The sequence below is a fragment of the Centroberyx affinis genome, unplaced genomic scaffold, assembly GCF_046629955.1.
Source record: "Centroberyx affinis isolate AG114_WGS23_722 - 3 ecotype Tasmania unplaced genomic scaffold, CSIRO-AGI_Caff_v1 ptg000340l_1, whole genome shotgun sequence".
Taxonomy (NCBI): domain Eukaryota; kingdom Metazoa; phylum Chordata; class Actinopteri; order Beryciformes; family Berycidae; genus Centroberyx; species Centroberyx affinis.
Window position 1 is genome coordinate 1 of NW_027279014.1, and position 51,637 is coordinate 51,637.

The 51,637-nt window shown below is 42.2% G+C and overlaps 1 protein-coding gene and 1 pseudogene across 3 annotated transcripts; one reads left to right on the forward strand and one right to left on the reverse strand.

Annotated features, from left to right (window-relative positions):
• The first annotated feature begins 1,000 nt into the window (after positions 1-1,000).
• LOC139641087 (kelch-like protein 10) lies at positions 1,001-5,071 on the forward strand (annotated as a pseudogene).
• An 11,354-nt stretch (positions 5,072-16,425) lies between these two features.
• Positions 16,426-37,253, reverse strand: LOC139641086 (NLR family CARD domain-containing protein 3-like). 3 transcript variants are annotated; one of them, XM_071515329.1, is made up of 14 exons: positions 37,210-37,253; positions 36,253-36,318; positions 33,711-33,776; positions 32,601-32,703; positions 32,392-32,505; positions 31,623-31,736; positions 30,281-30,359; positions 29,872-30,100; positions 27,049-28,849; positions 25,976-26,149; positions 22,831-23,004; positions 19,907-20,080; positions 19,090-19,136; positions 16,426-18,840 (listed from the first exon to the last, which is right to left on the reverse strand). In XM_071515329.1, the coding sequence occupies exons 4-14, from the start codon at positions 32,687-32,689 to the stop codon at positions 18,314-18,316; spliced, it is 3,522 nt and encodes a 1,173-aa protein (XP_071371430.1). In that variant the 5' UTR covers positions 32,690-32,703; positions 33,711-33,776; positions 36,253-36,318; positions 37,210-37,253; the 3' UTR covers positions 16,426-18,313. The 3 variants fall into 3 exon arrangements, with proteins under 3 accessions (XP_071371430.1, XP_071371429.1, XP_071371431.1); XM_071515328.1 differs by lacking the exon at positions 37,210-37,253 and having other exon boundaries at positions 36,253-36,378; XM_071515330.1 differs by lacking the exons at positions 22,831-23,004; positions 37,210-37,253 and having other exon boundaries at positions 36,253-36,378.
• Between the last annotated feature and the right edge of the window lie 14,384 nt (positions 37,254-51,637).

The window sequence follows — 51,637 nt, forward strand, 5'->3', positions numbered from 1 at the left end:
CTTATGAGTTTATTCTGGATGGGTATCGGCCCCTCAGCACTAACAGAGTCAGTTCCCCAGGTAAGTAGTCAACCAACGGAAACCACATTTTAGTAAAGGACCTCTCATTACCCTTCATTACTCTGAATATCTCCCTGTACCACAATGTGGCAGTAGGTGGCTTATCCTTGGTCCAGTTAATCAAAATACATTTTCTGGCCAATAATAGTAATTTGTCACATAGTTTGAACTGTAAATGGGTTAGAGTCACCTCCTTTGACAGAAATTTCTCACTTTCAAAGGGATAATAATGCACAGCTTGGCTCAACACAAGTGTGTGTGTGTGTGTGTGTGTGTGTGTGTGTGTGTGTGTGTGTGTGTGTGTGTGTGTGTGTGTGTGTGTGTGTGTGTGTGTGGGGTGTCTTGGTACTTGATTTTCATTCTGTATACAACCACACAGAACTTCTACTACTGTTAACTGCTCTGATATTCAATCAGCAAAACAGCTCAGCTCTGCCTCTCTTCAGTACAGAATAAACAGTTTGATATGGGAATAAATCAGACTCATTTTGCACATGTATATAGTGTATATATATAAATATAAGACACTTTGGCATATATTACTATAACTGAAGTCAAAAACCCACTTTGCACTTTGGAGCAAAAATGCAAGATCAGTTGACTGAGCTGCATGTGAACATGATGAAGATCATGACAATTTTATTCTGTTTTCATGGCCTTAATTACATTATAGTAAGCTGTTGTTGGAGTAAAAACGGTATCACACAATAAAATAAATCATGAAGATAATGACATTGTGTTTTTAGTTTTATTTCTGTCTTACTATAATATCCACTGCTTTCATTTCTGTGTATCATGAGGCTTTGTGATGCAATAAAGAGCCACAGAATCTGACCAAGAGATGCTTGAAGGTTCATGATTCTCACATACAGAAACTGATGAAACCGGTCTGTGAGAAGGACAAAAGAGTAAATGATATCGTATTGATCGATGAAACAAAATGAATGAACGAGACGAAGCGTCAAACAGCTCAGGCTCGGTGTTTAATGAGCTGCGTCTGCAGGGGAAGCTGTGTGACCGTGCTCAGAGCCGACGGCGTCCAATTCAACGCCCACAAGGTCATCCTCTGCAGCTGCAGCTCGTACTTCCGGTGAGTCGCTTATCTCAGCCAGGAGATGTCGGTGAAGTTCTCAGAAAAAAATCAGAAGGAAAACAAAAGCATGCTTCAAAAAATGATGATAGTGAATCAACTGAATCTGAAAAAACAAAAGCAGAAAACGGCCTCACTGCATCATTTCTTACCGCGTTCCTTCTCTTTAAGTCGAGTCACATTGTTTCTACGCTTTTAACTGAACAGGTTTGTCACACAGTGCTTTACAATAACAAAGGACCTAAAAAACACATCACAAATAGTACTTGCATTTTTTAAGGACACTTTTTTAATGGAATAGTTCACCCAAAAATTTAAATTCAGTCATTATCTCCCCCCCCCATGCCAGCTGAAACTCGGATGCAGTTTGTTAGTCCGTACAGCCCCAAGCTCCACAGCAGAACGGCGTAGAAGCTTCTCCAAAACAACTGAAGTCACTGGACCTGACTTGACTTAAAAAATAACGGCAAATAACATTACAACATATTATAACATCATTAGATACGGAATTACAGCATGGTTTGGCAACCTAACAGTGCAACTGAAAAGCATGCACAAAACGGCTATGAAGGTAATAGGGAAGAGAGAATATGAGCCCATACAGAGCCTGTCCGAGCAGGCAGTCATGAAACAAGCAACAAAAATCATTGTGGACTCTCAACATCCTCTTCTCTGAATATGAACCTCTGCCATCAGGAAGAAGACTCTGCGTGCCAAAGTGCAAATCAAACCTCTTGAAGCTCTCGTTTGTTCCAGCCTCCATCAAGCTGCTGAACTCTAATGCTAAATCTTAGTGCAATAAATACACAAGCACTTTAGCACTTTTGCTCTTTAATTCCTACAGTTTCTTTTTAAGCCGTCGTGTTGTCAAATCTATAGTCAAATGTCTTTTTGTGTCTTTAAGATGTTTTTATGTGAAGCAGCTGTCGAGCATCGGGTCAAACGCTTCTCATGTTTTGTGATGTTTTTGTGAAGCAACGGACCGTAGCACTGTGCCCAGGACAAATTTCTGCGGGGACAATAAAGTTTACTCTACTCTACTCTAATCAATAAAATGGCTCCATGCAGCTTGTCCAGCATAATGCAAGTCTCTTGAAGCCAAACAATCCCAAAGTGACTTGAAAAGACATTTACACCATTATTTAGCTGAAGTCGCCACTCTAGCTGTTGAAAAGTTCACGTTTTGCGCACTTTTCATTTTCTCAATTTTCATTTTTGGGTGAACTATTCCTTTAAGTTTAACTGCACACAGTCAGCATAGTTCAGATATCAGCCTCGTTCTCCTTCTTCATTCCTTCTTGTCTGGTGTGAAAATCAAACTTCCACAGAGCGAGAGAATCCATCACAGGAAACATGAAGCCAAACTTTCTTGTTTTGTCCTTTATTTCTGAGTGTTTTCATCTCCGCTCTGCTGCCTGTCAGTCAGCTGACACCACAGGAAGAGATGAGTCTCCTCCAGGAAATAATCCTCAAAACACTTTACTGCCTCATCCACGGCGGGGGTCTTTGAATAAAATGCTGAAAAAACAAAAAATATAACAACAAAAAACAAGTAAAAGTAAATGTAAAAAAATCGAATTACATACAGCAGACATTGCAAAATGATTGGGGGAAATGTAAACTGGATATAGACAGAAGTAAGTAAATGACACTGGTATTTTCATTTGAAGATATGAGGCCTGATTGTGTGCGTGCGTGTGTGCGGGTGTGTGTGTGTGTGTGTGTGTGTGTGTGTGTGTGTGTGTGGGTGCATGCATGAACATCTTACATCACTCTTTAATTGATGTTCAGGACTGTATTTCACTGAATTTTCTGCAGTTAAACTCAAATTTTCAACTCACATCGTTACATCTTTTAAGAGACAAGGCCAGATTGTGTCTGTCTATGTACGTATGCATGTGTGTGTGTGTGTGTGTGTGTGTGTGTGTGTGTGTGTGTGTGTGTGTGTGTCTGTGGCTCCTACATGTGCATATGTAGGACATCTTGAAAGAAAACTACATCCCCAAAGTAATCCTCTCCTCTGCTCTCCCTCCTGACCCCACAGCGCTCTCTTCACCCACGGCCGGTCGTCCGCAGAGCAGCGGCTCTACGACGTCGCCTCCTCCTCGAGTTCGCCTACACCCGCTCTGTCCCGGTGACCGAGGAGAACGTGGAGGAGCTGTTGGCGGCGGCGGACCGGCTCTGCCTCACGGGCGCCGTACGCACCTGCTGCGAGTTCCTGGAGCAGCGGCTCCGCCCGCAGAACTGCATCGGCATCTGGAAGTTCGTGGACGTCTACTGTCCCGACCTGAGGAGCAAGGCCTTCCGGTTCATCCTGCGCCACTTTGAGGAGATCGCCGCTGCCTCCGAAGAGTTCCTGACGCTCTCTCTGCAGCAGCTGGCGGACATCCTCGAGCGGGACGATCTCAACGTGAATAAGGAGAGCGCGGTGTTCGAGGCCGCGCTCCGCTGGATCGGCCACTCGCCTGAGGAACGTGAAGGTCACATCTCTGTGCTGCTGCCCAAGGTAACTGAGGGATGGACAGTAAGGCAGCTGTCACTGGTTTCTGTTTATTTTAACATCTTTGGCATTTAGATGATGGTCTTAGCCTGAGTGCAATAGTATAATCAGGGTGGTAGTCAAGACCACCTTAGTCGAGTCCAAGTCAATTCCAGGACCAGGTCCAAAGGGAGTCGAGTCCAAGTCAAGACTGAGACCGGAGCAAATCGAGTCCTACTGAAGACCAAAACAGACAATAAAGAGTGTGCAGGTCTTTCCAAATGTAAAAATAATGAGTTTCTTAAGGATGAACAGAGATATCTGCAGGAGCTGTGCACTAACATCTTCAACATCCAACTAATCAATGCATGATTTTGACTAATCAATGAATAGAAGTTCGAGGACTGCCACATATTAGAATTAGATATATTCTCTTGAATTGTTTGTAGTTCTTTGGACAAAACAAACAAAGGTGATCCAGGTGGAGATAAACATCTTTGAATTGTTTTAGAAAAGTTTGGGAGGCAGGAAAAATTCAATGGCCGAGACCACGAAAAGTCAAAATTGCCACGAGTCCAAGACAAATCCAAGATGTCAGTTCTGGAGAGCGGTGTGTTTGGAATATTATAGAATTATGGAATATATTCCCAAACATCTGCCTCATCTCACAAATCTGTTTAGACCATTTAATTTCTAACTTGTGTTTTCTCGTCTCTGTGCAGGTCCGCCTGGGCTTGATGACCGCCGACTACTTCCTGAACAACGCGAAGAAAAACGCTCTGGTGAAGGAGAGCGCCGAGTGCAACCCGATCATCACCAACGCCCAGAGGGCCATCGACGATTTCACCATAAGCAGACGGTCCGACTCTGCTGATTTCCACAACCCTCTGACCCGCCCGCGGCTGCCCCACGCCGTCCTGTTGGCCATCGGAGGCTGGAGCGCCGCCGTCGGCCCGACCGACAGCATCGAGGCGTACGATCCTCGCGCCGACCGCTGGGTCGACGTGACCGTCGGCGAGGAGAGTCCTCGGTCTTACCACGGCGCCGCGTTCCTCAACGGCGTCGTCTACTGCCTCGGAGGCTTCGACCGCGTGAAGCATTTCAGCAGCGTGCGGAAGTTCGACCTCGGCACCCGCACCTGGCACCAGGTGGCGCCCATGTACGAATGCCGCCGCAATATCTGCGTGGCCGTGCTGAGCGGCTATATCTACGCCATGGGAGGCTACGATGGGCGCAAGCGGCTCCGCACTGCCGAGCGCTACGATCCCAAGACCAATCAGTGGACGGTGGTCCCGCCCATGCACGAGCAGAGGAGCGACGCCAGCGCCACAACGCTCAACGGCAAGGTGGGCGGAGCTAGAACTAACTCAACACACAGCTGTAGCTCTGGGAGGGGAGAACACAGAGGTTACAGACACATGACTGGAATACTGCCAGCTTGACTCCCAAACTGGGAAATTGAATACAAAATGCCCTCTTCTCCTTTAATAACTATTGAGCCACTCACATAAACGTCGTATTGAAACAAGTTAGCTAACCGCAGTGCCATGGAGCAAGGCACCGAACCCCCAGCTGCTGTTTACAAATTACTGTTCTGGTTTGTTTTATGCTGCTTAGAGCACCAGGCGGGTGGGGTTTACCACATCAGAGACAGCTCAGTTTGAGCTCAGTCAGTTTTCAGTCACAGTGAATTCAACTAAACTGACTTTTAAAACCTCTCCAGTGTTTGTCTAAACTCTCTGACCGAGACCGAAACCTATCAGATTAAAAAATTACAAATTCCAGTGTAGCTGCAGGCGGTGATTGTAAGGGTCAAAGCACACCGTGAAAAAGAGAAAACATTCAGAACACAGTAGGTAGGCTAATGGTTCCAAACAATTTTATTCTACCATTACATAACAGGTTAATCTTTCTTCCATCTTCGTAACATTTCCAAAATCCGGCATATTAACAATGTCTGACGCAGAAACCCTAGTACACGCATTTGTATCGTCTAGACTCGACTTGAAGCACGGCCAAGAAAGCAGAGGCGAAAGTAGGAACAAACTTTTAAATCAGGCCTTGTAGATCTAATATGAGTGAAGATTCAGCAACTGGATTGCTTGTTTCTCACCTCAAATTTGTTCAGAAACAGATTTTGGTGGACCGCTAAGGTGAAATAAGTGAAAGTTTACTTACTTCATACAACGGAACCCTACTGCTCATGCTCAACCCCCATTGGCTCACAGAACTTCCTGTCCTCTGGAGGGAGGTCTGCAGCTGGACCCTTCTCCAGCAGCAGGAGCTGATCACAGCTGACTGACTGTTTAGTGGAAAGTCTTGAAAAGTCACACGTATGGAGTTTTGAAAGTGAAAAAGAGTTCGGATTCTTTATCTTTCACTTACAATTATCTCTTTTTCATTCATTCAAATCTTTTTGGCCCTGTTTTGTTGTGGGTGTGGTGTAGAAGAAAGGGGGCGTGGTCTGAATGTGCAACGACAGGTGATTGACAGGTCGATCACATCAAGATGGCTGAAGGTGTTGCTGAGCCGCGACAGGAAACAGGAAATACTGACGGGGAGCTGACGGATTATCTTATTATGATGATAGGTTGTAAAATGAGATTTGAATGAATGAAAAAGAGATTTGAATTTTTTATTAAAAAATGAATGAATAAAAATAGGACATTGTAAGTGAAAAGAGATGAATTCAAAGCTACACCTTTTTTTTCACTTTCAAAACTTTTTTTTCGCTTCCAAACTTTTTTTTTAGTTTCAAAATTTTTCTTTTACTTTCAAAATAAAGATACAAAACTAATTCCATGGCTGTATGGCTCGCTTCAAAGGATGTCTGGAAAGAGCTTGTCTCACACACACACACACACACACACACACACACACACACACACACACACACACACACATACACACACACACACTCACTCTGTGCTGTGTTGCAGGAGTGGATGAAGAAGCAGCTGGCGGCGGCGCTGAAGAAAACTACGAGCTCAAACTGAACCGACTGAGGAAGACACTGTAGATACACTGTGTGTGTGTGTGTGTGTGTGTGTGTGTGTGTGTGTGTGTGTGTGTGATATACCTGTCTCCATTTTCATTATAATGGCAACTAAATCTGATTCAAATCTCTGATGTCCAATATTAAGTCATGAATAAAGCATAAAATCTCTCCTTCCATAACTGCCTCATTTTTCTTTGTTTTTAACTATTTTCCACATTTTATAATAACAGTAAAGACTCAAAACAAATACATAGGATCAACTTCACTATTTATATTTGTCTAAGAAACTCATTTCAAGCATTTAAACAGCAGACTGTAGATCAGAATGCTTTAAGAGAATGAAACACAGAACATTCAGTCAGGTGTCAGACTGTGGATTAGTAGTGTAAGATCATGAGATTCAGAGATCAAGACATGAAGTATAACAGATTCACGCAACACCACCAGACTTTGTGGCCAATCAGCAGACAGAAGGCAGAAGAAGAGTCAAACCCTCCAGTATTGGACCAATCAAACAACACAGAGGCTCTGGAGAGCTCAGAGTCCAAAGTGATTCTTCAGGTTTCTTCCTCAGTCTGAGCAGCAGACAGAAAACCAAAGGATTCATTTAATAATGAGATGAAACAGAAAAGCAGCAAATCTGTGAAGCTGGAACTAGTGAATGTTTGGTGTTTTTACTGATAGATGACTAAACCGATTAATCGATTATCAAAAGTAGAATCGATTAATCTTCTCAGCACTAAAGCCAGGCTAAAACATTTTACATTTCTGCTGTAAATCAACATAAATCTGATTCATAAAAAACTGAAACATCATCAGATCTCACTGTGAAGATGAAAAAATAATCTTAATTAATTTAATCGTTTGTACCTCAGTCGTTTGTCAGTCAGTTTGTTGTAAATAGAAATATACTAAGACAAACTTTTTTTTTTTAAGTTTCATTTTTCAACTTCACAGTGAGATCTGATGATGTTTTAGTTTTCTTTAATCAGATTTATGTTGATTTACAGCAGAATTTTTTTTTTTTATTTTTTTTGCCTGGCTTTCCTGTGTGTGAGACCAGGAGGAACAGACAGACGGTGCCAGTGGGCCAGTCGGCAGCTTCCGAGCTGTATGTTATTTCTTAGCAAAACTCGAGCTGTGGTGTACTGAGGTCGGTAACTTTGGTTCCTTTCTAGAGGGAGCGTGTTTGTTAGCGTTGTGTTTAACTAACTGTTTACGTCTTGTTTTATTTATCGGCTTCTTTATTTTGTAGAAGGTAGTTTTCAGTTGATGTTTTGGGGTCTTTTGTAAACCTTTATTTAATTTGTTAATAAATCCTTGGTTTGTTTATATATTTCCGTTCTCCCAGCTTCTTTGTCCCCGGGTTAATTTCATATGTTACTCCCTTCATCCCCTGGATAATTTTGGGGACATAATAGGGCCCCTTAGCAGAATTTTTCTTAGGGCCCCAGGGAGGTCAGGAGTGGCTCTCTCATACACTTCATATCAGAGGAAAAAAGCTGCAGAGGATAAATCTGAACTTTCCAGGCTAATTTCTGAACTTGAAACCCAATATTCTTCCTTGCCAAGCCCAGACCTTTACACAAAACTTCTCACTGCTAAGGCCGAATTTGACATCTTAGCATCCAAACAAGCAGCAGAAATGCTTCAAAAATCTCAACATAATTTCTATGAATTTGGAGACAAACCCGGTAAATTGCTCGCTCACCAGCTTCACCAAATGTTCGCATGCCATCTAATCACTCAAATTAACACCCCAACTGGTACAACAATTGACCACAAATCAATGATTGATTTGTGGTCAATTGTCAATAATCAATTTAAGGATTTTTATAGCTCCCTTTATATGTCTGAACAATCTTCTGATCCCTCATTATACAGTTCATTCTTCCAGTCACTGGAGATTCCAACCATTGATTCGGAGCAAGTATCTGATTTAGAACAGCCTTTCACTGATGATGAAATTATTCTTGCCCTGAGGTCAATGCAAAGTGGAAAGTGCCCTGGCCCTGATGGCTTTCCAGTCAAGTTTTATAAGGCCTTTTCCGAGAAGCTAACCCCACTCCTGCTCAACATGTATAATGAATCATTTGAATCTGGCCTATTACCTGTCACATTGCGCCAAGCTTCTATCTCTCTGATACTTAAAAAAGATAAAGATCCCCTTCAATGTGGCAATTACCGTCCTATTTCTTTACTTGGAAGTGATATCAAGTTGCTGGCAAAAGTGCTGGCTCGCGACTGGAGGCTACACTGCCATCAATTATATCCATAGACCAAACAGGATTCATTAGGAATAGATCCTCTTATTATAACATCAGACGTTTATTCATGTGTTATATAATCCCTCCTCTTCTAAAGTACCAGAGTTGATCTTATCATTGGACGCGGGAAAAGCGTTTGACAGAGTGGAGTGGAGTTACCTTTTTGAAACACTGAGGATGTTTGGGTTTGGTGAGAAATTTTTAACTTGGACTAGGTTACTGTACACCCTACCAATGGCATGTGTACGCACTAATAACAATTATTCAGATTATTTCCCCCTCTGTAGGGGCACAAGACAGGGTTGCCCCTATCCCCCTTATTGTTTGCGATAGCGGTTGAACCGTTAGCTATAGCACTTAGAGCTAGTGAATTTACAGGCATTATGAGAGGTGGAGTGGAGCAAAAAGTATCCCTTTATGCTGATGATTTATTACTCTATGTCTCTGACCCTGATAAATCCATCCCTCAGGTGCTTACCATCCGTGAATGTTTTGGTCAGATCTCTGGGTACAAATTCAATTTAAACAAAAGTGAACTTATGCCAGTTAACTCTGCGGCCAAGACATATGCCTTGAGTAGATTGCCTTTTAAAATCTCTCATCATAAGTTCACAAACCTAGGGATTTGTGTAACTAATAGATTAATAGAATATAATTTATTTAGGAATAATTTTACCCCTCTGCTAGACCGTCTGACCCATGACTTTCAATGATGGTCACTTCTCCCCCTGTCTCTGGCTGGGCGGATAAATTGTATCAAAATGAATGTGCTTCCCAGATTTTTGTACCTTTTTCAATGCATCCCCATTTTTATTCCAAAATCATTCTTCCATAAATTGGATGGCATGATTTTGCAACTTATTTGGGAACGTGGGAATCCAAGAATTCGAAAACAAGTATTGCAGAGACCTAAACTGACAGGGGGAATGGCTCCACCTAATTTCCAACAGTATTTCTGGGCCGTCAATCTATGCTCTATCCTACATTGGCACAATATTGATTCTATTGATCCTATTCCTGCGTGGCTCTGTATTGAATCTGCTTCCTGTGCTCCACCCTCCTTGTCACCACCACCCAAATTTACTAAGAACATAATTGTAAAGAATAGTCTCAAAATCTGGCACCAATTTGCATGGCATTACAGGCTTAATTCACCTCCCCTATCATCCCCTCTCCATGCATCTCCACTGATTTGCTTCAGAAACAAGATCCAATTATAAAAGGTGCATGGGGTACATTGGTCTAGGTGTACTGTAGGCTGGTAAAGATTTTTCCTGACATTGATCCTACATGTGATAGATGTCGGCAGGCCCCTGCTGATCTTTGTCATATGTTTTGGTTGTGTCCCTCTCTCTCTTCATTTTGGAAGTCTGTTTTTGACACACTGTCCAAAGTCACCTCTGTCCCCATTGAACCCTCCCCAATTGTTGCTATGTTTGGAGTCTTGCCAGCCAAGTCACCTCTGCCCAAATATTTTTTGGATTTTGTGGCATTTTTAACTCTACTGGCAGGGCGGTTCATTCTTATGAATTGGAAGGCTCCCTACGTTCCCACTCATTCTTGTTGGGTTGGGGACGTGCTGCATTTTATGCAGCTGGAGACAATCAAGCTTACCCTACAAGGCTCCCTACCCGAGTTCAATAAATTTGGCAGCCCTTTTCAGAATATATAGATAGCATTCAAATTACACCTCCTGACTGAAAAACCTCTATCTCTCCCCTCTTGATTTAGTATTGACCTTGACCTACCCACCTATCTGAACTTTGTATATTTACACCACAACCTCTCTTTTACCATAACTTACTTAATACCCCTTTTTATATATATATATATATATATATATATATATATTCCTCCCCTTTTATGTTTTTACTTATATATTTATGTATCTTTTAGTTTGTTCGTTGGTATGTTGTTGCTTCTTAATCTCTCTTTTTGTTGTAAGTGTGAAGCTCCATGTGTTGTATTGAGATGTACCTGTGTTTTGTTTGTGATATGCTACCATACCATATTTGATTTGTTAACCTGAAAAACCCATAAATAAATAATAATAAAAAGGATCAGGATTAAGGATCAGGATTAATGATCAGGTTTAGAGATCAGGGTTAAGGATCAGGATTAATGATCAGGATTAAGATCAGGATAAAGGATCAGGATTAAGGATTTATTATTATATTTGACACCAGTCCCACCCACCTCTCCAACATCCAATCAGATTAGAGATATGATGTCATTGATCAATATTAGCTCTCTGGTTTCTAGATGTATTATGAATAGTCTTCAGTATTCATGTTAGTGTGGCAATAATATAATTTATTAAACCGTCAGATGTGGCTCTGCTTCAGATTCTCACTCTTTACTGGGTTGGCTTTGAGAACTCACTGAAGTGGCCCAAGCCTTGAAACCAGGATCATCATCATCATCATCATCATCATAATCATCATCACGTGGTTTCATTCAAACTGCATCATATCCATCACATCAGAGCTTTGTCTGTCTGCCTCATGAAAAAAGTTAAGTGTTCCTAATATTTTGTCCAGTCTGTGTACATGTCCATATATCACCAGAGGGGTCAGAGGTCAGGGTTCAGCGTCTGGCTCACGGACACTTGGACAGAGGGTGCATCCCAAGTCTCTTAAATTGCATCCACGTTTCCCTCACTTGCATCTTTTCCTTGTGTCTTAGTCCCTCCCACCGAGGATGCATGGAGAGACGCAAGGAAACCATGCGAGGAGAGAGGAAACGAGGAAATATGTTTTTAGAGAAATGAGACGTCCTTTCCTCTGAAGCGTCATGTGAAGCGGCGTCCGTTTCTGCATGACAAAACGGGTTGTGGATGAAATAAACGTAAATTAGGTTCCCCATGTTCTTGCATTAATGTTATATATCAAAAAGCATAAAATAACGGGCACTTACACTTGTACTGTTTGACTTGTACTCTGCCATCTCGTTCAAATTTGCCAGGTGTAGGGGCAGAGTAATTAACGTCATGGCGTTCAGCTGAAAGTCTTCCTGGAAGGCTGCTCTCATGTCTCCTCGCTCATAGCTCCTCAGAGCAGAAATAAGAGCTTTGGCACGACCTTCAAAATGGCGGACCAGAACGACTTCCGGTTGAAGCGAGGATCGAGGAGCGAGGAAATTTCAAATAAGAGACTTGGGATGCACCCAGAGAGGGGAACGAACCTATGATTCAACAGACTAACAATGTGTCAATGTTGAAATATAGAACTGATTCAATAATGTTCAATGTTCACTGCTTTTAAGCAAGCGCAGGTTACCCCGCTGCTAAAGAAACCTACATTCAGCCCATCTCAGGTTGATAATTACAGGCCGGTTTCACTACTCACCTTCCTTTCCAAGACACTTGAGCGTGCGGTCTTTAATCAAGTCTCTGAATTCCTTTCTGAGAACAACCTGTATGATCCTAACCAGTCTGGCTTCAAACGCGGACACTCTACCGAGACTGCGCTCTTGTCTGTAGTGGAAACACTGCGATCAGCTACAGCTGCCGGTCAGTCCTCTGTTCTAATGTTGCTTGACCTATCGGCCGCCTTTGACACGGTTAACCACCAAATCCTCCTCTCCACACTCACTGAGCTTGGCTTCTCAGGATCTGCTCTCTGCTGGTTTGAGTCCTACCTTTCAGGGAGATCCTTTAGAGTGTCTTGGAGAGGGGAAGTGTCTAAATCCCACTGCTTGTCCACAGGGGTACCTCAAGGGTCAGTGCTTGGACCCCTTCTCTTTTCAATATACACCACCTCACTGGGTGCAGTGATCCGCTCACATGGCTTCTCATACCATTCATATGCTGACGATACCCAGCTCCTCCTGTCGTTCCCGCCAGACGACCCCACAGTCTCGGCACGGATATCGGCACGCCTCGCCGATATCTCGGCTTGGATGAAGGAACGCCACCTTCAGCTTAACTTGTCAAAGACTGAGCTCCTTGTCATCCCAGCCAGTCCCTCTGTACAACAACAGATCAGTATCCAGCTCGAATCAACTCAGCTCATGCCCACAAAGTCTGCCAGAAACTTGGGTGTCATGATTGATGACCAACCAACCTTCAAGGAGCATGTGGCTTCTGTTGCTCGGCCATGCCGATTTGCTCTGAACAATATCAGAAAGATCAGACCCTACCTTTCTGAGCATGCAGCACAACTCCTGGTACAGGCTCTTGTAATATCACGCCTTGACTACTGCAACTCCTTACTGGCAGGGCTCCCGGCATGTACGTTCAAACCTCTGCAGATGATCCAGAACGCGGCGGCACGTCTGGTCTTCAACCAGCCCAAAAGAGCACATGTCACTCCGCTGTTCATATCCCTCCACTGGCTCCCAGTTGCTGCCCGCATCAAGTTCAAGTCCTTGATGCTCGCCTACAAAGCGGAAACCAAAACGGCTCCACCCTACCTGAGCTCCCTCATTCAGGTCTATGCTCCCTCCCGCTCATTACGCTCTGCCAAGGAGCGGCGCCTGATGCTGCCACCACAACAAGGCCCTAAGTCACTAGCCAGACTCTTCTCTTCTGTGGTTCCGAGTTACCAAACTCCATTCGATCCGCAGAGTCCCTCTCAATCTTTAAGAAAAGGCTAAAGACCCAGCTCTTTAGCGAATACCTTCTCACCTAATGGACCGTGTAACCAAACCAACCAAAAAAAAAAAATATATATATATATATATATATATATATATTTATTTGCCTCTATGCACTCTATGCATTGCCTCATAGCACTGCCTTGTAGCACTGCCTCATAGCACCTATGTCCTCTTTGGATAAAAGCGTCTGCCAAATGTGAAATTGTAATTGTACTAGTAAACTGAAAACACAGGCAATGGTAGCCGCCATATTGGTCTGAAGTAAACGTTGCTATGTTTACAGACATTATCCGTACAGACACAGTGGTAATTTACTCCGCTCTGCTCCAGTGTGACCAGACATATTCACTCTCTCATTCATAAATTCGGTTGTCACTACCACATTCTCGCAGTGTGTGTCAAAGGTGTCAGCTGCTGCCTGAAAATGTTGACATGCTAATTTTCTTTAAAAAAATTAAAACATGTCCTCCTAGGTTAGAAAATCAGTGTCTTTTTTAATTTAAGTTTAAGTTTTGTGGCCTGCCTGGCCAACTAAGGTGTTTGGAGAATGTTCGATCAACCATGTTCAGACATTTGCACAAATTGTAAAGAGGACATCCTTGTTTAGACATTTTATTTTAATTTACAATTTGTTTCATTTAGACAAGCATCCGCTGTTAAAAGCTGATTTATTTTATTCAACAGATTCCATTATTTGTTTTTTGCACTGACATATATATAACAAAGAAAGAAACCATTATAAAATAAACTGTAGGAATAGGTTAAACTTCAAGTTGAAAATATTGTTTTTTTGACATTTTATGTCTAAGCAATAAGCAAAGAATCTTCTACAGTCATCATTTGTTTCCATTTAAACTTTGTTAAAAATATCGTCATTGTATCAAACCGTGAAGCCTGTACCGTGTATCGTACCGAACCGTGAGCTGAGTGTATCGTTACACCCCTATTAGAGATATAGCCAACTTCTACAACAAACTGAGCAGCAACATGACCAGCAGCTCGTCTCCACTCTGAGGCTGCTGGGACTTTTTAACAGTCAACAGCCAGTGCTTAATTTGTAAATGATGAGATCCCGGAACACCAAGTGGTCGATGTTCCCACGAGTCGGTCTGGAGGGAAAAGGTTCCAGAACATATCAAGACAATTGCGCATTGGAGGCACGGTGGTGCTCAGTGCAGCCATATACCTTACTGTAGACCAACAGCCTGAACATTACTAAATGACCGACTATATGACCTTATAGCTCCGACTACTGGGGACCTATAACAATATTTTATTATTGCATAGGCTACATAATGCTGATTTTTACAAGTAGTAGACTAAAGATATGACCCACATAGGCTACTATGAGACATCCTAATCATACATAAAGGAACCTGCAATGGCTTCAACCATTTACCAGAGAAATTCTGGTTTGAGTAGTTACGCGTCAATATTCAATACAAATACTTTCATAGGATATCAATTTTGAATGTAGGAAACAATGTCAGTGAATAATACAATAAAACGTGTCGTGGTGCAGCTAGAAGTCGGCCTGACTGCGACACTCAGCTGGACCGCGCCGGGTTTGAAATGTCCACATTGATGTGGCTTACAGCCCTTCACGTCAACCAATTCTCATGTTATTACCAATTATTTCTGGACACTCAACATAACGTGCAATTGCCCGCATATTTACCTGTGGAATTTACAGGCCCGCACTCCAAATTTTCTGTTTCGCAGTCATCTATGCAAATATGAATTTTGATTGTCCCAGCAGAGACCTAATAGATTACAGAATAGGCTAACACGTTTAGAAACAAAAAAAATCATGCTTACCATGTCTAATTTTCCAAAATAGTCCACACAGCGGACATATGGGCAGCAAATTCAACTTTTAGCCAATGACGCTGTCTGAAGTTTACCATAACACACTCTGCAGAGCAGCTCACTCATGTGTGAAGTGATTACTATGCGCTTGTTGTTACTTTTTAATAGGGTAATCACTTGTCTTCATATGGAAATGAGACAGTTAGGTTTTTGGAAGGGAGGGGAAAAGAAAGAAGAGTCAACTATTGTGATTATTACATGGCAGACAAAAAACCCCCAAAACCTTTCATGCCACCAGGTGCCGGGTCCACGCAAATAGGTACCGGAATGCAGGTAGTCCAAAACTGCGAGGTGCTGGATCCTGTTCCGGCAGGTCCCCCCTGACCTCCAGGGAGGTATGACCTGTCTAACATCTGTATGGGACCTGTCTAATATCTGTATCGGGCCTGTCTAATATCTGTATCGGACCATCTAATATCTGTATCGGACCTGTCTGTGACTGTCTGTAGCAGCCAGTATGGATTCCAGTCCTGACAGCAGCCTGTCTGTTGCTCTGGATGTCTTTGCAGTCTGTCCACACTGTGTATTTCTGTGGATCTGCCTGTAGGAGGCGGTGTGTCGCTCTGTTAGCTGGTGTGTTTCCAGTCATGTTAAAGACACGGCAGACCGGTTTCAGCAACAACATTTCTCCTCCATCAGGGATGGAAGCGACACTCAGACTGTCAGGTAGAGACAGAGAAACAGCTGCTGATCCTTCTTCTCAGTTTGGCCTTCCTCACCTTCAGCATCTGATTTCTGCAAGTGTTCACACTGCTGACAACAACATGGAGACACTAAAGAGGGAGACGGCTGGGGTTTGAACCAGCAACCTGACACATGACAAACAGCTGCTGATCTCACTGAGCTACAAGCAGCTGTGAAGCTTCATCCATCACATTATTTATCTGTGTTCAAACTACTGATGATTACTGTGTGTGTGTGTGTGTGTCCCTGTCCCTCAGAGTCAGAGTCTATCTGCCCCCTAGTGGCCGTTAGGAGACTTTCACTCTCTCACAGTTGAAACTGCTTGTTGGAAAAGATGAAGACCAAACAATGTTTATTTAGGAGAAACTTTAATTCTCACAAACAATTACAAAAAACTAGATAGAAGTTTAGCTTGGAATGATGAGATGATAATAAAATACCAAATGTTGCTACAGAAAGATATTTCAACCTGTCAATCATCAACAACAGACTCTAAGATGAACAACCATAACTTGATTCTGTCTGGTTTCATTTCTCATTCATTTCATTTTCACAATAAAATGTCCAAGTTTTTGTACGTGTGTTGTTAAAACCCTGTTCAGTTACCCAACACACACAATACATATTATATATAATACATAATCAGACGTGGGATGTAACAAAGTAAAAATACTTCATTACTACACTTAAGTAAGATTTCTGTATCTGTACTTTAAGTTTTTCTTACACTGAAGGCTTTTTACTTTTTACTCACTACATTTTCAAAACAGACTCATTACTCTTGGGAAATCATCAACTGATTTTCTAAAATAAAAAAATATTTTCAGCATCAGACGGCTTCCATCCCGGAAGCAGCTGATCAAGAGGCAAATGTGATTGGCTGCTTGTTCAGCAAAGTGACACCAAAAATAATAAGAGAGAGAATTAACGTTAGTGAATTCAGCTGCTAGGGTTCGGGTTTGTGATCTGAGCTGCAGACTCTTTCTCATCTGGGATTCAGAGGAACGCTCAACAGAAAACCAGTTCAGAACATTAGAAATGACTTTTGGAGAACGACTTTTACTTTTATACTTTAAGTAAATTTAAGTCCACATACTTTTATACTTTGACTTAATAATAATAATAAAAATAATAATAATAATAATAATAAACTTTATTTGTATAGCACCTTTCATACAAGAAATGCAGCTCAAAGTGCTTTACAACAAAGAAATTACATGCACCAAGTGCTTCAAATAAAACTTGATAATAATAGTGAAAATAAGATAAAGAGGAGTAAAGAATACATAGAATGCATCTTCACATGAAAATAGCCATAGAATGAGCATAACATACGGTAAGATGGAAAATAAAACCCACTGAATAATAATAGTAAAAATATGAGGAGTGCATAACATAAGATGGAAAATAAAACCCACTGAATAATAATAATAAAAATAAAGTTAAAAGATAGAGTTCATAGAATGCATACAATCAAGTAAAATACAACATTTTAAACAACGTGCAAAGAAAAGAGTCATAGCTAGTTAAAGGCTAAAGTGAAGAGATAAGTTTTTAGCTTTCTTTTAAAAATATTTAGCGAGCTGGCTTCCCTGATATCTATAGGTAATGTGTTCCAGAGCTTTGGGGTGTAATTGACAAAGGCTGCATCCCCGACTTTCTTTTGGCTGCTGCTGGGAACCTCCAGTAAACCAGCAGCAGATGAGAGTAAAGGATTTGAAATGGTACTTGAACTTCTACCAGAGTAGGTATACAGTATATACATGTTTTTTTTAAATATAGACTTATTTTTGGCATTTTTATGTTGTATTTGACAGAGTTAGTGAAAGAGAGACAGGAAGGCATGAGAGAGAGGGGAGGACATGCAGCAAAGGACCGTGGGCCGGATTCAAACCCGGGTCGCTGCGGGAAGGACTGAGCCTGATGGTATGCGCTCTCTGTGAGGCACCAGGGCGCCTGCCAGAGTATATTTTTAAATGAGTATTTGCACTTTTACTTGAGTAGGGAATTTGTGTACTTCTACCACCTCTGCACATAATACATATAGCATACAGAATACACTCTATTAACAGACTGATGGATCATGTTTGATTCAGTGAAATGAGTAGGAAACCGTGAAATGTGTAGGTGTGTGTGTGTGTGTGTGTGTGTGTGTGTGTGTGTGTGTGTGTGTGAGAGTGTGTGTGTGTGTGTGATGCTGTACTGAGTGAACTATCATCTCAGCAGCTGTGTTTGGTCAGCAGTGTGAGTGTTTCTCTCTCCCTCCTCTATCTGACAAGAGACACTGAGGAACCACACGACTCAATCCTAAACCCAAACCCAGGATAGAGTGGTTCAGTGAATGTGGAGTGGAAGGTGTGGAGGTGGATCAGTGTGTCAGAGGAAACTCTGTAGAAGGACAGAGAGCCAGCAGGCGAGTCCAGATACACTGCTACTCTGTTAGAGACAGAGGAGGAGGGGATTAGTATGGCTGTTCGTCTATTCTTGTGCCAGGCAGAGTAACTATCATCACAGCAGAACAGACTCCAGGACTTTTCATTCTCTCCAAGCCTGTTGTTTTCACCTCCTCCACTCCTACTGTAAGTCACTCCTATAAAAGCCTCTCCTTCCCTCTTTACCTCCCAGTAACAGCGACCAGTCAGACCATTTCTACACAGCAGCTGAGGACGGATGTCAAATCTCTCTGCGTGATCAGGATATGGCTGCTTCTGTCTCACTGTCACCGTTCTGTTGTCTTCAGACAGGAAGAGGTTTCTGTCTGCTGTGTTTGGGTCCAGAGTGAGTTCACAGGCATCTGATGAGAGAACAAGACTCAATACAGCAGCAGCTTCTCATCTAATACACCTGTTGTGTTTATTATTGGTTGATTTACTAACAGATTGATTTTTCATTTCTTCATTTTCTTGATGACATCATTTACATTATCATCCATATTGTTTCATAGTAGGACTTGAATGAACAGATGTCACACATGAGCTTTCTATTTATATAGAAACCGAATGTGCTGCTTTGTTTTCATGAATCAAACTAAATACACACTTACACTTCCTCAGACCTGGTTTCAACATCTGGACTCCACCATGGTCCATACTGGGGGGGGGGGGGGGGTAAATAAAGTCAGACAGCATAATCTCTTTGATAATGAACAAATAACCTTTATAACCTTCCATATGAGTGATTTTCCAGACGCCGTCACTCATATCCTCCATTCAACATTAAACAATATTCCTCAGCTTCTCAGCAGCTCCGTTCACACTGAATTTATGAATCAGAGTGAATGTTCATGTTGGTACAGACTGGAGTAGAGCGGAGTAAACTGAGTCTGTACGGTAACAGGAGTCACTCCACTCCTGTAAATAATATCTGTAACCACAGTAACGTTTACTACAGACCAATATGGCGGCTCCCATCGCCTGTGTTTTCAGTTTACTGGACACCAGTAACACCAGTAACCAGAGGCGTCAGTTTATCCATCAGATTTCAATAAACCTCCACTGACAGCGGCGTGGTTTGCTCTTCTTCCACCTCATGAACTTGATACTTTAAAGAGACGCAACATTTGGCCTCAAGACACAGAACTGGTGGAGCAGCTGCAGTGTTGAGGAAACAGACTGATTGAAAATGTGAGAACGTCTCAACTCTTCCCTCCGTCTCGTTCAAATTAACGATGATAAAGTTACGTAACGTAACAAGCGGCTGTCTGGTCCGGTTCTGGTTCACAGTACTCAGACCGACCGAATCCGTTCTCAGATTCAGTATCAGGAGCGACAGCTGTATTTAGCCGCAGTGCGGACGCAGCTGGTCTGACAGAGAAAATGTGTGTGACTCTCAGCCTTCTAGCAGACGTTGCCTCTCCATACCTGAGAGAGTCCAGTCTCCAGTGTGGATCCTCCAGTCCAGCAGAGAGCAGCTTCACTCCTGAGGCTCCTGGGTGATTGTAGCTCAGGTCCAGCTCTCTCAGATGGGAGGGGTTGGAGCTCAGAGCTGAGGCCAGAGAAGCACAGCCTTCCTCTGTGAGCAGACAGCCTGACAGCCTGCACACACACACACACACACACACACACACACACACACAGAATCTCACACACACACACACAAACAGGCACAGAGAAACACACATACATTCAATAATATTGATCACAGCGGAGTTTCCCTCTTAAAACATAATTCTGGTTATTTTCAACCTGGACCTTGTTTTCCTAGTTTTAGTCATGAGGATTGATGGATTCAACATTTCATCACTTCGTTCACTGTAGAGTTTTACGTAGCTTCAGTTAAATTAATATTCCACTTAGTTTCAAAATGGACTTATTTATTTTACAGAATATACAGAATATAATCTATTGACCAAGATCAGATGCAGCTGGACCAGTTTGTAGTGAAGAGATTCAACAACAGATCCTGCTGCTGTGATTTTTAATTGACGTTTGGTACGAGTATTTAGTTGATGATGGGATCGCACACGATGGAAAGTTACTTTGTTTACAACATTGAATCAACAAAATAAGAGGCTTCAAAGTATTTCATACATGCAGACACCACTTTCAAAATACCTCTACCATTTTGACATGAAGGATCTGATCCCCATAATAAGAATCATTATGTGAAGGTCTTGCTTTGTAAGTCCCTGGTGTTAAACTAAACTCCAACTTGTGGTTCCCGATGTCGCCACCAGGGGTAATTGGTGTTATTTACATTGTTAAACTTGTACAAAAAACATGTCGCCCTTTATGATTATACAAAATATCAGAAAACAATATATATATGTCAAAAAACGGTGGGATCTCTGAAGACATCAGGTGGTCAGCCGTTCATAAATCAGACATACCAACAGTCTCTAAGTTTAAACATTCGGCTACTATATTCACACTGGAGCCCAACCTCAAGAGTCTCTCATTCATAAAAACACCGTCAGATTGCATTCCTCATTTAACCCATTAGGATGCAATGTATTTAAGGTATGTATCCAGAAACATTCCCTTTTCAATAAGGCATTTTTGTTGTTCCCCCCTCTGCGATTCAACCTTACTTTCTTAATGCCTGTACATTTGAAGTCCTCCAATCTGTGTCCTTTATTTAAAAAGTGTCTGGCAACTGGGGATGTGATGTCTCCTCTCCTGATGCTACTGCTATGTTCCTGAAGTCTGACGTTAAGCTTCCATGAGCTTTGACCCACATAGTATTTATTGCATTTACAAAAGAAAAGATATATAACATTGGTAGTGTTGCATGTGATGAGTGATTTTATTGTGTATTCCTTACCGGTATGTTGATTGATAAACCTGTTGGTTTTCACCATATACAGGAAGTACATGATCTGCACATTCTTTTCAACTTATATGATCTAATAACTGGATACCGCACCGAACAGTCTGAGCGCAGCGGCCGTACTACGATTACATGTACTGCTATTTAGAACCAAACAGCATCTTTACTGACAGAAGAGAACACAGCGGAGGGATACCATGTAAGAGAGACAGCTCCTGTTGGGGAGACCGGATCTACTTTATTTTTAAAAACTAATTTTAGTGTGAACCAAGAACAGAAATGCAGTGTAACTACGGATCAGTTGCTGCTTTATTGTCTTCCAGCAGGATCTGTTGTTGAATCTGTTCACCAACGAGTTCAATGTCAGTTTTCAGGAGGTTTTCTCCTCATTCAAACTCTACAAACTGGTCCAGCTGCATCTGGTTCTGGTCAGTAGTTTATATTCTGGTCTTCATGGCGGTCAGGTGCTGAATAACCCCCATGTTAAAACTAAGTGGAGTATTGCTGTAAACAGGTGCGCTGCTGTCCAACACACACACACAGCAAACACACTCTCCGGCAGCTGGAGCCAAAAGTGATTAAAACACAGAAACACTCTGCAGTGAAACGTCTTTAATCAGCTGCAACTGAACACTTATGATGTTTCACTTATAATCGTCCATTTGATATTTTTTAGGTTGCTCACACACTTCCTTGTTTACTTCACTGGCTGCTGGTTTTCTGCTACGTTCAGGTCAAACTGGAAGAACGGCTTCACTGCTTTGTTTCATTATTATTTAAATATTATATGACGTTATAGTGTTGAAAAATAAGACTGAGAAACCATTTCACTCCAGCTTTTTATTATTATTATTATTATCATTACTTTTATTATTATTATAACCACTATTTTAGTTTTATTCTGGCAGTAAAGAAATGTTTTAAATGGAAGTTGACTGATCTATTCAGCTTTTATTCAGGAGCAAAATTAACCCTTTAAACTTGACAAATAGAGATTTTACATATCGTGATAAAACTCGACATCGCCTGATATGAACATTTTTCTTGTAATAACATTTTTAGCTTCATCACCCAGCACTAATAGTTTGTTATTTATTATTTTGAGCTTTTGCACCTTTTGAACAGTTTTTCTGAAAAACAGATCGTAGCTCTCAGTGGAAACTCTTTGATTAAAAACAGTTACATGTTGGATTTACTCATTAATAAACTGCTCTGAAATCAGTTATTATAATACAAAAATTATCTTCAATATTAACAGCTGACCCCAGGATCAGGTTTGTGTTTTCATTTCAGTTCTGGACTCAGTTTGACAGAATCTGACAAGTCCTTTACTTCAGGTTTCACCAACAGAGGCAGTGAGGAGAGAAATAATGAAATATTCTCTCAGAGGAGAGAAAATAGAGCTGAATGTTGGTTTCTCAGCTGCTTTCAAAAACCACATCAGCAGGAAAATGTCAGAGAAAAATGTGCATGTAAAGCAGAACATGGTCTGTTGAACAGTAACAGTGATCCTGACCTGAGAGTTTCCAGTCTGCAGTGTGGACTCTCCAGTCCAGCAGAGAGCAGCTTCACTCCTGAATCCTGCAGGTCGTTGTTACTCAGGTCCAGCTCTCTCAGACTAGAGGACTGGGAGCTGAGAACTGAGGCCAGAGCTTCACAGCTTCTCTCTGACAGCTGACAGCCACTCAGCCTGAAGGACAAGAAGACATGTGGAAATGTTATTCTGTTATATTTAATGTAGAGATGCACCGATTGCAATTTTCTTGGCCGATTCCGATTTCCGATTTTTTAAAAGTCTGACCTGCCGATTCCGATTTTGGCCGATTCCGATTTTCTTTCTAAGAACTATAATTGACAGCACACACAAACATTTTTGTAACTTTTCTTTAATGGAAAATTAAAATTAAATTGTATGTTCATAATAAAACATTGACTATTAATAACATACATTTTCTCCAAAACTGCACCAGGTTACAGGACCTTCTCTCACTCTCACTCAAACAAATCTCAAAATAAAAAAGTGCTCCAGGTTACTGGACAGAGCTTTTTTGAACAAATAAAATCCAAATGAAAATGAATTGCAGTATATCCCACTTTATACTTTCCCGAAAGAAAACAGGTGCAACAGATCTATATAACAACACACGGACTATTACTATTATGGACTATTATACAACAGGTAGTTCCGACCAAGCAATCTGATTGGTCAACTAGACATTTAGAACGTGATCAAATCAGCATGACAGCACACCTAGCCGTGCTCATCACTAAATATTACTCCGCCATATTATCATACAATATATTTAAATATAACGCTACGTTAACTCTGTTCAGCCTTGATGTTACCAGACGCTCTGGCATCCTCCATCAGCTGTGCCGGTGAGTCGGTGACACGGCGCTACTAGCTTAAAAATACATGTGAAGTTCGCGGACATAGTAGCTAAATCTGTCCATGGAAAAATTATTTTTTTCAGCAGATATCTTAGTTACAACAAGATTGAGCTAGCAAGGCAGTTTTGTGTTTATATGTGTGGTATTTATTCAGTTTGGGAAATCCCGCGATCTCTAGAAAGCATTAGCTCAAGTTGGCTGGCTGACTCAACCGACTCAACAGGGACTAGAAATCGTCTCTGTTGCAGGTCGTTACTAAGGCTCCGCCTACTTGCTGGAGTAGTAAACTAGGTTCCATTACATAGGAGTCTACTGACGTGACTGATTGTTTTCCAGTTATTAGTCAGATCCCATGTATTTCCAGGGAAACGGAGATAACACTAGCAAAACGTTTTTTATTTTGAGAGCGAATTGCCCCACAATATGAATACATTTTGTTTGTATCTTTTATTTTGTTGGTAACTGTTGTATAATCGCAATATTACACTCGAGGGTGTGCGTTACCGTCATTATTGGCACGACAGTGATGCGATCAGGACCGAGGCGCTTGCGCCGAGGCCCGTAAGCATCACGGTAACGCACACCCTCTCGTGTAATATTGCTTAATTACAGCGGAGTTTTTACCGTTGTCTTAAATTTGACCGGCACAGAATCGGATATATGAGACTGATCGGCCGGTCACCGGTCATGGCCGATCAGCTGAAAACCGGCCGATTCCGGTCACCGGCCGATCGATCGGTGCATTTCTAATTTAATGTCATTATTGTATTATTTCTACTGACAGACTGTGTAAGAGCTTATCCATTTGTTTGCTTTGGTGTTTGTTTTTGGTCTAATACACGTTTTGTACAGCCAGGTGGCAGTTACCTGTAATGGAACTGCATTTATACAGGAAGGGTAATGCAGCCAGGTGTGCATGCCGGGTGAGGCATACAGTTTTTTGACCGTGGTCATGGCGTATTGTAGCAGTAGCTCAACTTTGGTTAGGCTACTAACTGTGAGTAATGATGTTTTACCTGGATGCAAGAAACTTTGTAAATATTCCTGAGCAATAAAAGGAGCAGCAAAAGCAAAGGTAAATGTCTGGACATTGTAATTGGTTTCTGCGCTACACAGCCGATACCTACAGCACGCGTCAGTTAATTTCGCCGACATGCAGCAATAGTGACTTATTGGAAAGCCACTATAGACTGCATTGATGAGGCCCTGGTCTAAAGCAGGTCCTGCTGGGAAACTGGTTTGATTCCCACTGGGCCGCCCATGCTAACAATGTATTCACACATGGCGCTGTAAGGTGACGAGCCATAAAAAAGAAAATAAAGTGGATATAAATTAGGAAACACTTCAAAAACAAGTGGATTTAAATAATAATATAAAATATAAACATGAGAAACAAGATGACGAGGTGAGGAGAGACAAAAAGATTACACAAAATTACACAAAAGCAAGTCAATAAAAGTGTGTTTTACAAAGAGATTTAAACATGATTGTGAATCTGCAGCCTCAGTCCCTCAGGAAGGCTTTCCACAGTCTAGAAGGCCTGAGGACTAAAGTGAAACCACCTTCAGTGTTGAGTCTGAACTGGGGGAAAGTCAGGAGGACCTGAAGATCTACTCTGAATTACAGCGGAGATCTTGAATTACACTGTGGAGCTCTTAGTCTTGACAAATTTGTATAGATGCACAGTGGAGAGCATACTGACCAGCTGTGTTACAGTCTGGCATGGCAGCTCCACTGTGGCTTACCGCAAGACTCTCCAGCGGGTGGTGAAAACAGCCCGGCGTATCACTGGGACTGCATTATTTTCTATTCTTATTCTTATTTACTTATTTTGTTTTTGTATTTTATGTCTAAAACGGTCTTGAAAGTGTGTCTCTTACTGTGTCTGCACTATGTTTTTATGTTTTTATGCTGCACCAGAGAGACTGGCGAACAAGACTTTTTGTTATACTGGACTAGTATAATGACAATAAAATTGAATTGAATTGAATTGGTTAAAATCTAGCTGCTCTATTCTGAAGCAGCTGGAGATGTGACAGTGAATTATGGCTGAGAGGAACAGAGAGAGGTGCAGTAATCTAATGACAAGATATCAGAGCATGGATGATCTTCTCTCAGTCACTGAGCTTCACTGCTGTGCATATGAAGCCGGATCAATAAAACTCAAATCCTCATGTAAAACCTGCTGGGCGACCTTTGCAGATTCAAGAATCCTGTTTTGAGAGAACGGACGTTAGTTTGGAGAAATGTGTCAAATGAACTGATTTTACCTGAGAGTCTCCAGTCTGCAGTGTGGACTCTCCAGTCCAGCAGAGAGCAGCTTCAGTCCTAAATCCTGCAGGTCGTTGTTACTCAGGACCAGCTCTCTCAGATGGGAGGGGTTGGACTTCAGAGCTGAGACCAGGACTTCACAGTGAGTCTCTGACAAGCTGCAGAACCTCAATCTGAATAAAGAATAAAGGAGTTGGACTTCAGAGCTGAGACCAGGACTTCAGAGCTGAGGTCTCTGAGAGTTCACAGCCAGAAAGTCTGTTTACAGATTTAATGTAAAATGAGTGATTAACAAAGCAGAGCTAAGACTAGCATACCAATCAAATTATCAAATTATTATTATTATTATTATTATTAGTAGTAGTAGTAGTAGTAGTAGTAGTAGTAGTAGTAGTATGCTGTATAATAATAATGACAATAATTTGTATTATAGAATTTGAAATTTTCCAAAAGTGGTTGATGTATAATATAAACAGAAACCAAACAGAAAAGAATACATACATGTAATTATATGAAAGCATTTCTGTAAAAAAGTGTAAAAAAAAAAAAAAGAATGAAAAATGAGAGATTTCAGCCTGAGCTCCACAGGCAGTTCAGGTCAAATTGTGGTAAAACAACTCAGTAAAACAGCCTGACACCATTAGAGTCCGGCTTCACCACAGATTTGGTTGGGGTTTAGTTACTTTTAAGGTTTTGAGCCTACAGCATTAAATTCTAACTTTCGGACTATTTACCACTTAGTTGACTCGTTCAAGTCGCTCTCTGTAATTCTGATATTTCTGACATGAGCTGAAGGCAGGAGAAGACGAGGAGGATCTTTCATAGATATTACACCAATAAAGAGTTGAAGTAAAGAATGAAACTCAAGAAACAACTGATCTGTTAGATCAGTAACTGTAATGTGAAACTGGAACAGTAATGACTTTACTCTGTTACAGGAAAAAGTAATGTGATTACAGTGACAGATTACTCTGTAACGTGTTACGCCCAACACTGTGTACCACTGCTATGTAGAACAACAGTTAATAGTGTGTATGTTTGAGGAACTGTTGGTATTCACATCAGGACTAACCGAGCCTTCCTGCAGTTCCTCACAGCTGGGATCAGTCTCTGTCGTCCCCCCACTGATGTGTTGTAGGCCTCCAGGTCCAACACATCCAGAACCTCCTCTGACATCTGCAGCATGTAGGCCAGAGCTGAGCAGTGGATCTCAGAGAGTTTCTTCTCTGATCTGGTGTCTGACTTCAGGAACTGTTGGATCTCCTGGTGTACTGACTGGTCGTTCATCTCCATCAAACAGTGGAAGATGTTGATGCTTCTGTCTGGAGAGGTATCATCAGTGTTCATCTCCTTCAGGTTGCTGATGGCTGTCTGGATGTTTTCTGGTCTGCTCTCTGTCTGACCCAGCAGGCCTCCTAAGAGTCTCTGGCTGGACTCCAATGAGAGGCCATGAAGGAAGCGGACAAAGAGGTCCAGGTGGCCATTTTTACTGTCCAGGGATTTGCCCATGGCTGTATTCAGGAAGACATCCAGGGATTGTTCACTGTCTTCATATCTACCCCAGTCTTCTCCCAGGAATGTCTCCAGTACCTTCTTATCCCTGTTTATGTGACAGTGGAACATGTAGACAGCAGCCAGAAACTCCTGAATGCTCAGATGGACAAAGCAGAACACCTTGTCCTGGTACAGCCCACGCTCCTCTTTAAAGATCTGTGTGAACACTCCTGAGTACACTGAGGCTGCTCTAATATCAATGTCACACTCTGTCAGGTCGGCTTCATAGAAGATCAGGTTGCCTTTCTCCAGCTGCTCAAAAGCCAGTTTTCCCAGAGAGAGAATCATCTCCCTGGTCTCTGTATTCCAGAGTGGATCTGTCTCAGCTCTCCCATGATACTTGACATTCTTCTGTATGGACTGAACCAGCAGGAAGTGGATGTACATCTCAGTCAGGGTCTTGGGCATCTCTCCTCTCTCATCTGTTCTCAACACATGCTCCAGAACTGTAGCAGTGATCCAGCAGAAGACTGGGATGTGGCACATGATGTGGAGGCTTCGTGAAGTCTTGATGTGGGAGATAATTCTGCTGGCCTGCTCCTCATCTCTGAATCTCTTCCTGAAGTACTCCTCCTTCTGTGGGTCAGTGAAGCCTCTCACCTCTGTCACCATGTCAACGCACTCAGGAGGGATCTGATTGGCTGCTGCAGGTCGTGTGGTTATCCAGAGGCGAGCAGAGGGAAGCAGTTTCCCCTTGATGAGGTTTGTCAGCAGCACGTCCACTGAGGTTGACTCTGTAACATCAGTCCAGATCTCGTTGTTCTTGAAGTCCAGAGGAAGTCGACACTCATCCAGACCGTCAAGGATGAACACAACCTGGAACTTGTCAAACCTGCAGATTCCTCCTTCTTTGGTCTTGATGAAGAAGCGATGAAGAAGTTCCACCAAGCTGCACTTTTTCCCTTTCAGCAGATTCAGCTCTCGGAAAGTGAATGGAAATGTGAACTGTATATCCTGGTTGGCTTTGTCTTCAGCCCAGTCCAGAGTGAACTTCTGTGTTAAGACTGTTTTCCCAATGCCAGCCACTCCCTTTGTCATCAATGTTCTGGTTGGTTTATCTCTTCCAGGTAAGGGTTTAAAGATGTCTTCACATTTGATTGTTGTTTCTGGTCTCGCTGGTTTCCTGGATGCTGTTTCAATCTGTCTGACCTCATGTTCAGCATTGACCTCTCCACTCCCTCCCTCTGTGATGTAGACCTCTGTGTAGATCTGATTCAGAAGTGTTGGGTTTCCTGCTTTAGCAATCCCCTCAAACACACACTGACACTTCTCCTTCAGATTAGATTTGAGTTCACGTTGGCACCAAGGAGCAAGAGTTTCTGAAAGAACAAACAACAACTGAAATCAGTGAGTGGGTTTCAGGGTGGATGTATATTTTTTCCCACTCCCACTCCATGATATCTCTTCAGCTCATCAGTAGTGGACAAACATGTTCAGACTGTGTGTGGAGCCCAGAAGAATTGTATAGATCTGATGCAGATGTGTACAGCATATTTACAACAGAGTTTGGAAATCTAATTATACAACAGGTAGTTCCGACCAAGCAATCTGATTGGTCAACTAGACATTTAGAACGTGATCAGCATGACAGCACACCTAGCCGTGCTCATCACTAAATATTACTCCGCCATATATTATCATACAGTATATTTAAATATAACTCTGTTCAGCCTTGATGTTACCAGACGCTCTGCATCCTCCATCAGCTGTGCTGGTAAGTTGGTGACACGGTGCTACTAGCTTAAAAATACATGTGAAGTTCGCGGATGTAGCAGCTAAATCTGTCCATGGAAAAAAACATTTTTCAGCAGATATCTTAGTTACAACAAGATTGAGCTAGCAAGGCAGTTTTGTGTTAATGTGTGGTATTTATTCAGTTTGGGAAATCCCACGATCTCTAGAAAGCATTAGCTCAAGTTGGCTGGCTAGAAATCGTCTCTGTTGCAGGTCGTTACTAAGGCTCCGCCTACTTGCTGGAGGAGTAAACTAGGTTCCATTACATAGGAGTCTACTGACGTGACTGATTGTTTTCCAGTTATTAGTCAGACCCCATGTATTTCCAGGGAAACAGAGATAACACTAGCAAAAAGTTTTTTATTTTGAGAGCGAATTGCCCCACAATATGAATACATTTGGATTATATCTTTTATTTTGTTGGTAACTGTTGTATAATCGCAATATTACACTCGAGGGTGAGCTTTACCATCATTATTGGCACGACAGTGATGCGGTCCGTAAGCATCACTGAAGTGCACACCCTCTTGTGTAATATTGCTTAAACATCTCCCATTTGCCACCATTTCCCCTCTCCATCATGTTAAACCTGTTAAAAGCCTCTTACTGCTCTGCAGAGAGTCAGCCAGCTCCTCCTGCTTCATTCTCCTCAGGAAGTGCAGTGTGATCTGCAGAAAAGCCTCTCTGCTGCTCCTCCTCTGCTCTTCCTCCTCACCATCCACATCCTCCTCATCCTCCCTCTGCCTCTCTAAGCATTCTGAGTAATCTAGACTCAGAACCCTCTGGAACCTTTTCAGCTCATTCCTCACAAAAGGGACAATGTTCTCCTCAAGAAGCTGGAAAAGAACATTGCATAGATTAAAGTTTCATATTAAAATCATGGAACACAACATCAAATCCATCTTGCAGGGTTTGAAAGCCCACTGGTCTAAAGAGTGCAGCATGGAGACTATTATGACTAGTTGTGGTTGTTTTGGATTTTTCTTTGTAGCTGTAGTTGTTGTACATTTACACACCATAAATATGGAGTCCAGGTCTGTTTGATGCTCCTGGGCAGACTGACCACTGGGAACCTCTGACCTCTCCTGGTGGACTCTGGAGAAAACATTAAGTATTAGGTCTCCAGAAATACACACACACACACACACACACACACACACACACTGGCGCCTACACCATTAGGCAAGTTAGGGCCCCTCTACTTTTAACCCCTTTTAAAAGTCAAAATTTTGTAAAAATCTAATATTTAATCTTCAATCTCTCAATCTAAGTAAAATATTTGCTCTGTCTGCAGTTAGATAGCATAGTTGCATTTGGATTGCTGCACCCCCTTTCCAATCTAAGTGGTATAGTCCAACCTGTCTGCACTGCGTACCACAGACGATGGGACGATGCAGTCGTGAATGGAGTGACAGCAGCAGAATTGTTTGAACCATGAAACAACAGCTAACATTGCACATGCACATTGTGATCTTCATTTATCTAGCTAGCTAACAACTGTTGTTTTTTTGAGAGTAAGCTTAGGTTGGCTAACGTTCCGTGTCGTGTTCTGTGTGCCGAAGGTCTCGGTCTTTCTCTCTGAAACTGTGTTTAACATTTGGAAAGCTGTCTAGTAAAGTGAGATGTTTTTAACAGATTATTGAAGATGATAGGCTGCTGTTAGCAGTGTCAGCACAGCAGAGCAACAGGTAGGATGCCAAAGCAAAAGGAGAGTGTTAGAGAAAAAAAGAACTGTGATATTCAATATGAATTAACCCTAACCCAAACCCCCCCCCCACCTTGTTCGGATTTTGCACATTTACACAAAGTTAGGCACCCATGCACACACACACACACACACACACACACACACACACACACACACACACACACACACACAGGTTGTTAAAGGTGTTGTGTTCTGTCATGATGAATCCTGGCAGAAACACAAGGTGAACTCCACTGTAAATGTTTCTCTGGAGAGTCTTTCCCAAAGCAGGTCGTAGCACTAAGTATATCTTCAAGTCATTTGTTGTTAATTTCACAAAGCTTTCCTGAAAATACTCTCAACTCCAGCAGCACATGAAATGTGTCGTTCATCTAGTCGTGAGACTTCAAGTGTCTCTGCAGGAGCGGTGAAGGTGAGATCCTACAGCAGACAGACTGTTGGACCTAAACTCTGAGCTCCACAACATCAAAACCATAAGAGGCATTTCCTTTTGTCCCAGACCTTGCTGTCAAAATATATAAATAATAAATAAATAATGTTTTGAAAGAGGAAACTAAATCAACAGAGTATGAAGGGCCGGACCAATTCATGACTTGATTCCTCTTCTCAGGAGAGATGGATAACAACAAACATCTGTTTTAAATTCTTACCTTTGCTCAGCAGACTGCTGTCCATCTTTGAACTCAATAAGGCGATCAATAGACTGATCACTCTTCATGGACACACAGCTGAGTTCAGGGGAGTCTGGTCTGTCCTGCTGGATCCTGATAGAAACAGGATTGACAAAAGAAGGGCAGTTTTAACCTGAAGTGAAGCAGGAGTTTGACTCCAGTTCAATTTTTTTATTTATTTTTTCATTTTTATTTAACCTTTATTTAACCAGGCAAGTCATTAAGAACAAATTCTTATTTACAATGGCGACCTGGCAAAAGGCAAAGCTTCTTGAGGGAGGGGGGTAGGGGCTAAAAAGAAAAGACAGCAGCACACATTCAAACATTTCCAACACACCCACTACTTACATACAATCACAACAAGCATTACGTGTGACAACAAGCATTACATAAATGACATACAGTCTAGCACACAAGCAGCTAGCAGACAACAGCATCAGGCAATACAGCAGCAGGACAGGAGTAGCATACACAAGCAGTAAGACAAACAGGCAAAGAGAGGCAAGAATATTCATGGGAAATCTCAGAACCAGATCGAAAATCTGAGAGAGGAGAGTGAATTGGAAACATTCTCCTCTTCCTCAACAGCTGCTATTGTAGCTGACTAACTTTCTCTACATGAAAAAGGTTAAAAAAACAAGAGCAATTACATATTATTGTTAATATCTTACTCCTGTTCAGAGGGGATTTGTTTTTTTAAAAAGCTTTGTTAATGCTAACATTACATAGTAACATTATGTTGACTTACTGTGTTTCAGAAGGATGTTTATCTTTAAAATGAATAGGTTCAATCATAGACTGGTCACTCTTCATGGACACACAGCTGGGTACAGGGGAGTCTGGTCTCTGCTGCTGGACTGGGCTTCAACACAACAGAAAATAATGATGGGTTAATGATTTCACTGCTGAGCTCTGAGATGGAGAACAGTCATGGACAGTTAGAGATCCTCATCTTACCTCTTAGCTTTGGTCTGGCTGTCATGTTCCCCAGACAGAGTGGTTTCAGAGGGAGGGAGCCCCTCCTCTCTCTCCTCAGACTGACTCATAGTGGAGCGAACACCTTTACACAAACACACCCGACATGCTGTTAGCTGGACTGATTCACTACAACAAGGTTTCATTACAGGATAGATCACTTCTGGTGTTGTGATCATTCCTGACTATAAAATTACAAATATACACTGAGTGTTGGATTCAACAAAATGAATCCAGTTAATGAAGAAAACGTCAAAAAGACAAATACTGACAAGACAAAGACTGTTTGAAGTATTAAGAGAGCCTTGGCTAACAGAAACACGAGCAACACGCTGCACACAGCACAATAAAAAACTCCAGTCTGGTATCTGTTAAATGTTGTGACTGAGTCTTAAATAGAGTTTTACAGCTCTGAGTTGTTTCTCATACTACTTTTATAGTCAGAAATTTCCCTGGTTGTGCAGATCAAAATGGATTTTGTCAGTTGTAATTGTCTTCATTCAGATTTTACTGAGACTCAGATTACTTACTTACTGACTCAGATTTTATCAGGACAATATGAAACAGTGAACCCAGTATTGTGTATTGAACCATCAGCTGAATGTATGAATGTAGAAAACAGCAGGAAGACCTGCTCTCTCCAACAGATGAACTGAGCAGGTTTATACAGACAGGAGGATTTTTCAGCCTTGGGGACGACTGAGACTTTAAAGGTTCAAAAGGTTTTAGTGTGAAAGGGAGTGAACCTCAGTTTTGTGGAGGTTGTAGTCTTTTGTACACAGTGTATCAACAGAGACACAACATGTATCTGAGCTTTCACACTAGTTCTGACACTTCCTGCATATTTCACCAATGCAGTGAATTGAGATGACACCCTAACTAGAGTTTATCAGGTTTCTACTAAAAGTCACGAATAAAACAAAATGTTCTTTATGGCCACAAAGAGAACAAATGTTGGATATTATGGCACTATGAACGCCATCTGCAAACAGCAGGTGATTTGAAAGACTTTAGCAGCTTGTCTTACAGCAGTCGACTATACAGTCACATCATACAATGTCAGCCGGTGTATTCATCAAACAGTAATGTGACCTTGGAAGATGTTTGCCTGGTGAATTCACATCCAGAGACGTTCTGCCTTCATCTGTAGAGGAAACACTGACAGAGAAGACGCTGCTTATTCTCCTTCATCAGTTCTGGGTGTCTGTGTTCATTTGATATGAGGCTGCTGTCACTTCCTCATAACTTCACTATCAAAGTCTAGAAACATCAGTCTGACACTAAAGGGAAACCACAGATCAGGTGATGGAGACATTAACCACATCATCTACAGTGAACTAAACAACAGACCAGCACACACAGATGTAATGATGGGGGAGGAGAAATGTATAGGCCTGTTGCTTTAATAACAGAGCGAGAATGAGAGTGTGGATCTAAAATCTGTCTGACGTCACACAAAATGAAACGTTTCTTGCTGAGATGGAGAACGTGACAGGAAGTTAAACTCTTCTGTTTGAGATTTTACTGTCTTTTGATGACCTTGTTTTACTTTTCACTTTATTTTCTGTGACATTTCTTGTATTTTAACGTCTGTATTGTTTTATCTTTCATATTTGTCTTCCTTGGCCCGGTCTGCCTGCCTTGGAGCAGCAAGTCAGTGAAAGCAGCCTGGTTAAATAAGCAAATATAACACATGAAAAGATAGTTTCCACAACATCATTAATGTTGAACTAGTGTGATAAACCTTATTTTAACTGGTGTTTTTGTTAAGAAATGGTCAGAAAGCTAGTGAGAGGCAAAGGGAACTGAAGGTTTTTCCCTCAAACCTGCAGGCAGAAAGCAACACAGAATAAAATACACTGGAAACTGTCATGGAAACTGATGGTTACAATACCTTTTGGTGGAGAAAATAATCTGCGACACGACGAGAGAGAGGGAGAGAGAGAGAGAGAGGAAGCGGAGAGAGAGAGAGAGAGAGAGAGAGAGAGAGAGAGAGAGAGAGGTGTGGACTGGTTCAGAAATATCAATGTCTCTGTTCTTGTATTAAATCTAAAGCTTCTTTCCACAGCATGTTTCGGTCTAAACTGACATGGTTGAATCTGTTCTAGTCTAACTTCACCTGCCATCTAAACAATGTGAATTATTACATGCACTGCAGTTCTAGTGGTGTGTATTGGTTTGGCTGCTCCATTGATTAGTTGTAATTATAGTTACATTTCACACCGACCTGCAATGTTTAATCTGACGATGCTAACAGGCCAACTGTGTGTGTGTGTGTGTGTGTGTGTGTGTTGGTCCCTCCCTGTCCCTCAGAGTCAGAGTCTATCTGCCCCCTAGTGGCCGTTAGGAGACTTTCACTCTCTCACAGTTGAAACTGCTTGTTGGAAAAGAAGATTCCAAGATGTTAAGAAGGAAAGAGCTAGTACAGACTCAAAACAGTCCAAGGGACCGCCAGGCAGTGGTGCATTGGTTTCTCAAGGAACTTGTGGGCATACAGAAGCCGGAAAGGATGATTGTGTCCTGTCAATACTGCCCGTCAAGGTTAAGTCCAGCAAGGGAGACACAGAGATGTAATGATGGAGGAGGAGAAATTTATATCGCTTTAATAACAGAGCGAGAATGAGAGTGTCGATCTAAAATCTGTCTGACGTCACACAAAATGAAACGTTTCTTGCTGAGGAGGAGAACGTGACAGGAAGTTAAACTCTTCTGTTTGAGATTTTACTGTCTTTTGATGACCTTGTTTTACTTTTCACTTTATTTTCTGTGACATTTCTTGTATTTTAACATCTGTATTGTTTTATCTTTCATATTTGTCTTCCTCCATGGGTGGAAATTACCGCGGGGGGTCCGGACCCCCCTTCCTGGGAAAAACAGAGAGTTGTCCCCCTCAATATATCATTGTAAACATAACTATATAATTTTAAATAATATAATAATATGCATTGAAAACACTTGTGCTAATTATAGACGCAAAACAATGCGTTTTTAGGTTTCGAAAGATTGCTTCCCCCCCTCATATGCCTCACAGTGGTTTGGTCCACTGCCCGAACCCCCACACACATGAACCCCCACACACACGAACCCCCACATACACGAACCCCCACACACATGAACCCCCACACACACGAACCCCCACATACACGAACCCCCACACACATGAACCCCCACACACACGAACCCCCACACACATGAACCCCCACACACACGAACCCCCACACACATGAACCCCCACACACACGAACCCCCACACACATGAACCCCCACACACATGAACACACATCAGCCCTCAGGTTTGTGGAGGTTGTAGTGTTTTGTACACAGTGTATCAACAGAAACACAACATGTATCTGAGCTTTCACACTAGTTCTGACACTTCCTGCATATTTCACCAATGCAGTGAATTGAGATGACACCCTAACTAGAGTTTATCAGGTTTCTACTAAAAGTCATGAATAAAACAAAATGTTCTTTATGGCCACAAAGAGAACAGATGTTGGATATTATGGCACTATGAACGCCATCTGCAAACAGCAGGTGATTTGAAAGACTTTAGCAGCTTGTCTTACAACAGTCGACTATACAGTCACATCATACAATGTCAGCCGGTGTATTCATCAAACAGTAATGTTACCTTGGAAGATGTTTGCCTGGTGAATTCACATCCAGAGACGTTCTGCCTTCATCTGTAGAGGAAACACTGACAGAGAAGACGCTGCTTATTCTCCTTCATCAGTTCTGGGTGTCTGTGTTCATTTGATATGAGGCTGCTGTCACTTCCTCATAACTTCACTATCAAAGTCTAGAAACATCAGTCTGACACCAAAGAGAAACCACAGATCAGGTGATGGAGACATTAACCACATCATCTACAGTGAACTAAACAACAGACCAGCACACACAGATGTAATGATGGGGGAGGAGAAATGTTTCCTGCCGAGGTGGAGAATGTGACAGGAAGTTAAACTCTTCTGTTTGAGATTTTACTGTCTTTTGATGACCTTGTTTTACTTTTCACTTTATTTTCTGTGACATTTCTTGTATTTTAACGTCTGTATTGTTTTATCTTTCATATTTGTCTTCCTTGGCCCGGTCTGCCTGCCTTGGAGCAGCAAGTCAGTGAAAGCAGCCTGGTTAAATAAGTAAATATAAGACATGAAAAGATAGTTTCCACAACATCATTAATGTTGAACTAGTGTGATAAACCTTATTTTAACTGGTGTTTTTGTTAAGAAATGGTCAGAAAGCTAGTGAGAGGCAAAGGGAACTGAAGGTTTTTCCCTCAAACCTGCAGGCAGAAAGCAACACAACTAATTACTAACTACTTCTACTTTTAGTAGATTTAGATTTGAACACAAACACACTAACACTAACATGTTGGAAAACCGTTAGAAGAGCGTTGAGTTGTGTTTTGAAGCTACACATCCGGTTTTCACACAGACAAACCTTTAACGGCTGAGTTGTAGATTTCCTCTTGTTCTAGTCTAAATAAGCTAACGGCAGGCGGTAACAGTCACATAAAAGATCTGCTGATAGAGTCAGGAAAGGAAAATACACTGGAAACTGTCATGGAAACTGATGGTTACAATACCTTTAGGTGGAGAAAATAATCTGCGACACGACGAGAAGTGAAAGTGAAGCTAAGAGAGAGAGTGAGTGAGAGTGAGAGCATACGCAGATTATGAGACAAAGGCAGAGATACCTACAAAGCCCACCCCCCCACCTCCCGCACTACCACAACAGGATATTTTTGCAACAAGTACAAGTACAGACACGTATATGCAGAGGCAGTCGCACAATATCACCTGAAGCTCAACTCTGGATTTACAGCTCAATATTTACAGTCAAAGCCAACAGCATGTTACGTTTAAGTCACTTCTAACAACTGAATGCCCTTGTAGCAGAACCAGGTCTCCACAGCCCAAATGGATCTTTTCTACGGTCTTATCTACGAGCCACATTGGACTGCAGGCCCAGATTCACACACACACACACACACACACACACACACACACACACACACACACACACACACACACACACACACACTCACAGACACACACAGCCTGCCTCTGATAAAGCTCTGGGCCAGAGAGAGTTGGAGGAACATTCATTGGAATGTTGCCAAAATCAGGAGAAATCCTTGATAAAGACTCTGAAACTTTGGTTATTACTTTGCGATGGATCCTAATGTATATGTCTAATTTTATGTCTAACTGCCTTATATAAGAGTTATTTGCATTATTCAATTTATTCATCTTCACATGGGTTTAGATAGTCATGTTTGATATTAAAGTGTTCAGGAATTTATGCTGAGTTTAATAATGTGAATGTTATGACTGTAAAGTAATTCTGTATCATGATACCAGAAGGGTCAGAAATTGCTTTCCCTTCTATCCTTAGTCCTGTAGGAAACCCCACCTTTCTGGAGAGAGAGCCATAAAAGTTGTAAATCCATAAATTATTTTTCATTCTTGGTTTAGTTCTCTTCCCTTTCTCTAGGCCTACTTTGTATTTCCTAATGTCTCCAATGAGTTTTAGAATAGTGTGAAGTATATACTAAATTGGTCAAATCATATATGCTTAAGTGTTTTAATTATCATCACAATAGTTAAGGGCTGGTTATATTTACCCATTCTTGGCCCCCACGTTGATAATTATGTTCTATTTCATTGTTTCCCTGTATCAACCAACAAAGTTACTATGTAATCGTGATTTAAATATTAAGATTATAAGTATGTATCTAGGCTATTTTGCTAAAACAACTCAGTTCACAGAAAAGTTTGAACAGTGAAAGTTGTATTGTCTAATCATGTTTCATGTAGCCTAATGGTTTTATGCAATCCATAAGTGTTTGTTTACAGGTTTCATAATGTTCACCGATTGACAACAGTAATTGGTTGAGTATGTAAAATCCAAAGGCGTTTATCTTTATCATTACATAGACTAGTTAGGCTGCTAAAGTAGTTGAGAGAGGTATCCTCATGTGTCTCTCTGTCTTATCACGGGCGTTGCCGTCTCCAGAACAAAGAAATGTAGGCGGAATCTCCAAAACCGCATGAAGTATCTTTTTACACTGCAAACCCCGCCTTGGAATTAGAAAAAACTATAAAACTCTGAGTTCTTTGTCACCTTGTGCGCTTCATGCCCCGAGCTTCATGCCGGAGGCCATGATGCCGTCACCAACTCAAAGACCGACAAGCCAAGTCTTAACGCGAGCGTAGATTCAGATCTCGCCGCCTGTAACTACTCTTTGTCACTAATGTGACCCTCTTTTTCAAGCCGTTCATACTACGAAGTTGAGCCTCGCTGAACCACGAAGACTCATTTATTTTAAGAACGAGTTACTAATCCGTTAATTAGTAAAGGTTAGAGAAGTCAGAAGCTACAATCAACTCTCTCAGCTGACCTCTGATCAGCCTGCCGAAGCCTCCTTGTCCATATCCGTCCGGAGTCCAGTCGACTCGACAGCAGAAAGCCAGTCGCAGGACTTCCACCTGAAAGAGCGTCTTTTTCAAGACCCGCTCCAACTCCATCGTTTGCCGTTGCCAGGCGACCCGACTATTGCCGAGCTTACCAGACTCGCTGATCTTCGAGAAACCAGCTTCCACACGGTCGAAACCTCACGATGGACCCCCGGCAAGTAAGGCTGAGACCATGTCCATGTCCATGTCTTTCTGCTGCGAGTTGATGCAAAGACTTCACTAAAGTTATCACTTAACCCAATCAGGAAAGTTAGTATAGTCTGAGTTCTCCCTTCTCATTTTATTTTCACTTCATTCTCCTTTTATTTTATTTCATTCTCATTTCATGAATCAACCTATAGTTTAGTGTTTTATTCTGGTTTATCATCTGTCCAGTTACTATGGATTTTCCCGTTTCATGGCTACATGTTTGTTTGTGTTTGTTGTTTGTTTGTCCAGTAGGTAGTTAATAAATATATTCATTCATTATATAGTCGTTGTTCTGTGTTTCCTTGTCTGCAGAGAAAAGTAATCACTAAACTGAAAAGATCTCATGATCTTTAGATTGATGACTGATTAGTATAACCAAGTGGTGCCCCTACGAGTGTAATTGGATATCTTGATCAAAGTTTCATATTTCCATACCTTTACAATTAATTCTAAATTAAATATTTTTGACTCTACACGCTACACCCTCATTGCGTGTATAATATTGCTATGCCTATTATCTTTTTTTGTTATTGCACTTATGGGAGAGAAAACAATTACAAAGAAATTACAAGTTGCAAACACATATTATTCTAGGCCTACAAAACATATTTTACAGTGCAAAATGCCTTTGATTGCCTGCAATGTCCCAAAATCTACTGTCTGGCCACACAGTAGCTGCATGGTGTATGAGTCAGTGGTTCCTATTCTGACAGATCAGGAGTGGAAAACAACATTTTGGGGTCTTTGTAAACCGTGACTTTACATTACGAGGCCTTTGGACAATAATGCAGAGCTTTACTGCTAAAGCGTTGTAGATCAACTGAGGGGAACACTCACTGTGACAGAGCCATGTTGACACCTGCAAAACAAATGTTTAGGTAATTATAGGGAGAATATTGGGGTGTTGATATTTAAATGACTAAGCCCTTTGACTGCAGGGCAGTAAATGTAAAGTTAGTGACAGCATCATCATGTATCAGGCTCTGGCTTAGGGGCCCCCAGAGCTCTTGGGCCCCTGGGCCTGTGCCTGGTTGGCCCGTTCAGTAATCCATCCATGAGTGAGAGAGAAAGAGAAAGAGAGAGAGAGAGAGAGAGAGAGAGAGAGAGAGAGAGAGAGAGAGAGGTGTGGACTGGTTCAGAAATATCAATGTCTCTGTTCCTGTATTAAATCTAAAGCTTCTTTCCACAGCATGTTTTGGTCTAAACTGACATGGTTGAATCTGTTCTAGTCTAACTTCACCTGCCATCTAAACAATGAATTATTACATGCACTGCAGTTCTAGTGGTGTGTATTGGTTTGGCTGCTCCATTGATTTTCAATGGGGTGAAATGTTTCCAAACAGATATGAGATTGTAACTAGAAAAGGCAAAATTTTCTGAAGAAAATGTAAGTGTGCTTGCTGTCCTAGCAACAGTCCCTTTGACTTGGTGTCTGTACATGCACTAGGTAGTGGTAGTAGTTGCAGTAGAACTAGTAGTAGTGATAGAAGTGGTAGCAGTAGTAGTACACATAGTAGTAGTAGTAGTAGTAGTAGTAGCCTAGTAGTAGTGGTAGTCTAGTAATAGTAGTAGCAATAGTAGTAGTAGTGCTGTTCCCCCGCCATATACATATTACAGTTTTTCTCAGTCGCTTTGGTACATTTCTCGAATCATCCTTAACATTTGCAAAACAGTAAGTGCATTTCTCAAAACAATTCGTACAAATAGCAAAACACCATGGATTACCTGCAAAAGCCCGTTACCTGCTCAAAATCCTTAGTCTATCTCTCAAAAGTAAATATCTGTGTCAATGAACAAGTCAGTGCCATCAGAATGACAAGTCCTTGTGTCATTGTGTACGGATAAGACAGTCAAATTGCTTAGTCATGTTGTCAATATAACAGTGTACTCTGGAGGGATGTTCTGATGTAAACTATGGCTAAGGTTTTGAAGACAATTATTGTAAATTGTAAGTTACACATTACTGTATGTGGGAGATTGATTGCAAGAGATTGGACAGGATTCACATTTACGCTTTTACTGTTTGTACTGTAATTTGTTGACAGACCATGTCACTGTGATACAGAAAAGAAAAAGACAAGACTGTTTTACAGCACTGCATAGCACAAAGGAAAAAAATACAAAATTAGAAATGTAAACATAGGAAACACCCTTAGGCAGAACTGTACATGCAGCACTGTGTGGGGAATTACAGTGCAGTCTTTCTATACCTAACGGTCCTGTCTTGTAACACTGTGTTGTGCTCTGTCTATATATACTCACCAACTGAAGGTTCATGAGATGCACCTCTGAGTTATTTTAGAGAACTGGTTGATCATTGGTCGATCTAACGCTTCACACATTCCCCTTCATTAGTGAAAGTCAAGATTCACCTGAGAGCAATTCATCAATTCAGGACACATTTATAAAAAAAAGTCTAATAGAAATGTATAGAAAATATGCTTGACAGATTATGACAACTGGTTCAACCATTTTGCATGTAATGACTTATGCAATGAACTAATGCCTAGATGTTTTGGGGAGTAAGACTTTTCAACAGAGAACCAGTATAATACATTTTGATCAACATGACAGAAGCAATTGATAATGTAGGAAACAGCAGACAATTGTACATAATCATTTGCATGAATGTGCAAAAGCATTTGCAATTTGTTCAAAAGAATGAGAAACTGCTTTTATGATGTGCACAAGTGACTAGATGATGTGGAGGTTAAACAAGTACTTTTGAGAATTTCAATTCTGATCTGAGAAATGTACCAAAGTGACTGAGAAAAACTGTAAAAGGAAAACTTATAAATTCTGGCAACACTTAAACCAATCAGATCAGCACACACCTAGAGACCAGCACACACCAAGAGACCAGCACACACCAAGAGACCAGCACACACCTAGAGACCAGCACACACCAAGAGACCAGCACACACCTAGAGACCAGCACACACCTAGAGACCAGCACACACCAAGAGACCAGCACACACCTAGAGACCAGCACACACCTAGAGACCAACACACACCAAGAGACCAGCACACACCTAGAGACCAGCACACACCTAGAGACCAACACACACAGAAATGAAATTGGCCAAATACCTTCGCATTCATGAAGTTAAAGAAAGAAACATTCTTAGGAAATATAGACTTGTGGACCATAACCTGGAAATTGAAAAAAACCTTCCAGGTTTGGTCTTTGGGTTTCCAGGTGGGAATAGAGACAGAAATACACTTTCTGTTCTCATGTCCAATGACAATAAGAGAAACCTATGACCCTAAATTGAAAGAAATATTCTCTGCTCTTTCTGCTACTATAAACTTATTTTATTATTAATATTGACTGTATATATTTCCAAGCTATCTGAATGAACATGAACAGACCTGGCGCCCGGACGCACGGACTGCCCAGCGTGGCCGAGTACGCCGCTCCCCGCCGCCGAGGAGCCCGCCGGCGGGACGGGGGGATCCGTCTAACATCTGGATAGGCCTTTTTTTTAGCCCAGTCCCGCCTCGTCCACCTTGGCAGAGACTGGCGTTTGTAAATAAATGAAAGTCATTCTGTGCATCTAGTGTGGTTCTATTGTTATTCTAATAATTTCTAAGATTTTTTCAGTTTGTGTTGTGTGTTTGTTAACTTTGTGTTATAAGACAAGAGTTCAAGCTCCATAACAGTGAGCAGGGCTGAAGAGTCCTTGAGCAACACACAGAACCCCTACCAGCTGAGCCTGACCTCTGACCTCTGACCTCCCTGTGCAGGGGGGAAATATATAGGCTGAAGCAGAGTGTGTAGGTGTGTATCACTAGCTACTCCTGTTATACCAGGTGGGAGACATATATTCACAGATGTGTCCAGACAGGCAAATACGCTCTCTAACATATTCATATTATCAGATTTACAGATGGAGGGAACATATGTGTATAAATCTGTGCAGAACATGCAAATGTGCAGAGTTATCAATCACAGATGGAGGTTCACAGGCTGTTCAGTTCAACCTTTAACTGATTAAATGGAGGAGACTCATTCTCCTTTCCTCTCAGCCAGAGGGGAGACTGAGTCAACTCTGCTCCAGTCCCAAGTCAGTCTCAAGTCTTGAGGCACAAGTCTCAAGTCAAGTCTCAAGTCTAAATGTAGAACAGCAAGTCAAGTCGGAACAAATCAAGAGTCCAGTATCAATTTAATATCTTAAAGAAAACTAAATATCTAGGACTTTTCAATGCAATATGGTTTTAATAGGATAAAAACTTGGTAAGAGCATCATGAGTTTGATTTCTATAATCAGTTTCAACTTCAATAAATTCAATCATTCCATACAAATTCAGAAAACAGAATTTAAATTCAGTCGTCTGCTGGAACAAATCTCATCACTTTCAATCTAAGTCATTTACACAAACACAAGATCTCAAGTCAAGACTTTAGAAACCTTTTCAAGTCATCAGAGTACAAGTCAGAGTCAAGTCCCAAGTCACCTTCATGCATCAAGTCAAGTCTCAATTCTGACTCGAGTCCTAGTCATGTGACTCGAGACCCCCCCACCCCCCCACCCCTGCTCTCGGCTGTTTCTCTAACCTTCTCTAATACGCCGTCATACAAACTCATTTCATTTTTCTTTCACTTTCAAAATAAAGACACAAAAGTAAATCCAGAAATAGTTTTTTTTATCAAGTCAAAGTGTTTTGTAATATAATATCTGTTAGCATGTTTGGCTCCAGCCTGCTCTCCTCACCTCTGCTGTTTAACTAGACAGACAGACAGCCGCCTGCGTGCTTTAACTAAGACAAACTGTCTCCTTGACAACCACAAACACTGCACCGCTACCAGGAAGTGAAGCACCTGTATGGATCTGCAGCTCGACCACAGACCTCCACACTGCTGAGGAGAGACAGGAGGCTGAGGAGAGACAGGAGGCTGAGGTGAGACAGGAGGCTGAGGTGAGACAGGAGGCTGAGGAGAGACAGGAGGCTGAGAGACAGGAGGCTGAGGAGAGACAGGAGGCTGGGGAGAGACAGGAGGCTGAGAGACAGGAGACTGAGGAGAGACAGGAGGAGAGACAGGAGACTGAGAGACAGGAGGCTGAGGAGAGACAGGAGGCTGAGGAGAGACAGGAGGAGAGACAGGAGGCTGAGGAGAGACAGAAGGCTGAGAGACAGGAGGCTGAGGAGAGACAGGAGGCTGAGAGGATCTGATCTGGAGGAATCAATGAGCTTTTGTTCTGCAGAACTCTGTGTCCTCTGCTTACTGTCCCTCTCTCTTTATCTTGTCTCCCTGCTGTTCTCATTAGTAATAATACTATTGTTACTACTACTATACTACTACTACTATTATACTACTACTATTACTACTACTACTACTACTACTACTACTACTACAGCACTACTGTAGTAGACAGTGTGTTCACATCCTCGCTGCCCGGTGAAAACCTCATATCTCCAAAATATGAACCTTTCAGCAACTAAGAAAACAGACTTGTTCTCAGTTTATTTAATGTGGTTTGAAATGTTTTCATCAGACAATCACCAAGATTAGAGTTGGGAGGTTTTCACATGACAACAGTGATGTGATGATATGAGCATACCATTCTGAGCTTTATGGTTCAATACACAGAGTATTCCACATGTTGTACAGTATGAAAATATCACACTTTGATTTAAAACCTTCTTTGTCTGTTTTGAAACAGAGACTTGGATAGAAAATCAAGATGAAGAGTGCTGACGATGGTAAGAGTGAAGATCAGCCTTCATCTTCCTCCCTCAGCCTCACTGTGGTGTTTCTGCACTGCACAGATCACCTGTCAATCAAACAGTGTGGGCGGGGCTTGGATTTTCTGTTGATGCAGTTTGAGTTTCTCTCTTCTTTGTCTGTTCAGCCATGGTGGCTATCACTGCTCATGCTAACTACCCAGTTCTTCTTCTTCTGTTGATTCCAAACAAACCGCAAACGTAAAACGCATCACTTCCTGTGCGGCAGGAAAGAGCGACCAGACACCGGCTGTTTAGAACAGACAGAGAAGAAGATTCATGACCTGGAGATAGGTTGGATCACTGTAGAGTCAGAGAGAGAGAGAGAGAGAGAGAGAGAGAGAGAGAGAGAGAGAAACAGACAGACAGAGAGTTAGAGGGAAAAGTCATGGATTATAACTTTAAATACACAGCAGATGAAGCGTGTTGACAGAGATGTTTGAGTGTTCTTCCTCCTGCAGCTCCTCCTCCTCCTCCTCCTCCTCCTCCTCCTCCTCGCTCCTCTCTGCGCTCCGGACGCTCCAGGATCAAAGGCAGAGTCTCCTTCAGGCTGAGCGGGGAGAGGAACCCGGAGCGGTCTGAGGAGCCGGTCCTGCGGAGGCTCGGTCGGGCCGGTCCCGCCCGGGGGCCGGACGCCCCGTCCCGCCTGACTCCACCCCTCTGGCTCCTGGAGTCAGAACACCTCAGAGAGTCACAGCTGATGGAGCGGAGCAGCAGACTGCTGGCTCTGACCTCAGGTCAGCTTTAACCTCAGCTCAGCTTTAACAGTAATGGGAGTTCATTCAGTTCATGGGGACTTGAAAGTAAAAATGAGTGAATCAGCTGCTGCAGAGTGAAACCTGCAGACTGTGGGCTTCATGTTTCCTCTCTGCTCTGAAGTGAAGCAGCTGCAGAGTTTCACCACTAGATGGCAGGATTGTTGAAGGAAAACCCGTCACCCTGCTCTCTCTCTGTAGATCTGCATGCGGCCGCTCGGCGCTCACAGGAGGAGTCTGCGGGCCGGCCGGTCCGGGCCACTCCTCGCCCCGCCCGGTGGGACGGCCCGCCCGGGGGGGGCGGAGCCCGGTCCGACCCGGGCCGCGGCACCGGATCCCTGCAGGTCAGTCACCTCTACAGGCAGCGGCTGGGGACCGGCTGGGAATTTGGGTGTTGAAGGTGAACAAATAAAACTCTCTCCTCCCTCAACTGCTGCTGCCACAGTGCCATGGAGCAAGGCACCGAACCCCCAGCTGCTGAAGACTGTTCACATAGTTTACAAATTACAGTTCTGGTTTGTTTTATGCTGCTTAGAGCACCAGGCGGGTGGGGTTTACCGCATCAGAGACAATTCAGTTTGAGCTCAGTCAGTTTTCAGTCACATTGAATTCAACTAAACTGACTTTTAAAACCTCTCCAGTGTTTGTCTAAACTCTCTGACCGAGCCCCGCCCCTCTGGAGCCTCAGGAGGCTAAAACAAACGTTCTGAAGTGTTGGTCCCAGGTCTGTTAACATGTAGAGCTGTGTGTGTGTTCCAGGCCGGCGGGACCCCCCCGCCCCCCCCCAGCGTCTCTCGGCTGTCCTCGGCCCTCGGCGGCCTGCTGGTCCTGGTGGAGCGGTACTGGACCGGGCCCCGGACCCTCCACCGAAACCCCCGTTTCCTCGGTAACAAACACCACAACATCAGGAGGAAAACATTATTCTGACTGTAAATATTTAAATCTGACCTGAGGACGACTTGTCTCTGCAGGCGGAGCCTACGACCTGCTGACTGACCTGCAGACTGGTAGAGACAGACAGGAGGACAGACAGGGAGACAGACAGGAGGACAGACAGGAGGACAGACAGGGAGACAGACAGGAGGACAGACAGGACGACAGACAGGAGGACAGACAGAGAGACAGACAGGAGGACAGACAGGAGGACAGACAGGAGGACAGACAGGGAGACAGACAGGGAGACAGACAGGAGGACAGACAGGGAGACAGACAGGGGGACAGACAGGGAGACAGACAGGGAGACAGACAGGGAGACAGACAGGAGGACAGACAGGAGGACAGACAGGAGGACAGACAGGGAGACAGACAGGAGGACAGACAGGAGGACAGACAGGGAGACAGACAGGCAGACAGACAGGAGGACAGACAGGGAGACAGACAGGAGGACAGACAGGAGGACAGACAGGATGTGTGGAGCAGTGAACTGGTTCTGGTCCTGAGGAAACTGGTCCAGACTCAGCAGCAACTGGTGAGTCGGCAGAACTGATCACAGCTGACTGACTGTTCACTAAATCACTTGTTTGGAGTTTTGAAAGTGAAAAACAGTTTGGATTCTTTATCTTTCACCAAGGGCGTAACTTTGGTTTGAGAAGTGGGGGAACACAATAAAACAGGGAGTCTGGGGAAAAAAAATTGCGATTTGAATCCCATTTCCTGCATTTCTACATTTAGGGACTATGGTAATCAATACAAAATCCAGGAAATAATTAAGTTGGTCATCATGCTAAATTCTGCCAGAATAGTATTAAATATGCATTAAGAAAAACTGTCTTACTTTCTGTATTGTTTAACCCACAACTTTACTGAACTTCACATGTTGAGTTATTCAATTATGGATATATATATATTTTTTTTGAAGAATAGGACTGACAGATCTATGGTACATTATTGTGGCACTATCGATAGATAATGTGTCAATTGCAACTTCAATCACAACAAACATATACAAAATGTATCAAAGAATATGAAACTTTTTTTTTTAGAAGTTTTTTAGAAGTCACACACTGTCAATACTATAAGAGCACTGCCAATGAATGATTATCTTATTATGATGATAGGTTGTAAAATGAGATTTCAATGAATGAAGAAGAGATCTGAATTTTTAATTACAAAAATGAATGAATAAAAAAAGGACATTGTAAGTGAAAGGAGATTAATTCAAAACCACCTTTTTTTTCCACTTTTTCACTTCCAAACTTTTTTTTTAGTTTCAAAACTTTTCTTTTACTTTCAAAATAAAGATACAAAACTAACTCCATGGCTGTATGGCTCACACACACTCACACACACACACACACACACACACACACACACACACACACACACACACACACACACACTCACTCTGCTGTGTTGTAGGAGTGGATGAAGAAGCGGCTGGCGGCGGCGCTGAAGGAAAACTACGAGCTCAAACTGAACCGACTGAGGAAGACACTGTAGATACACTGTGTGTATGTGTGTGTGTGTGTGTGTGTGTGTGTGTGTGTGTGTGTGTGTGTGATACACCTGTCTCCATTTTCATTATAATGGCGATTAAATCTGATTCAAATCCCTGATGTCCAATATTAAGTCATGAATAAAGCATAAATCTCTCCTTCCATAACTGCCTCATTTTTCTTCGTTTTTAACTATTTTCCACATTTTATCTCAAATCTGACATGTGGAACATCTGGACCGTTTCATAGTGCTGGAGGAGGGAGGAGCTCTGCTGAGGGACAGCTGGTTAAACATGACATCACATCACCATGGCAACGACACACCTGACAATAAAAGTCTAAAGCAAACCATTTTTTTTTTCAACCAATTCATTTTTATTGAACAGGTAAGAAACAGATCAGAACTATTTACACACAATGTACAGTTAGTCTCTATCTCGACTCGTCCTGCTGATCCTGGATCAGCTTCACACATCACTCTGACCAGCTGACCGGAGGCAGACTGACCCTGGACCAGTAGACTGATCCTGGACCAGTAGACTGACCCTGGACCAGCTGACCAGAGGCAGACTGACCCTGGACCAGTAGACTGACCCTGGACCAGTTGACCAGTGGCAGACTGACCCTGGACCAGTAGACTGACCCTGGACCAGCAGGACGGGCGTCAACACTACACCAAACCCCGCTGAGCGGCCGGTCAGAACATTAGAAACTATAACAACATTATTTACACAACAATAATCTACTGTAGCAGACTTTAGGAAACAACGATAAATATAAGAATATTTAAAACAACTTTCTTTTCAAAAACAATACAAAAGCAGAAGTTTTTTTTTGTTTTTTTTGTTTTTTTTTAACAGTGCTAAGTCCCAACTGACTTCAGTGTCTGGATCAAACTGCTGGACTGTCTCCATCCTGCAGGAGAGAGAGAGAGAGGGAGAGAGAGAGAGAGAGAGAGAGAGAGACAGACACAGAGGGGGGGGGGGGGGGGGGGGGTTAGCTGGGTGTTCAGATGGTCTTAAGATTTAAGACCAATTTAAAAAAAAAATGAAGCAGCTAACAGAAGTTCAGAAACTATAAACAGGCAGAAAATGCAGCAGGAATTGCACTTTGGGGACATGAAGGCCTCCTGTCTGTCTGACTGTATCAGACAGACAGACAGGCCACCTGCCTGTCACCTGTCTGTCTGACTGTATCAACCTGCTCAGTATTCATCAGTGATGTAATGCAATATAAGAACATTTTGGAGAGACATAATTCATGTTTGCTTTACTTTCTAACTCTGCCACTAAATATCACAGAATGTAAATAATCTGTTGATACAACGTTCTAATGTTATAACAAAACAAACACTTTTTAAGGCCTTAAGTTTAGATAATTTAAGGCTTTTATTGTATTACTGAGATGGCACTACATGCTTATTTTACCTCCAGGTTATATTTTCACCTGTGTGTTAGTTTGTCTGTCAGCAGGATTTCTCAGAAACTTATGAACAGATTTCCATGAAATCTGGCGGACAGATCGGCCTTGAGCCAAGGAACAACTGATTTGATTTTGGTGGAGATCTGGATCTGGGATTTCTGCCAGTAGATGATTATTTTTGTTTAGCCAGAACTATGAAACTAGAGACAGAGACTTGACTCCAAATCATCCTACAGGGAGGTTTTTAATTTAGAAGTGAAGTGAAAGGAGTGATGTGTTTGGGTGGAACAGTTGGAGAATGATTTAGTGTCGGTGGAGGTTTGTGTTCGCTGAATGCCTTCTAGCTGGATGAGGTTCTAGACCAGAGCTTCACCACCAGGGATCATGGAGGACAGAGAGTTGGCTGATCAGCTCCTCTCTGGCTGCAGGAGCATGACAGAGTCTGGTTGGGATGAAAACCTGCAGACTCTCTGCCTCCACACGGTAAAGGACTGGACTGGATGTTACTCCTGGGTGTTTGTGGTGTGACGGACTGTGAGTCCACTTACAGTGAGCAGCTGAGCAGCAGTCACACGATGGTGGCCGGGCCGATGACCGGAGCCGCAGTCTGCAGGGAGGAGAGGACGAGAGAGAAGAGGAGAGGAGGAGAGAGAAGAGGAGAAGAACAGAGCAGGTGAGAGAAGTTCCCCATATCACCTCAGTCTTCATCAGTCTTAGTAAACACTTTGCAGGACTAATCCCAGCCTCATATTGCAGGTAAAGCCCAGGTCACACTACCAGACTGTTCAGATCTGACGAGGCCAGTTCAGACTAAAGAGACTCCATCCACTAAAGAGACTCCATCTCTGGACGGTGAGGTTTTTGACCAAGAGGAGAATCTGTGATTCTCGTCTGCCTTAGGCAGTGAGATCTGACGTAAATATCAGATCAAGAGTAGAATCAGGAAGGACAGGGGAAAAGAAAATTACAGAAAAACATCTGGGTTCACTCACAATGTGCATCTAAAAGTGGGAGGATTTGTTGTGTTCTTTCATCTTTCTATCTCATTTGATTTGAACTGCACTAGTTTACTTTTAAAGTCTTTTATCTTTTGTATCTCTTGTCTGTACTTTTGTACTTTTTAATTGTAAATCTTTTACCTTTACTGTATTTTTATTACTCTGTAAAGCACTTTGAATTGCCCCTATGAAATGTGCTATACAAATAAAGCTGCCTTGCCTTGCCTAAAGCAGTGATTCTCAACCTTTTTCATATCAAGGACCCCTAATCTAGCCTTAAGTCCTACATGACGTTCCCTGTAGTAAAACAGTAAAGCTGTGGTCACACATGAGCAGAATGCACACTCACCTCCAACTCACTTCCGTTCTACATGGACAAAACAGTTGTTTTCCGTTGGCAAAGCAATTTTGAGTTTTCCTCTTGCTGTAGAGTTCATGTTTGGTGAACTTTGAGCGGCAAAATCGTAGTTTCAACCTGGGTTTCCGTTATCCGGTAATTACCGTTTTTTTACCGGGAAAATCTGTTGAAGTCTGACATATTTAAATCTCTCCGGTCATAATGTCCGGTGAAAATAATTCCCTCTAAGCACAATTATTGGAACATTGTGCTCCTTGTTTTACTGACTGAGTTACAGCAACAGGTTGAGTTCTGCTCTGAGTCTCTTTCAGTAAAGTAATAATAAATATTACACTATGTGAGTTGATTTAAGTGACATGAGACACAACTAGGGAGGATTTACTAAATTGTTTTGAATGTACTTACCAATCAAGGGCGATGTGTGTGTGTCAGGTGAAGGTAAGATGACTTTACAGTTTATTTTCATGACTTTTTGCTGAGCTGTGCTTTTTATATATTTACTGTGTTGTTTTTCTTGGTTGTCGGTTGCGTGTTTAGCAACTGGCAAAGTGTGATGATGGTTAACGGGACATGATGCACGATGCACATTTGGCATTGCGTAATGGTGAAAGCATATGGCAATTTGTCAAAAAAAAAATACATGTCAGGAA

Coding starts and splice junctions, on each gene's coding strand:
- LOC139641086 (XM_071515329.1), bottom strand. CDS start 32,689: ATGAGTCAGTCTGAGGAGAGAGAGGAGGGGCTCCCTCCCTCTGAAACC. Junction 28,850..29,871: donor GGCTGACTCTCTGCAGAGCA/GTAAGAGGCTTT, acceptor TTGTTCTTTCAG/AAACTCTTGCTCCTTGGTGC. Junction 19,137..19,906: donor TGGAGACTGGACTCTCTCAG/GTATGGAGAGGC, acceptor CCCCCCCCCCAG/TATGGACCATGGTGGAGTCC.